This window comes from Erinaceus europaeus, chromosome 7 (genome assembly GCF_950295315.1).
Source record: "Erinaceus europaeus chromosome 7, mEriEur2.1, whole genome shotgun sequence".
In the NCBI taxonomy this organism is placed as follows: Eukaryota; Metazoa; Chordata; class Mammalia; order Eulipotyphla; family Erinaceidae; genus Erinaceus; species Erinaceus europaeus.
The window spans coordinates 113,663,036-113,721,611 of record NC_080168.1 but is presented as its reverse complement, the minus strand read 5'-3'; the positions used below and the strand labels follow the sequence as shown (position 1 = coordinate 113,721,611).

Genomic DNA, 58,576 nt, shown 5'->3' with positions numbered 1-58,576 from the left:
CAGGCATGAGAGTCTCTTTTCATAACCATTATTCTATCTACCCTCTGCCCTCCCTCCTCTCTTAATTTCTCTCTGTCCTATCCAACAACAGCAGCAATGGCAACAACAGTGGGGAAAAGATGGCCACCAACAGCAGTGGATTCGTAATGCAGGCACCAAGCCCCAGCAATAACCCTGGAGGCAAAAAAAGGAGGAGAAGTATGCAAGAAATGATTGTGCCATAGCCAGGAATCTTACAGAGTTCTGTCTTCCAGAAAATATTTAGAAAAAGATAAACATTGTGCTAATTGGCAATGTTCAAACCTAGGCTTCAATTCTGAGCTTAAGTAAAGATTTCATGGGTTGGAGAGATAGCATATGATTCTGCAAAAGACTCTCATGGCTGAGGCTCCAAGGTCCCAGGTTCAGTCCCCAGCACAACTATAAACCAGAGATGAACAGTCTCTCTCTCTCTCTCTCTCATTAAAAATGATTAAATAGTACAATATTAAAAACTCAAACAGTTTAAAAAAAAAACTCAGTTTTTAAAAAGATTTCACAAAGGTCCTCCTCCTTGTCATTAATTCATTCTAAAATAAAGAGGTGATTTCCAAATGTCTTGGCCACTCCCAAATGAACTACAGATCAATTTAGAGATTTGTTGACCATCCACTCTCTCCACCTATCTCCCAAATATAAAGTTTTTTTTTTATTCCCTTTTGTTGCCCTTGTTTTTTTGTTTGTTTTGTTTTTGTTGTTGTTGCTGTAGTTATTGATGTCGTTGTTGTGGGATAGAACAGAGAGAAATAGAGAGAGGAGGGCAAGACATAGAGGGGGAGAGAAAGAGAGACACCTGCAGACCTGCTTCACCGCCTGTGAAGTGACTCCCCTGCAGGTGGGGATCCAGGGCTCGAACCGGGATCCTTACGCTGATCCTTGCACTTTGCACCATGTGCAGTTAACCTGATGCATTACCACCCCACTCCCTAGTATAAAGGTTTTTAGCAGATTATATACTCCTGGAAGTCTGTCATTGGGAATAAGTGGACTTTTTCCAGTGTCAGAACTAGAAACAGGGACTCTAGGGGGTACCCTGGGAGTTCTGCGTTCAAAAATAGAGCAGCATGAGTTCCCCTGGAGCCGCAGACACACCTATTAATAAATCACATTTCTTTACTTATAATTTTACTCCACAGCCTACTGTGCTAGGTAGAAACATGTAGAAATCTAATCAGAAAAATTAGGACAAAGGTAATCCTCAGACGGCACTCTATGAGAGTTAAGAGTCAGACTCGAGAGATAGTTCAACAGGGTTCAGATCCTGGCGCTGCTGCTGAACGGGACCAGCTGTAAGCAGAAAGGAAGCTCAGTATGTCAGTGGAAGCCAGACTTTGGGATGGTGATCAGGTTTCTTATATTCTCTGTGCCTCAGTTCCTTACCTGGTTTTTGTTTTTTTTGTTTCCAGGGTTATCGCTGGGGCTCAGTGCCTGCACTATGAACCCCACTGCTTCTGGAGGCCATTTTCCCCATTTTGTTGCCCTTGTTGTTGTTGTCACATAGGACAGAGAGAAATCGAGAGAGGTGGGTAAGACGGGGGAGGGAACACTTGCAGACCTTTTTCAAGCACTTGTGAAGCGACCCCCCTGCAGGTGGGGAGCTGGGGTCTCGAACCAGGATGCTTGCACAGATCTTTGAGCTTCGCGCCATGTGCGCTTAACTCACTGTGCTACCGCCCGGCCCCAATTCCTTATCTGTAAAATGGACATATAATAATTCTTGTTTTATAGAATCTTGGTGTGTTGAAATGAAATGGTGCATGTTAATTGCTTGAAAGAGAGGCTAGAATATAGTGATCTCGACAAAAAGACCCTGGCACCTATCTTGTCTGCCTTCTAGGGACAAATCAGGCAAGGACTCACATTCTCTGAATCAACACCATTCATCACCCAGCCTCACTTTCTTGCTCATGTGCTTGTTAGTCCTCTGGGTACAGAGAGAAACCATTATCCAGGCAGGTGCTTTTTTTTTCGGGCGGGGGGGGCTGGTCATCACACTTTAGCTCTTCATTTCTCTTTTAAAATTTTTAAAATTATCTTTATTTATTGGATAGACAGCCATAAATCAAGAGGGAAGAGGGGGATAGAAAGAGAGACACTTGCAGCGTTACTTCACCACATGCAAAGCTCTCTCCCTGCAGGTGGGGTCCAGGGGCTCAAACCTGGGTCCTTGTGCACTGTAACATGTGCATTCAACCAGGTGCAGTACCACCCAGCCCTTTCATTTCTTTCTATATTCCACCCAGTGAGTTTGTGAGACCCAGCCTGGCTTCTCAGAAAGCAAAGGAAATTAAAAGTCTTTACACAGTTCCAAGCAACTTCTGGTTCCCCACATCCCTCATCTCTAGGCCAGAAACCAGCTCCCTTCTTCCCCAGCCCAATCAAGGTCAATTTCTCCCCAACAGCCATCACAGCACAGTGCACCACCCAGATCTGGGAATAGAAACTGCTCTCCAGCCACAAACCCACGCCTCTTCCTCTAAATTCGTCCTGGGCCAGCAGCCAGGCACCACACTTGTATGAGCCAGAAATATCAACTTCCACCGATTTCTGTGGCAGAAGCTGCTAGGAGCTGTCTCTCTCCAGTCAGGGCCAGTAGCTGCTGGGCTTCTGTTCACTCCCACAGGTTACAGTATAAAACCTGCAGAGCTAAGCAGAATTCTCCATACCTACTTTCTCCCAGAAGCCTCATTATTTCCTTAAAGGATAGGGCAGAAAATAATTCAGCCTTCTGACACTTATTAAGTACCTAGTCTTTGCCCCAAGTCACAACCTTGTATGGACAGCTAATATTAGAGATCTGTGAAGATGTGAAAGTTGACTTCTATTTCACTGTTTGCCCCATTATTTGAGAGTTCTTGATCCCTAAGCCTTTCTTCAAATTGTAGCTGTCTATTGTCCCTTGGTGAAGAGGGGAGTGGTAAAGGCTCTATATCCCTGTACAGTTCCTGGCTCAGGAATACTGGTTGCATAGGATTGAAAGTGATACCTTGATCTCACTGGTTTGGATTATGCACTCCAGCCTTTCTCCTCCTCCTCCTCCTCCTCCTCCTCCTTCTCCTCCTCCTTCTTCCTTCTTCTTCTCCTTCTCTTTCCTCTTCTTCTTCTTCCTCCTTCTTCTCCTTCTTTTTCTTCTCCTTCTTCTTCTTCCTCCTCCTTCTTCTCCTTCTTTTTCTTCTCCTTCTTCTTCTTCCTTCTTCTTCTCCTCCTTCTCTTTCTTCTTCTTCTTCTCCTTCTCCTTCTCTCTTTTTTTCTAAATATTTATTTATTTATTCCCTTTTTGTTACCCTTGTTGTTTTATTGCTGTTGTTATTGTTGTTATTGTTGTTGGATAGGACAGAGAGACATTGAGAGAGGAGGGGGAGACAGAGAGGGAGACAGAAAGATAGACACCTGTAGACCTGCTTCACCGCTTGTGAAGCAACTCCCCTGTAGGTGGGGAGCCGGAGGCTCAAACCAGGATCCTTACGCCGGTCCTTGTGCTGCATTGCACCACTTGCGCTTAACCCGCTGCACTACCATCTGACTCCCTTTCTTTTTCTTTTTATTGGTACCAGGGTTATTTCTGGGGCTCTGTGCCAGCATGACCAATCCACCACTACCAGAGGCCATTTTTCTTTTCTTTTTTTTTTCTATTTTATTTTGTAAGACAGAGAGAAATTGAGGGGGGGTGAGATAGAGATGGAGAGAAAAATATAGACACCAGCAGACCTGCTTCACCACTCATGAAGTGGACCCCCTGCAGGTGGGGAGTAGGGGCGCGAGCCCAGGTCCTTGAAGATGGTAATGTGTGCGCTTAACTGGGTGTACCACCAACTGGCCTCAGAAGTCTAGACCTTATCACGAAAGAGGGGGGAGTAAGGGCTCCAAAGGAATATGGCTTTGAACCCTATTCCTTGCAGGCAGACAGAGGGAGGCCCTATGAAGCCATATCTTCCCTTCTCTAAGCTCAGGCAGCAGTCCTGCCCGTTACATCTGCAAGCCTGGGGAAACCAGAGCGAAGATCCACTCACCATCTATCAAGATTTGTATAAAGCATAAATCCAGCTAACTGTGACTCATCTAGCCTCCTACCTTTCATTTTTGCTGATTCAGAGCTTCACTCTGGGTCGAACTTTTTTTTTCCCCCTTGTCCAAACTAGTTTATTGAGGGAAATAATGATTTATGAGTCAGTTGTCACATGAGTATAATTTTTGGCCAACTTTTTCATCCAGGTAGTGACAGAGAAAGATAGAAATAGAGTTGGAAGGATAGGCACCAGAGCACTGGAACCTCCCCTGGTAGCATAGCACTCTCCTAGCTTGAACCCGAGCCACGTGTATGGCAAGGCACACATCCAAATTGGCGAGCTACCTCTCTGGCCCTAGCCTCCTGTCCTGATAAATATAACCTCCTAGATGGCTAGGTCTGCATTTTGATTTCTAGGAGTCCTGGAAGTTCTGCACTAGAATTCCTCAGTCCTCACCCCCAACAAGCCCCCCCCCCCACTCCCAGTCTGTAGCCTGCCTTCTCTTCCCCTGCAGAGCTCCAGCACACACTGTAAAGGGCTTCCTGTATATTTGTAGACCTTCTCAACCCCCAGCTTGCATATCTAAGCTCTGCCCACTGCTCTGACACACAGCTGTCCCTTACCCACCTCTTAGGTGTGCCCATCAACAGTTGTCTGTGGTTGGCCCAGGAAGCAGACAACTCTGGGGTCCTATGCACCTGAAAGTTGATTTAGGAGGAAAGGCACAGTCTTGACCATGAGCTCCACAGGGAGAATTGGGACCAAAAGGTGAGAGCAGAACCTTCTAGAATATCCACCCAAGGTGCTGGTCTTCACCCACTTTTAATGGGATTTTCTTCTTTCTTTCTTTCTTTTTTTTTTATTTCTGCCTCCAGGGTTATCGCTGGGACTCGGTGCTTACACTATGAATCCACTGCTCCTAGAGGCTATTTTTTCCCTTTTGCTGCCCTTGTTGTTTACCGTTGTTGTTGTTATTGGATAGGACAGAGAGACAGAGAGAAATTGAGAGAAGAGGGGAAGACAGAGAGGGGGAGAGAAAGACAGACACCTGAGGACCTGCTTCACGTCTTGTGAAGCGATGACAACCCCCCCCCCCCGCAGGTGGGGAGCCTGGGGCTCGAACCCGGATCCTACATGGGCCCTTGCTCTTCATGCCATGTGCGCTTAACCTGCTGCACCACCGCCCAACCCCCATAATGGGAATTTCTAGGCACAAGTTATAGCAGCAAAGGCTGCTCTTGAGCTTTCTCTGGGCTCTGACACTGATTCCTTTATATCCCTACTTTGAAAGAGAGAAACAAGCAAACCAGTACAAAAGAAAAATACTGTTTATTTCACAAAACTACATCAAGTGCTTCTCTCCTCCCTGCCCTTACCCTCCCCTTGCTCCAGTCCTTAGCAGGCTTTGCTCTGTGTGTGTGTGTTGGGGGGGGGGGTCTGGGGGGGCATTCAGAACCTGAGCCAGTGTTTGGCCCATGAGACAGAAAGTGAATCTAGAAATAAGAAGGAAACTGAATTTCAAGGACACAAAAAGGGTAGTGCCTCTCATTCTAAATTCAAGTGCATTCCTTCATTCATTAAGTAGAATTCTTCCTCTGGATCCCACCTGGATAAAACGCATGGTTAGTGCAGAATCAAAGGCCCTATCAGACTCACCAGGCCACAAAATGTATTGGTCTTTATTTCATTTGAGACAGAAACAAATTAAATCATATACAAACAAACAAAACAGCAGTAAATCCATTTCTGCCCTTTCTCCCACCTTTTCGAGGGAAAGGCATTTCTGAGTTCTGGATTAAGTCCAGAAAGGTGCTTTAAAAACCAAAAAGCTTATTAACTCCCTTCAGATGCTGCTAAAAACAAAATGAAACAAAAACAAAAAACCCACCTTGGGGCCACAGCTGATTGCCAGGGTACCTATGGTGGTAGCGGAGGTGGAAGACAAGAACAGGCCACAAACCCACCAGCTCTGCTTTGAGTACACTTCAAGACACCTGAAGGCACCCAACTTGCCCAGGAATTCAGCCTGCAAACATTCTGCCTGCTATTGTTCCTTTGAAAGTGCGATCCATTCTTTAGGCAGAAAAAATTATTCAGTTCTAGACCAGGCATGGGAAGACAGATTTTGAAAGAGGGAAGGACTAAGAAAGCAGGGTCAGGTCGAATCTAGGACAGCAGTTCATGATTTTTTTCCCCTGCCATCACATAGGACAGGTGATGTCCTTAGCACACCCACTGCCAGAGACACACCCTGGATTATATGCTACTCCTGGGGGGAACCAACAATGACCCATTTGTCTCTACCCCACAAAGAAAGCAAATCGGAACCCTTGTATGTGAAGAAAAAAGCCTACATTCTCTCTATTGATTGATGTGTAAGTTACCAAAGCCTTTGCAATCTTTAGTGTTTTTTTTTTTTAATTGCTAGTGAGGTTATCACTGGTGCTTTGTGTCAGCACCATGAGTCCACCACTTCTGGCAGCCATTTTTTTTCTATTTTCTTTCACAGGAGAGAAAGAAATTGAGAGGGGAGGGGAAATAGCAAGGGAAAGAGAAAGACAGACACCTGCAGATCTGTTTTACCTCTCATGAAGCATCTCCCCTACAAGTGGGGAGCAGGAGCTCAAACCTGGTCCTTGCACATGATGATATGTGTGCTTAACCAGGTGTGCCACTAGCCGGCTCCCCAATCTCTAGAATTCTAACTATTCTTACTGAAAACTTGTTTACATAAGACCCCTGCAAAGTGAGGCAAATTGATAATCCTGAACTTGAGTGTAGAGCATCCCTCTTGGAGACCAATTCTTTGTTGGCAGGCTGGGATAGGCAAGGTGCCCACCTGCTCTCTCACTACCACTCTCTACTCTGGCTAGTATGGGCAGTCCAAATGCAGCATGAGAGGAGATGAGAAAGAGAGAAAGAGGCGATTGGACACATAAGTGTCCACCACTGGAAAGGCTTTCCAAGAGGTGGACCTACACTGGCATTGCAAACAGGACAGGGAATATGCCAACCATCACTTCCTCAGGGCATTTCATGCAAGGTGAGCGGAGGGCAGGAGTTAGAGATCTAGTTCTGTAAGGACAAGAATAATGAAAGGGGGTGGCTAATCTCTGTGACTTGTGACACTTTACCATTGGTCTCTAAAGCCAATCTGAGCCCTTTCTGACTTCTCAGAGTCAGGCACTGAGTTCCAGGGGGTTATCTAGTCACAAAGAGACTGGGAAACCCACTTTAGCAGCTTGAGTGAGATGCCAACCCTCAATACGTCATAGCTGTCACCTCTGAAGGCAAAATCCACCCTGACCCTGGAGTGTTCTTGACTCAGAGGGGCACAGGGAAGACCCGGGGTCTGCCTACACAACACATCACTTAAGACTGGGCAAGATAAGATTGCCTCTCCAGTTACCAAAGCTCAAAGTTACAAAGAAAAATCAGAGTTAAGTCACCTTCCAAAAGAGATTTTTCTGGGATGCTGTAAGCACTTTCTAGATGTTGATCTTTCCCTTGGGCTCTTGCTATCTGCTTTATGTTCCTTTGCCCTTGGAGCTAAATGTGAAGACAAGAGAGTTGGTCTTTCTGGTCTTATTTTTCTCCAGTTACCTACTTGCTTGAATGGTGTTATTCCAGACTGTTAAGTTCTTTTAACCTACTCTTTTTCTGGAGGGGAGACAGCCATGGACAGAGTAGAGTTAAATCTGTAAAGACAGCTTTTTTTTTTTTTTTACTAAGTTCCTGACCTGCTGCTAGTCCAGGTCCATTCTTAGAGTTCATTCTTGCTTCCTTCCATGATATATTACAAAAGAATAGCTTCTCTTTTAGTGCAATTCTTTCCCCCTCCCCCCCTCCCCACAAGGAGCCAGGGAGAAGGTGGAGAGAACATCACATGTTCTGGCCCTGGGACTGTGGGAACCTTATGACCTTGAGGTCAAGACAGACACTGAATCTGACTTTCTGAACAGCTCATCACACTTTTCTGAATCGTGTCTCTAGGGTACTCCAGGGGAGAATGTGCCTGCTGGCAGAAGGGGTAAGGCTGGGGCTCTACTGGCTGGGCTAGCTGCTTTACCTGCCACACTCACACAGAGAAGCAAAGGGGAAGAGAGGGCAGGAAGAAAACACCGTCAGAAATAAGAACTGAGGGCCAGGTGGTAGTGCACTGGGTTAAGCACAGAGTGTGGAAGCTCAAGGACTGGCACAAAAATCTGGTTCAAGCCCCTGTCTCCCCACCTGCAGGGGGGTTGCTTCTCAAGCGGTGAAGCAGGTCTGCAGGTGTTTGTCTTTCTCTCTCCCTCTCTGTCTTCCCCTCCTCTCTCAATTTCTCTGTCCTATCCAACAATAACAACGGTAGCAACAACAACAGCAATAACAACAATGGAAAAAAGATGGCCACCAGGAGCAGTGGATTTGTAGTGCAGGCACGGAGCCCCAGTGATAACCCTGGAGGCAATAATAATAATAACAACAACAACTAATAGCCAGTGGTCCATTCAGGGCTGCTGCAGCCCCTGCCCCATCTTTGGGGAGTGTCTGGTTTCCCAACCAGAATCCACCCTTCAAAAACCACGTTAGAAAAGTGCTTCTTTAAGTGACACTGTAATGCCCTTTTTCAAGATGGCCAGCCTAGAGCTGGGGGCTCTGTGGTGGGCCCTCTGCCTTCCCCATGATGTGACCTGTGGGTGGGGGTGAGGGGATGGACACATGCACACAGTGGAGCCTCATGACCCAGGACAAGCACAGTCACATGTGGCAGGATGACAGTGCTGTCACAGCAGGGGCTGCGACTGGGTGCTGAGGGAAAAGTACAAAGTGCTGGGACACAGGGCTGGGGGTTGAGCCCTAAGGAATCTGAAAGACGTTCAGCTTGCTGGTGTTCTTGAGTGTCTGGCGCCGGTTGCAGAACCAGACCCTCACCACTTCCCGGTCATAGTTGAGCTCCTTTGCAATCTCCGTGATCTCCTGGCCTGTGGGCAGTGGGTTCTTCTCAAAGTAGGCGTTGAGAGCCTCAATGGCCTGGGGGGTGAAGGAGGTGCGGCGCTTGCGTTTTTTGGAGGGTTCGCCCCCAACAAACTCCATCAGGTTCTGCTGGCCTTCCTGGTTCCGGAGTTCAGCTTCATTCAGCCATTTTTCCAGTACCGGCTTCAGTTTCTGGGCACTCTTGGGAGTGATGTCCAGCTTCTCAAACCTGGAGGCACCCCAAACCCAGAAGGGACAGTGAGAAAGACTCATAACCCCCTGCACTTAGTTGTGAGAGTCTCCTCCCAGTTCTGCTCCTCCCTAGCTGGTGAGACTCACTCAGTGTTGCCCTCTCCACCTCCACCAAGACCCTTTGGCTCCACCAAGCCCAGACTCCTCAGACTGACCTGTACCCCAAGTCGTAAGATAGACTGCATTCCTATGGCCTCAGTTCTGTAGTGCATTATCAGTGTAACTGCTTCATAAATAGTCACTCCAGAACCTTCACACCCAAATGATTGAAGTGCTTTGAGGAGTAATGTGTATGTGTCTGCCCAGGGCCTCACATATGCACAATTTCATTGCTCTGGGACACATTTTTTAATGAGAGAGAGGGAGAGAGAGAGGGAGAGAGAGAGGGAGAGAGAGAGAGAGAGAGAGAGAGCTATGTGGTGCTGGGGTTCGAACCTGGACAAACTCATAGCGAGACATGCATCCTACCCAGCGAGCTATCTCTCTGGTCTGAAGAATCATCTTGAGAGTCCTTCAGGATGGCAAGGGATGGATTGAGTGTTGTCCTTCTCTACTTGTACTCTCACAGAAGCCCCACTATGTCTGACAACTATATCTGGTTAACCTCAACCCCACACTGTAGTCTAATGATCACTCTAGTCTAATCTGTGGAATTGACAAACAGATGGTACCTCTAGGCCACCCCTGAGTCACTCATTTGCCCTTAATTGAAATCTTCTGCTACTCTTACTTTGATACTGGCCCCAAGACCAGTTTGTACCCAGAAAAGTGAGGTACATCACTTTTTAGTTTTTTTCTTCTCTTTTATTTATGAAAATGAAACATTGACAAAACCATAGATTAAGAGGGATACGGGGAGTCAGGCTGTAGCGCAGCGGGTTAAGCGCAGGTGGCGCAAAGCACAAGGACCGGCATAAGGATCCCGGTTCGAACCCCGGCTCCCCACCTGCAGGGGAGTCGCTTCACAGGCGGTGAAGCAGGTCTGCAAGTGTCTATCTTTCTCTACCCATCTCTGTCTTCCCCTCCTCTCTCCATTTCTCTCTGTCCTATCCAACAACGACAACAACAATAATAACTACAACAATAAAACAACAAGGGCAACAAAAGAGAATAAATAAATAAAATAAAAAATAAAATAAAAAAAAAAAAGAGGGATACGACTCCACACAATTCCCACCATCAGAACTCCTTTTTAGTTTTGCCCTATGAGGCAAAGATAAGTTCATAAGAATGGTGATGGTGGCTTATAGCTGAGAGTCAAGCCAAAAGCCGAGGGACTTACTTTTATGACTAACTTCAAAAGCTAAACTTCTCTCTCTCCAGGATTCTCCAATGAATTAGATCACACAAATAGTCAAGATTAGAGGGTAATCTTCAGAGGCCTTCAGAAGCACTGTACCAGTCTTTGGCAATTTCAGGTGTTCCTTGCTACCCTTAGGAAATCCTGAAACATTGTGGTCCAGGAGGTGGCACAGTGAATAAGGCATTGGATTCTCAACCTTGAGGTCCTGAGTTCAGTCCCTGGCAGCACATGTACCTCAGTGATGTCTGGTTCTTTTTCTCTCTCCCTTCTCATGAATAAATAAATGAATTCTTAGAAAGAAAAAAAGAAAGGAAGGAAGGAAGGAAGGAAGGAAGAAAGAGAAAGAAAGAAAGAAAGAAAGAAAGAAAGAAAGAAAGAAAGAAAGAAAGAAAGAAAACTCTGAAACATCTGGACAAAGGCAGAAGCAGGGAAGACTACAGAAAGGGCTGGATGCATGGGCCCTGTGTATGTCTCGTGGCAGCAGGCACTTGACCTTGCACTATGCAGCTGTACTCACCTGCAGATGGCTGACTGGCTGTAGGCAGGGCCTTCTGTCGCAGTCAGAGCCTGACCCACCTGAGTCTGTGTGAGGCCCAGGGAGAGTCTCCGGATCTTAAAGTTCTTGGCAAACTCCCGGATCTCTTCTAGGTTGATTCCATCCTCATCCAGGCTTGGGGTGTGTGGCTCTAGGCCAAAAGAAAGGAACAGGGGTGAGGGTGTGAGGCAGTTAACCATCATTGTTTATCTAGCCTATTGACCTGACCCGCTGTGGTAGCGAGGGATGATGACACTTGGCAAAAAGCCAATACATGCCTAAGACCCTCATCACATATAAGACTCCAGTCTGTCTGGAGATAGGAACTGATTTTCAAGTTCTTCTCATTCAAACTGGTGATCGTCCTCCATTCTTCCTTTGCCTGGCCTAAGCACACCTGCTGGCTATGTACATTTCTCAAATACTGAATGAGAGATCACAGAAGAGACAGCCAATGGCTTGGTTTTGTATGGAAGCAGCTGGCGAGTCAGTTAAGCAGCTTCCAATATCAATCATCATGCCAAGAATATAGCTGTTGGTGTATTGCACCAAAGTCAAAGACTCTGGGGTGGGTGGGAGGGAGGGTTCAGGTCCTGGAACAGGATGGCAGAGGACCTAGTGGGGGTTGTATTGTTATGCAGAAAACTGGGAAATGTTATGCATGTGCAAACTGTTGTATTCACTATTGACTGTAAAACATTAATCCCCCAATAAAGAAAAAAAAAAGAATCTAGCTCGATGGAAATGGGAATAGGAATGTAATTCTTGGCATTTTCTGTCTGTGTTTTCCCTTTGGACTTCAGAGTGTTTATTTTAAAAAAAGCAGCATCTACAGAGCTTGGGTTGTTCAAATAAATTCATCTCCCTTTCTCTGTAACCTTCTCCAGGTGGACTTACTGGACACCAACTGGCTGACAGTCGGGGTCTCTGAGCAGGTAATTGGGATGGGAGCAGAGGCAGCCGGCTTGGCTGACGGGGCTGGACTAGCGATGACCACAGCAGACTGGGGTATAGTTGGTGTGGGCTGGATGGGCTGCACCTGCACCTGTGAGAAAAGAACCAATAAGCCTCTGTTGCCCACTTGCATGCAGGGAGGTTAGAATCCCTGGATGCACCAGAGGCAGGGCAGATGTGGGCATGACATCCTCATTCTCCAGAAAACTCCTAGCTATACCCCCACAAAAAGTAGGCATACTATATCAGCACCCACCCAGTGGCAATGACCTCTAAAACAAATTGAATGTGCCCCATGAAGCTGGAACCTTATAGCCATCTGTGACACAGGCATGTCAGAGGTTCAAAAGGGTTCATAACTTGATCAAAGCCCCAAATGTCCTCTCTTGAGATAACTGCTCCCAAATTTCATCCTCAAAGGAGAAACCAAACCTCATTATAAAGCCCTCCAAAGCCTCAAATGTTCATTAACAGAGAACTGGCAAATCACTTCCGGGGCCTTCCTACAGTGAGATACAGTCTCACCATAAATAAGGTATATCTCTCAGCTACAGACATGGAAAGAGCTTTGGGTCACAGTGCTAAGTGATATTTGAGTAAGGTGATGGCTATGAGACAGTATAAGGGGTAGAGCTTGAGTCTTACTATGCTTGAGGCCTGGGGTTTAAGCCCTAGTATCACATGGGAGTGCCAGAACTGCAGGGGTGGTGGAGTAGTACCTTGATGTCTCTCGTCTCTCTGCTAAGACATAACAAAGTAAGAAGACTGGATTTGAGGCTGCTCAGCATAGGTTTGAGGTCCTTGATTAATTTCCCCACAATACACAAAAAAGAAGGTAGCTCAGTCTGTTAGAACACCATCTTATAGGCCACCAACTTATAGGCTGCAGATTCAACTTCTGGCACCACTTTATGCCGAAGTTAAGTAGTGTTCTCTGGTCCTCTTTCTCATAATAAGATAAATAGAAAAAGAAAGAAAGAAAGATCCCCATCAAGATCCCAAGCACATTTTTTAGGAGAATAGAACAAATGCTACAAATGTTTATCTGGAACCAGAAAAAACCTAGAATTGCCAAAACAATCTTGAGAAAAAAGAACAGAACCAGAGGCATCACACTCCCAGATCTCAAATTGTATTATAGGGCCATTGGCATCAAAACTGCTTCGTACTGGAACATAAATAGACACACTGACCAGTGGAATAGAATTGAGAGCCCAGAAGTGAGCCCCCACACCTATGGACACCTAATCTTTGACAAAGGGGCCCAGACTATCAAATGGGGGAAGCAGAGTCTCTTCAACAAATGGTGTTGGAAACAATGGTTGAAACATGCAGAAGAATGAAACTGAACCACTGTATTTCACCAAATACAAAAGTAAATTCCAAGTGGATCAAGGACTTGGATGTTAGACCAGAAACTATCAGATACTTAGAGGAAAATATTGGCAGACTCTTTTCTGCATACATTTTAAAGACATCTTCAATGAAATGAATAAAATTACAAAGAAGACTAAGGCAAGTATAAACCTATGGGACTACATCAAATTAAAAAGCTTCTTCACAGTAAAAGAAACCACTACCCAAACCAAGAGACCCCTCACAGAATGGAAGAAGATCTTTACATGCCATACATCAAACAAGAGTTTAATAACCAACATATATAAAGAGCTTGCCAAACTCAACAAAAAGACAACAAATAACCCCATCCAAAAATGGGGGGAGGACATGGACAGAATATTCACCACAGAAGAGATTCAAAAGGCCAAGAAACACATGAAAAAATGCTTCAAGTCTCTGATTGTCAGAGAAATGCAAATCAAGACAACAATGAGATACCACTTCACTCCTGTGAGAATGTCAGACATCAGAAAAGGTAACAGCAGCAAATGCTGGAGAGGGTGTGGGGTCAAAGGAACCCTCCTGCACTGCTGGTGGGAATGTCAATTGGTCCAACCTCTGTGGAGAACAGTCTGGAGAACTCTCAGAAGACTAGAAATGGACCTACCCTATGACCCTGCAATTCCTCTCCTGGGGATATATCCTAAGGAACCCAACACATCCATCCAAAAAGATCTGTGTACACATATGTTCTTAGCAGCACAATTTGTAATAGCCAAAACCAGGAAGCAACCCAGGTGTCCAACAACAGATGAGTGGCTGAGCAAGTTGTGGTATATATACACAATGGAATACTGCTCAGCTGTAAAAAATGGTGACTTCACCGTTTCCAGCCGATTTTGGATGGACCTTGAAAAAATCATGTTGAGTGAAATAAGTCAGAAACAGAAGGATGAATATAGGATGATCTCACTCTCAGGCAGAAATTAAAAAACAAGATCAGAAGAAAAAGCAAAACAAAACAAGTAGAACCTGAAATGGAATTGGTATATCTCACCAAAGTAAAAGACTCTGGGATGGGGGTGGGTGGGGGGAGAATACACGTCCAAGAAGGATGACAGAGGACCTAGTGGGGGTTGTATTGTTAAATGGGAAACTGGGGAATGTTATGCATGTACAAACTATTGTATTTACTGATGAATGTAAAACATTAATTCCCCCCAAAAAATGAAAGAAAGAAAGAAAGAAAGAAGGAAGGAAAGAAAGAAAGAAAGAAAGAAAGAAAGAAAGAAAGAAAGAAAGAGGGGCTGGGTGGTGGCCCACCTGGTTGAGCGCACATGTTATAGTGCACAAGGACCCAGGTTCAAGCCGCTCCCCCCACCCTGTCCCCACCTGCAAGGGGAAAGCTTCACAAGGAGTGAAGCAGTGCTGCAGGTGTCTCTCTCTCCCTCTCTCTGTCTTCCCTCTTCCTCTTAATTTCTGGCTGTCTCTATCAAATAAATAAAGATTTAAAAAAATTAAAAAGAAAGAAAGAAAGGAAGGAAGGAAGGAAGAAATGAAGGAAGAAAGAAAAACTTAAAGCATAGAAAACAATCTACCAACAGGTGCTATCTCTGGAGGTAAAATGAAAAGAGATTTTTATGGGGCCAGATGGCAGAGCATTTGATAGAGCACAGTTGTTACCATATGAAAGGATCCAGATCCAACCCCTCCCCCCCTCCCAACTACAGGGAAGAAGCTTAATGAGTAGTGGAGCTGTGTTACAAGTGTTTTTCCTTCTCTTGCTCTCTCTCTCTCTCTCTTTCTTTCTCTCTTTCCTTTCTTTCTCCCTTTCTATCTCTCTCTCTGTCTCTCACCCTCTATTACAAATAAAGAAAAAGAAGAAAATGGCTGCTGGGAATGCTGGCATCATGCAGACACAGAATCCCAGCAATCATACTGGTGCCAAGAGCAGGGGCCAGAGAGAAATTAGAGAGGTTTTTTACATTACACAAAATGTTGGCATTTAAAAAAAAATCATGGGGGCCAGGGTGGTGGCACACTTGGTTGAGTGCACATGTTACAATGTTCAAGGACCCAGGTTTGAGCCCCTGGTCCCCACCAGCAGGGGGAAAGCTTTGTGAGTGGTGAAGTAGTGTTGCAAGTGTCTCTCTGTCTCTCTCCCTCTCTACCACCCCCTTCCTTCACAATTTCTGGCTGTCTATATCCAGATAAATAAAGATAATTAAAAATTTTAAATCATGTATCCTATTCATAATCATGGAAAACAATAAACATATTAAATTAGAATTTTAGTATGATTTTTTAAAATTAATGGAACAGTGAATGAATGGAAGTTAGGGGGGAGATACAGATGCAGGTATTCCAGGTGAAGCAGGCAGTCTTATAGAAGGAAACTGCCTAGTATTTTTTTTTAAAGCTTCCTGAAAAGAACAAATTTCTCTGAGATGGGTACTGTTCCCTGGAATCTAATTCATGCCAGGCCTCAAACCGATCCCTTCTTTATCACCAGATACTGCCTTAGCTCAGATCGCCTTGTTTCTTGCCAGAACAGTTCAAACTGCTTCCTAGCAAAGTGTAAAATCTTACCACAGTGAGGTTCTTAGTACCCTCTGGATAATCGAGGGACTTTTAAGAAAATATTGATTGAATTAGAGAGAGAGCATAACAGCTGTGCAAAAAGCCTTTCAGGCCTGAGACACCAAAAGTCCAGGTTTAATCCCCAGCACCACCATAAACCAGAGCTAAGCAGTGCTCTGGAAACAAAATAAGAGAAAATATTAATTTTGTTTATTTCATATGAGGTAGAGAGAGTGTGTGTTCTGAGAGAGAGGGGGAAGAGAGAAAGAGAGGGAGGGAGAGACAGCAGCCAGAGTGCCACTCAGGTACTGGCAGTTCTAGGGATTAAACCAGGAGCCTTCAGCATGCAAGTCCCACACTCTTACCAGCTCAGCTATTTCCCTAGCCATCTGGAGGGAATTTCTTTTTAAAAATGTTTTTCGTGGTATGGGAAGTGGTGCAGTGTATAAGGCTTTGGACTCTCAAGCATGAGGTTCTGAGGTCAATCCCCGGCAGCACATGCATCAGAGTGATGTCTGGTTCTTTCTCTCTATCTCCTATCATTTCTTATGAATAAATAAATATTTTTTAAAATGTTTTTCAATTTTTTCTTTTTTAACCAGAGCACTGCTCAGTTCTAGCTTATGGTGATGTGGGAGGTTGAACTTGGGACCTTGGAGCCTCAGGCATGAGAATCTCTTTGCATAACCATTGTGCTATGTACTCCTTTTAAAATATTTTTATGTATTTAATGAGCTAGATGATATATACTTATACAACATACATAATATACATACATACATACCAGAGTACTGCTTAGCTCTGGCTTATAGTGGTGCTGGGAATTGAACCTAACATCTCTATACCTCAGGCATGAAAGTCTGTTATGTAAACAATTGTGCTATCTCCCTGAAACCCAGAAAGATTTTTTAAAAAACTGAGTATCTAGGGGGCCGGGCGGTAGCACAGCGGGTTAAGCACACATGGTACAAAGCACAAGGATTGGCGTAAGGATCCTGGTTCGAGCCCCCAGCTCCCCACCTGCAGGGGAGTTCGCTTCACAAGTGGTGAAACAGGTCTGCAGATGTTTATCTTTCTCTCCCCCTCTCTGCCTTCCCTCCTCTCTCCATTTCTCTGTCCTATCCAACAACAATGACATCAACAACAAGAATAATAATAACCACAACAACGATAAAACAACAAAGGAACAAAAAGGGAAAAAAAATAGTCTCCAGGAACAGTGGATTGTGATGCAGGCACCAAGCCCCAGCAATAACCCTGGAGGCAAAAAAAAAAAAAAAAACTCAGTCATCTTCCTATATAAATTCCTTCTGATTCCCCACTACCTAATAATAGCAGTAACAATAAAAACATTTTCCTCCAAGAGCTTTAATCTTATGAGATTGGAGTTCAACTAATCTTCATCTCATAGATGAAGCTGAAAGGTTCTTCACAACATGGGGACACAACATGCCACATCTGAGAACCAGGGAGGCCAGCATCACCTGAGGCCTGGTTAGAAATGCACACTTGAATCTCACTGCAGACTTACTGGGTAAGAGAATGAGCCTTCCAGGAGGTTCTGAGGACACTCAAGTCTGAGAGACCCTCTCAGGCACAAGATAATTCTTTCAGTTCCTTAAAGCTAGAACAGTATGACCCAACACAGCCATTTAGATTATTTCAGTGATGTCCCTTCCCTCTCTATGAAGGTTTGCCAATCCCCCCCAACACCAGCTCCCCAGTCTGTGCTGAGCTCCCTTCTCCCAAAGCAACTCTGTCCCTCTGACTTATAATTGTCATTGCTGTAGGTCTACCTGAAGCTAGGATGGTGTTTTATTCATCTCTAGGATTCTCCTGGAATGAACGAATAACTGTCTCATCAGGGCCATGGTGCAGAGAAGAGGGATAGGTGAAGGGGTGAAGGGAATATAGAACTTCTTTCTCAGGGCTTTCCCAGAAGTTGGTTGAAGCTGAGGAGCTGATCATCATAGCTTAATGTGACCACCTCCCCCCGGCCTTCTCAGACTGCACTGGATTCTGATGACACAGATACATATTTTGGGGCCAGGGAGATGCTAGCTCCTTGGACAGAGCAATTATTACTCAAATGGGTCTCTACCCTGGCACTTCTCACTTAGGAAGGGTACCCAGATGCCCTGCTTTCCTAGGGGTATCAGAAAAATCATGGTGCCCTGCCTGTAGTCTGGAGAGAGGCAGCTCAGCCAGAGAGCACAGCCTCCTGCAACCCTCCCCAGCCCAGCCCAGCCCAGCCCTTGTACCTCGCTCTTAGCTGGGGACTCAGGCGTGCCTGGCTTCCGGACAGTCACAGGCGGAGGCAGGGGGCTGCTGGCCAGGGTTGCAATCACCTGGCCCTGGGCGTTCAATAACAGCTGGGGGGTCACAGCCTGGACCTGCAGGCTTTGGGCTGGTGCTGGGGTTGCCACACTGGCCGAGTTCACCACCCATGGCAGTGTTCCAATAACCTGGGAGGAAACAAGGCAAGGACCCCAGATTCAGTGTACCTCCAAACCTCACACTGACAGGGAAGGGAGTCTGACAAATCATTTAACCTCTCTGAGCCTCAGTTTCCTCATCCATAAGTGAAAAATTCATCTTCTAGGGTTCTTTATTTATTTGGTTGTTTGTATATCTATTTAATTATTTTGTCACTAGAGCTTCACTGTTCCTGGTCAACTTTTTGAGAGAGACAGAGAGAGAGAGAGACAGAGAGAGAGAGAGACAGAGAGAGACAGAGAAAGGGTGGGGGGAGGCTGAGACCACAGCACCAAAGCTTCCCTCAGTGCTGTAGAATTCCTATTTGGTATACTAGTGGCTCAAAGCTAGGTTGAGTGCATAACACTGCAGGTCCCCTCACAGGGAGACTATCTCACCAGTCTCCTAGTGTTATTTTCTTTGTTCTAGCTCCAGAACTAGGGTTGAGGAGAAATAGGTCTGTATAGTATTGAGATAGTTCTGAATATGAATCCTTGCTCTGCCACAGCTTAGCTGTGTGGTTTAATTTCTCTGAACCTCTCTGCCTTCTCACCCATAGGATGAGGAACAAGCTCTCTCTGAGATAGAGCACTATTCAAAAGAAAGTGAGATCATGTATGAGAAACTAACTAGTACAGTCAGGTCAGAAAGCAGGTGATTCACAAATGAGAATGCCCAACTAGAGAGAGCACCTCCAAGATGGATAGGCGGCCCTGGCCCTACCAGGGCCCCCTCTGCAGACAGCTACCAGGCCTTGGCAACCTGTTTGTAGATCTATGACCCTGAGCCAGAATTGAACCCCTCTCCCCATCACCAGCTTCTCCATAGTCCCTGGCTTTGATCACTTGCCTGTCCCTGAGTGTTGGTGAGGATCTGGTTGCTGATCCCTGGCACACTGGGAATGGCGTTGGCAATGACTGGAGTTGTAGTGAGGGAGCCCAGGATCTGGGTCTGTCCCCCGAGGGAAGCAGCACTGATCTGCGGATGGAGGAAGAGCCTTGCTTAGAGGCCAAGGGGCAAGAAACAGCCTAAGGTAGAGAAGCAGGATATTGGGCGGGTGAAATGCAACCTGTGTCTGCCAACTGAGTAGTATCCAGGGTCAGGGGTTATTATGTTAGGGTTTAGCAGGGAGGGTCACAATCACAGAGAAGAATCCCTGACACATCTTTCAAGCCAGGCCTCAAAAGCTACAAGAGCCACATTGGGGTGGCTGGTGGGATTCTAGTGACACCCAGTAGCCAGAAGCCAGCCTGAACAGATTTGGACATGGAGTCATGAGCCTCTAGTTCCAGTTTCACAATAGGTCAGAAGTTTGCAAACCCTAGGCATCATCCCACCCTCCCAGGCTGGTCTAGTAGTTTAGGTTTTGGGAAGCAGCCCAGCTCACTTGGCAGAGATTATCTGCTTTTGTCTGGGACTGCTGGGTTGGCTGCAGCAGAGAGAAGGCCTCTGGGCGAAGCCAACTCTGCTGATAGGTTGGACTAGAGCCATATTCAAGGGGTTGATCCTTCATCTCCTTCCTCCCCTACAAGAAGGGGTGGTTCCACCCGTGACCCAAGGTCTAGTCCATCCCTGGCCAGCCCTGGGTTAGAGCAGCAGCTTACGATTCCGGGGCTAAATGTGAAGCCTGCAGGCTGGACGGTGATCTGTGGGGGAGTGTCCACTGGCTTGGGGGTGGGAGCAGTAGCTGTGGAAGCAGTGGGTTGTGGTAGAATGGCAGGTGTGGTCTGCAGTAGTGGCTGGGTCTGGAGCAGCGTCTGGGGCTGGGCTGGCGGCCGAGGCTGGGCTGGTGAGGAGGTTGGTACTGATGGGGCAGCTTGGATGGGCGCTGGGAGAGTGGCATTCAGCACAGCAGCTGCTACGGAGCAAGGCAGAGACAGAGGTGCTCAAGCGCCTAGCCGAGGCCCAGAAGGGTTCCAATCCCAAGGAATCTGGCACAAGGAGAGGGGGGCGGGGCGGGGGCAGGCAGCTGCGATTCCCTTCATCCTTGCAGCCATGTGTCAACATGAACATCTCTTATCCCCCCTCCCTTGGGCCAGAAGATGTACAGGCTCAAAGCCACAAGCCGAATCTTCTTGCAGTCCTTCATAGGAGGCTGGTCATGGCACAGGGGAGAGAATTGGCTGAAGTAAGAGAGGCCTGCAGGTTGGCCTGGTGGCATGGCCTAGAGTCCCGAGGTGGAGCGGTGAACAGTTCTGTGGCTGGGTGCCTGGGACACCGGATCCAGGGTCTAGGGCTATTGCCCAAGGTAGGCCTCAGGCTCTGAGTCCAATCTGGCGAGCACATGTGCAAGGATAGAGGGTGGTGGGGGGCCTGGTACAGTCCCGGGGAGTGTTGCTGTTACCTTGGAGACCGGCTAAAGGTGGCTTGAAAATCCCCCCCGTGGGAGAAGCAGCGGTCAGTCCTGGAAGGGCAGCCACGGTTGCTGTAGGAATTGTCCACACGGCCAGCCCCTGCTGACCAGCCACTTGACCTGCAATACTGATGGGGATAAGAAGAGGTTGAGTAACTGCCCCTGCTGGCACCATAACTCCTGTCAGAACTGTGGCTAAGTTTTCCTGAGTCAAGACCTGCAAAAGCAAACAAGATTTCAAAAAGAAAAGAAAAAAATAAATAAATAAATAAATCAACATTGACAGCACAAACACTGAGTCTCTTAGACCCAACTGAGCACAAACAAAAGCATTCTGGGGGCAATGGGGGAGAGACAAACCCTGGCTGGAGACACAGCTCTGTGGGGGAAGGAGTAGGGAGCCTGGTCCAAACTGACCCCATCTTTATAAAAGCAGCTCAAGCTGGAATCATGATCTGACCCTGCTCACTGGCTAGGAAAGGGCACACAGGACTCTTCCACAGCAGACACTGCCTCCCGAGCCTGCCTTGGCCACCCACGCACAGGACAAATTAATTATTTATCATTATCATTATTCTTATCAGAGCACTGCTCGGCTCCGGCTTTTGGTGGTACAGAGGCTTGAACTCAGGACTTTGAAGACTCAGGCAAGAGACTCTCTTTGCATAACTATTATTTTGTCTCCCTCACCCTCAGGGCAAATAATTTGTCATAGGAGAAGGCAGAGGCCAGTGGAATCAAGTGATCAAGAGCCCACATACACCTCTGGGAAGCTCTGCTGAAGAGACTTTTGAGGGATGTCTCTGCCATCTGCAGGTAGTGAAAGGTCACAAGGGAGACAGCTTCTGCTCTCTTAGGCTGTCCCTGGCTCTAAATAAGGACTCTGAACAACCCATTAACTCTTTCCGGCATCTACTGGACAGGCAGACAAGGCTATCTGTCACTCAATCTTTAGGTAGAGCAATGCAGATGGCATGAAGGAGTTAATGTCATTTCTACAAACCTGGTTGGTTATGTGACAAATGCAGATGGACTTCTCCAGGTGACCCTGATCTTGGGTAGGGGAAGAACTTAAGGGGACCTAGTAGGAGACTCCCTCCCTCAAGTCGCTGCTGCTTCTCCCTGGCTTGCCTCTGGAAGTCCCTGGGCTCCATGGACAACCCACGTTGACTACCCCATTCCTGGTCCTGCCCACTGCCCTCTGTCAGGCTCCCACTGGTGGCTCTTACCTGGGGGGCAGCTTGCACGGCCAGAGGTGTCAGAGTTTGTGATGCCTGAGGCTGACTTGAGGCTTGGTTGAACGTAGCCACAGTTGGGGCAGGGCTGGGTGGTGGGATGCCTGGGAGTGACTTCACTTCACGGGGCATTGAGAAAAAAAAGACAAGGAGTAAACATGTCATGAGAGGAAAGATCACCAGAGTAGGCACAAGACCTGCTGTCCAAATGCTGGGACTGAGCAGGTGAGACTGGGAGGCTGGAGAGCCCTGTGCTAGACCAGGAAGGTAGTTGCCCTTGTCCCATATCTACATGAAGAAAATGCATCTCTGTCCAGAATTGGGATCCATCTCTCACTTCTTGACCCCACAGGACACTCAAACCTAGCACATAATCAGTAAAGGAGCCTAAAAAGAACTCCTGTCAGAGATAGAAGCAGCTACTGGTAGAATCAAAGGGAGCAGCATCCTTCCACTCATGCAGCAACTGAATTGTTCATGGCTTCCTCAGATTGGTCTTTAGATGCAGGCGCTGGCTTGGGGAAGGGGCAGGATTCCTGCAAAGGGTAGCCCTGAAGTGACAGCACCTGAAAATTGGATACATGTCTGTCACATTTAGGATCCCAGGCCAGGCTGCTTTTTCCTGCCAGTCCCTGATATCTGAAATCTCCTCCTCTTCCTCCTCTCCTTTCCTCCTTCTATTTAAGATTTATTCATTTTAAAAAATATTTTCTTTATTTTATTTTAATGAGAGAGATACAGAAAGACCTGAGCACTGCTCAACTCTGGTTTATGGTGGTGCTGAGGCTTGAACTTGCCGCTTGGTAGGCCCAGGCATGAAAGTCTTTTTACATAACTATTATGCTGTCTCTCCACCCCTTAAAATTTATTTATTAATGAAAAAGAGAAATGAGGAGAGACTCAGAGCATCATTCTTACAAAAGCTAATGACTGAGCTTAGGACCTCATGTTTGTTAAACTACTACGCCACCTCCTGGGCTGCTGAAGTTCTCTCTCTTTCTATCTCTCTTTGCTTTTTTTCATCATTGGTGCTTCACTCCAGGCTGGCTTTTTCAGAGAAAAGGTAGAGACAGAGAGAAAGACACTGCAGCATCAAGGCTTCCTTTATTACGAAGGGGACTAGGTTTGAGCCCACTGAAATTTTTTTTTTCCCCCTGGATTATCTCTGGGGCTTCATGCCTGCACTACAAATCTACTGCTCCTGGAGGCCATTTTCCCCACTTTGTTGCCATTGGTGTTCTTATTGTTGTTGTTGGACAGGACAGAGAGAAATCCAGACAGGAGGAGAAGACAGAGGGGGGAGAGAAAGATAGACACCTGCAGACCTGCTTCACTACCTCATTACCTGTGAAGCGACCCACCTGCAGGTGGAGAGCCAGGGTTCCAACCAGGATCCTTACACTGGTCCTTGCACTTCGCGCCATGTGCGCTTAACTCTCTGCACTACCTCCTGGGCCCTAAGCCTGCTGAATTAATTCTTTTTTTTTAAATATTTATTTATTCCCTTTTGTTGCCCTTGTTGTTTTATTGTTGTAGTTATTATTGTTGTTGTCATTGTTGGATAGGACAGAGAGAAATGGAGAGAGGGAGGGGAAGACAGAGAGGAGGAGAGAAAGATAGACACCTGCAGACCTGCTTCACCACCTGTGAAGTGACTCCCCTGCAGGTGGGGAGCTGGGGTTCGAACCGGGATCCTTATGCCGGTCCTTGTGCTTTGCACCACCTGCGCTTAGCCCGCTGCGCTACAGCCCGACTCCCTGAATTAATTCTTAATGAGAAGCTTTCACAAGCTATTAAAGGTGCCTCCTGTGAATATCCAGTCTTTTACCCAGGATAAAACTTTCTCTTGCAGGGCCAGGCAGTGGCACACCTGGTTAAGTGCACACATTGCAGTGCACAAGGTTGCAGGTTCAAGTCCCTGATCCCCACCTGCAGGGGAAAAGCCTCAAGAGTGGTGGAGCAGCAGGGCTGCAGGTGTCTCTTTGTCTCTCAGCGGGTTAAGCGCAGGTGGCGCAAAGCCCAAGGACCAGCGTAAGGATCTCAGTTCGAGCCCCTGGCTCCTCACATGCAGGGGAGTCGCTTCACAAGCAGTGAAGCAGGTCTGCAGGTGTCTATCTTTCTCTCCCTCGCTCTGTCTTCCCTTCCTCTCTCCATTTCTCTCTGTCCTACCCAACAATAATAACTACAACAATAAAACAACAAGGACAACAAAAAGGAATAAATAAATAAATAAAATTTTTAAAAAGTGGGAGTCGGGCGGTAGTGGAGCGGGTTAAGCGCACGTGGTGCAAAGCGCAAGGACCGGCATAAGGATCTCGGTTCGAGCCCCCGGCTCCCCACCTGCAGGGGAGTTGCTTCATAGGCAGTGAAGTAGGTCTGCAGGTGTCTGTCTTTCTCTCCCTCTCTCTGTCTTCCCCTCCTCTCTCCATTTCTCTCTGTCCTGTCCAATAACGATGACATCAGTAACAACCACAATAATAGCTACAACAATAAAAAAGGGCAACAAAAGGAAATAAATATTAATTTAAAAAAATTAAAAATTTTTTTAAAAGTTAAAAAAAATTTAAATCTAAAAAAAAACCATTATATAATAATAAAACTTTCTCTTGCTACTGTGATTCATTCAGTTATTGTAGACTCCTACCAGGGAAACTAGTCGAAGCCATATTACAAAGAGAAGAATTATTCTTTAATTTATAGGGAGTGGTCTGAGAAATGGAGCAATGGTTAGAGCACTGGGCTTGCATACATGAGGCCCCAAGTTTAACTCCTGCTGGAGTGATGTTCTGGATTTCTCTTTCTCTCATTGATAAGTAAACATATCTTTAATTAATTAATTTTTTACCAGAGCACTGGATTGAACCTGGGACATTGGAGCCTCAGGCAAGAGAGTCTCTTTGCATAACCAGTATGCTATCTACCCTAGCCCCAGTAAACAGATTTTTAAAACAATAATATATGATGAGACATTATGAGGAGTTTTGGTTCAAGTTGATAAGTGCTAGAACTTCTTTCTCCTCTTGTATCATTTCTTTCCTCTTTCCTTTTTCCTTCCTTTCTTTTCTTTTTTCCTTTTTTTTATGGGAGCCCCTGTCAACTGTGGTTTATGGTGGTACTGGGGACAGAATGTTGGGCTTCAGAGCCTCAGGCATGAAAGTTATTTGCATAACCATTATGCTGTTTCCTCAACCCTAAATTAATGGTTTATTAATACTGCTGGGCATAGACTTCCAGGTCCTAATCCAGGCGTACTGAATAAGAATGTCCTCTCTCTCTCTCTCTGTCTCTCTCTCTCTTCCTCTTAATCTCCCATTGGACACAGCACACAACCAAAGGGGGAGCATTGAATGAGAAAGCCATCCAACCCAGCATTCCCAGTGCATGCTTTCACCTGGAAAGGCATCAACCTGACTTGGAACTGTACTGCTTACAGTAAGTAATAGCACAATCTGTATTGCTTAAGGAAGTGAAAAGATGCAAATATATAGAAGCCTTATAAAATCCTAAAGGAGGGGCCTGATGGTGTACACCTGGTTTAGTGCCTACAATACCGTGCAATAAGGACCTAGGTTCAAGTCCCCAGTTTCGACCTGCAAGGGGAAAGCTTCACAAAGGGTGAAGTAGTACTTCTCTCTCTCTCTCTCTCTCTCTCTCTCTCCCTCTCTCTCTTTCTCTCTCTCTCTCTCCTCCCCCCCTTAATTTCTCTCTGTCCTATCACATTAAGAAAAAAAAATTTTTTTTAAACCAGAACACTGTTCAGTTCTGGTTTATAGTGGTACGGGGGATTGAACCTGGGGTGTTGGAGCCTCAGGCTTGAGAGTCTGTTTGCATAACCATTATGCTATCTACCCTCTGCCCAAGAAAATTTTTAAAAGAAAATGAGATGGCAGATTTATCTCCACTGTGGAGGATAAATACACCTCTATGGATTAGAAAAAAACAGAGAAGATGAATCTGTGAAAATTTTAAAACTTTTTGCTTTAAAATTTTAATGAAAAAAAGGAATAAAATATAAAAGGGAAAGAGAAATGGTAATGGGATAAATATGAAGGATAATAGCCTACTATCTAAAGCAATGAAATATTCATTTTATTAGGATACATTTCCGAAGTAGAAAAACAGGAGACAAGGGTACAGCAACTACTGGCTCCTGCTAGATTGGTTCCTGCCAGACTGCTCTTCAAAGACCCACACAGTTTATAGCACCATTAGCAGTCCACTGCACTACCAAACTGAGGTTTCATCATTGCTTATTCTTCTGGCTTAGGAAATGTAGTAGCTGGGGCCCGGTGGTGGTGCACCTGGTTGAGCGCACATGTGACTATGTTTAAGGACCTGGATTCAAGCTCTCAGTCCCCACCTACAGGGGGAAAGCTTTGTGAGTGGTGAAGCAGTGTTGCAGATATCTCCCTGTTTCTCTCCCTATCATCCCCCCTTCCCTCTCAAATTCTGGCTGTCTCTATTCAATAAGTAAATAAAGATAATTAAAAAATTTAAAAAATAAATGTAGTAGCTTTTAATAATCTAATTTTCTTCTCATTGGTAGCAATACTTCAATTTTTTCCATGTGATGAATCCTCCTATGTAAACAGTTGATTTCTCATCAAAAGGAATTTGAGTGGACTACCCCTCAATGAAAAAACAGCTTTAAAGGACTGGTAGAAAAATATTAAAGCAGCAGTACTTATGACAAGAAAAAGGCAGACAGTTTGGCAGTAGCTAAATACCAGAGTCAGGTGTGTGAATTTGTGTCAGTAAAGGGAACAGGCAGATGAAAAAAATATAGTGGCAAGTGTCACATTTCATTTGATATTTATACATTACATAGCTATTCCTCAGAGACTACAACAATAAAAAATATATATGTCAGGCGGTAGCGCAGTGGGTTAAGCGCACATGGCGCAAAGAGCAAGGACCGGCGTGAGGATCCTGGTTCGAGCCCCAGGCTACCCACCTGCAGGGGGTTTGCTTCACAAGCCGTGAAACAAGTTTGCAGGGGTCTGTCTCCCCCCATCCCATCTTCCCTCCTCTCTCCATTTCTCTCTGACCTATCTAACAATGATGACATCAATAACAGCAACAATAACTACAACAATAATAAAAAATAAAAAGGGCAAGAAAAGGGGAAATAAATATTAAAAAATAATATGTGTGTGTGTGACAAGGACTGGATGGTTTTTTTTTTTTTTTTTTTTTTTTACTAATAATTTAGAGTGATTCAAATCACTAGATTTTTCTTCATCATAAGAAATTTTCTGGGAGTTGGGTGGTAGCGCAGCGGGTTAAGCGCAGGTGGCACAAAGCGCAAGGACCGGCATAAGGATCCCTGTTCTAGCCCCTGGCTCCCCACCGGCAGGGGAGTCGCCTGTGAAGCAGGTCTGCAGGTGTCTATCTTTCTCTCCCCCTCTCTTTCTTCCTCTCCTCTCTCCATTTCTCTTTGTCATTATTATTGTTGTTATTATTGATGAAATAATAATAATATTGTCATATTATTGTTGTTATTATTGATGAAATCAATAATAACAACAATAATAACCACAACAACAATTAAAAAACAAGGGCAACAAAAGGATAAATAAATAAATAAATAAGCAGAAACATTCCAAAAAATTTCTACTACTTTAATTTTTTAAATATTTTATTTATTTATTTTTCCTTTTTTGTTGCCCTTGTTGTTTTTATCATTATTGTGGTTATTATTGTTGTGGTCACTGATGTTGTTGTTGCCAGATAGGACAGTGAGAAATGGAGAAAAGAGGGAAAGACAGAGAGGGGGAGAGAAAGATAGACACCTGCAGACCTGCTTCACTGCTTGTGAAGCGACTCCCTTGCAGGTGGGGAGCTGGGGGCTCAAATCAGGATCCTTAAGCCGGTCCTCGAGTTTGGTGCCATGTGTGCTTAACCCGCTGCGCTACAGCCCGACTCCCACTACTTTGATTTTTATCCCTTTTTTCCTCCCTTCTTTGCCTCTTCCTTCTTATTTTCCCTCCTCCTTCATCTCTTCCTCTCCTTCTTCTCCTTTTTTTTTTTCTTCTAATTTTGACCAGAGCACTGCTCAGCTCCAGCTGGTGTTGGATATAGAACCTGGGACTTTGAAGCCTCACGAATGAGTCTTTTTTGCATACGCCCGATTGCTTAACTGTTTTAGGAGGATGCTCATCTAAATATTGTATATCTTAAAAAAAAAAAAAAAAAGGAAAAAACATGCCTACTTGATACTTACTAAAATTTCTTTACAAGAAATATTTCACTAAAAGTTTAAGTATATGAAACTGGAAAATACACAGTAAACACTGATGCTAAGGCATATTTGTTGTTGTTATGTATTGGACAGAGACAGAAATCGAGAGAGGGAGACAGAGAGACACCTGAAGCACTACTTCACCACTTTTGAAGCTTCTTGCCATGTGGACTGGGGTCTTGAACCCAGGTGAAGACTCAATGGGTGTTCCACTGCCTGGCCTCTTAATGCCGAGGTGTAAATAATGGGTTTAGGATCCATTTTTGAGAGCAGTTTTAGATAAGGAGCATATTAAGCCACCAGGAGAAAGGGGGTATAGAAGCTTGATAAAAATATATATAAAAGACAAGACGGGTGCACCTAGTTGAGTGCATATGTTACAGTGTGTAAGGACCTGGGTTCAAACCTCCCATACCCACCTGCAGAAGGAAGCTTCATGAGCACTGAAGTAGTGCTGCAGCTCTCTACCTCTATCTCCCCCTTCCCTCTCAATTTCTCTATCTCTACCCAAAAATAAATAAATAAATAAAAGACAGAAAGGAAATAGAATGATTAATGATAAACTTGGGACACCTCCCAAATTTTCTGCAAAGGACCTCTACTTTCACAATGAAAAATGGAAGAGGTGGAGAAACATGAAGCCCTTGTCCTGCCCACCTGCTCTTCTGCCGTCCTGGCACCAATGTGAAATCAGACAATTCCAGGTTATGGGAAATGGTCATATCTCTGGTCAGTTCTATAGTCAAAAGTGGTGTGTGTGTGTGTGTGGGGGGGTAACTCAAATTACTAGGGTCCCAGATAACTCTGCATACTGATTTGCAGGTCAAGCAAGGGATGTGAAGTCTTAGGGTTTTCTTGTTAAAAGGCTGCTGTTTCCCTGAAGACTTTGTTCTCTTCTTGGCTCCTCCTCTTGGTGCAACCCCACCAACCTAGATCTCTAATCTAGGGTAGGGATGAAGGGCAGCAGAAAGCAAGGAGAGATGAATTGTGGCATGGGTATGGGTGAGGCCCCAGGCTTCCTGCAAAAAAAGTCTATTCTGCAAGGTGTTAATGAGAAAAGGCAATGATAGGGTCCCTTCCCCACCCCACCCCTCTTCCTGGGCCTGAGAACAATGCCTAGCATACAATCCAATCTCTGGAATAGGTGTGGTTGTCTCCCAGTTATATCATAGGGTAACTAAAGGGTACAGTATGGGTGGACCAGTCATATCTACTCCCTTGGCTGGGGGATCTCATGCCCCACGGTTATCTCTGGAGAAGGATGGCTCAAATAAGCCCACCAGGCTTGATTCCTACAGGCTCAGCTAGGAGTAAGACTTCTGCATGGTCCTACCAATCCCACAGTCTCTCCAACTCCTGGAACCTTCCAGCTCTAAAACAAAAGATACTGAGTGAGTTGGCAGGGCTGGCAGCATTCTGAAGGTCCAGGGCTCTCTGCATTTAGCCCAAGGTCTGCTTTATACCCGGAAGCCCTTTCTCAGATTCATTCAATCTTCTCAGTGAAGTGCTATCACCGTTCTCCAACCTCATTGTGACCCATGCTAGGCTAGAACAAAATTGCTGACAATGCAGAGGGCAGGCTAGCCTAGGAGCTGATCTGAAATACAGGCTGTGGGTAGAGGCTGCCCTGGGGACAGGAAGACCTGAAGTCCATAAAGTCATCTCGACCAAGGGACTCATACTGGTCCCCAGGGGAACCCAGCAAAGGAGCAGTGCCTGATGGGAGCAATAGCAGCATACCAGTTGCCTCTGCAGCGGAGTCTGAGTTATTGGGCCCAGTTTCACCAGCAGGTTCATTGACTCCTGAAGATCCTTTGCTCTGGGGCCCCTCAGCAGCCATAGCCTCCAGTCCTTTGCCCTCTTCCTCGACAGGAATCTGGGCATCCACACCAACTTCCAGAACTCGGATGGTCTCATGGCCTGACATCACGATGACCTGCGAACAGAGGACAGGGAACACTGCGGCAGGGAGGGAACTGGGTAAAGTGGGGAATGGAGGAAGAGCACTTAGGGAGACAGATGTCCTGCCCTTAGGACTGTGTGCTCTGTGAGAATTCCAGAGCCCATGGTAGCCTCCTGGCATAAGCTGGAGAAAGTCCCACAGAGTCAAACCACTTGGATATTTTCTTCTTTGTTCCCTCTGCTGAACTCAGTTCAGGAAGTGGTAAAAAGAGCCTTTCCTACAGCCTTGCAAAGAGGTTCACTTGGCACCTAGAATACTGGGGTGTGATTATGACAGCCCCCAACACAGTATCTACCACTTACACTTGACCAAGAAGAAATAACCTCTTCTTCACTTTCCTTGAATTCTTAGAGAAAGTCCATCAAAGTTAAAGTGAAAACAAAAAAAGGGGGTGGGGCGGGGTGAGACAGGGAGACAGCATAATGATTATGCAAAAAGACTGTCATGCCTGAGGCTCTGAGGTCCCAGGTACAATCCCCAGCACGATCATAAACCAGATCTGAGCAGTGCTCTGGTCTTTTTCTCTGTAGTTCTCTCTCTCTTTCATAAAAATAAATAAAGTATTTTTTAAGATTTTTTAAATTATTTATTCATTCCCTTTTGTTGCCCTTGTTGTTTTATTGTTGTAGTTATTGTTGTTGTCGTTGTTGTTCGATAGGAGAGAGAGAAATGGAGAGAGGAGGGGAAGACAAAGAGGGGGAGAGAAAGATAGACACCTGCAGACCTGCTTCACCACCTGTGAAGCGACTCCCCTGCAGGTGGGGAGCCGGGGGCTCGAACTGGGATCCTTATGCCAGTCCTTGCGCTTTGCGCCACGTGCGCTTAACCCATTGCACTACAGCCCAACTCCCATAAAATATTTTTTTAAAAATGCTACACAGGGCCCCAGTTCATCTGGCTGAGTGCACATGCTACAATATACAATGACCCAGGTTTAAGCCTGGGTGAAGAGGTCTCACTTCTCAAGAGGTGAAGCAGGTCTGCAAGTGTCTTCTCTCTTCCTCTCTAGCTCCCTTTCCTCTCAATTTCTCTCTGTCCTTTTGAATATATATATTCTGTGCTTTCAAACTCAATCCCTATGAAATCCTTGTTGGTAAGTATACCTGGACAAGTGAAATGACTATGAAGCTTAGTAATAAAGAGACAGTGAGGGTCTGGGCAGTGGCACGGCAGGTTAAGCACACAATTACCATGCCCAAGAACCCAGGTTTGAGCCCCAGCTTCTCACCTGCAGAGGGAACACTTCATGAGTGGTGAAACAGGTCTGCAGGTGTCTTTCTATCTCCCCTCCCCTCTCAATATCTCTCTGTCCTGTCAAAGAGAGAAAAGTAAGGAAAAGAGAAGAAGAGAAAAGAAAAGAAAACAAAAGAAAGGAAAAATGGCCACCAGGAGCAGTGTATTCAGAGTGCAGGCACCAAACCCCAGCAACAACCCTGGTGGCAATAATAATAATAACAATTAAAAAAGGAGACAGTGAAGACAGGCTCCGTGGCATCTTCCTCCTTGCCAGCAGTGCCGGGCTTATCACTCGCATGTCCCCACCTTTCCCACCCAGGAGATACCTGCTCATTGACAGTCAGAGATGACTCCGGCCCAGCTCCAGGATCCATGGTCACTGGTCAGGGTGGGATGGAGGCAGGACTCCACCTAGCACATTCTGCAGAGGAGATGGGACACAGCAAGATGATCTTCCTGACTCTAGAGCATTTAGAAGAAGAAGGGTTGGAGACAGGTGGTGATGCACCTGGTAAAGCACCCATGTTATAATGCACAAGGACCCAGGTTCAAGCCTTTGGCACCTACCTGCAGGGAGAAAGTTTCACAATTGATGAAGCAGTGCTACAGGTGTCTCCTCCTCCCTCTCAATCTTCCCTCATCCTCTCTCTATCTCTATCTCAATAAAATATGACTTTCTGTCTTGCTTCTTTTACTTTGCAGAATGTTTTCAAGATCCACCCATACAGTCTCATGTGACAGTGCTTCATTCCTTTTTTATAGCTGGGCAGTATTATACTGTATGCATTTTCTCTCTGTCTTTCTTTTTTAAAAATATTTATTTAGGGAGTCGGGCTGTAGTACAGCGGGCTAAGCGCAGGTGGCACAAAGCACAAAGACTGGCATAAGGATCCTGGTTCGAACCCTGGCTCCCCACCTGCAGGGGAGTCGCTTCACAGGTGGTGAAGCAGGTCTGCAGGTGTCTATCTTTCTCTCCTCCTCTCTGTCTTCCCCTCCCTCTCTCCATTTCTCTCTGTCCTATCCAACAACAACAACAACAATAATAATAACTACAACAATAAAATAACAAGGGCAACAAAAGGGAAAAAATAATTAAAATAAATATAAAAAATTAAATTAAAATATTTATTTATTCCCTTTTGTTGCCCTTACTGTTTTATTGTTGTAGTTATTATTGTTGTCATCGTTGTTGGATAGGAAGACAGATGGGGAGAGAAAGATAGACCTGCTTCACCGCCTGTGAAGCGACTCCCCTGCAGGTGGGGAGCCAAGGGCTGGAACCAGCATGATTACACCGCTGGTCCTTGAGCTTTGTACCACGTGCACTTAACCCACCACACTACCACCCAACTCCTTCTCTCTCTCTTTCTTTCCTTTTCTTTCTTCCTCCAGTTGCTGGCACCACTTCTGGCAGCCTTCCCTCCCCTCCTTTTTTTTTTTTTTTTGTCTCCAGGGTTATTGCTAGGCCTCAGCACCTGCACTACTAATCTACTACTCCTGGAGGCCATTTTGTTGCCCTTGTTGTTGTTGTTATTGTTGCCATTGCTGTTGCTGTTGTTGGATAGTGTTGGGAAATTGTGAGGATGTGGTAGAGCCTGGCAGGGCTTGACCTGAGGAGTGGGTCTATCCTGTCAGTCTCTCTCTCTACCGAGAGGTTGAGTAAGGAGGGACAGGAGTAACCCCAAAGGTTTGCCCCATCTTATAAGACTCCCTGCCTCACAAAGCACCCTGCATTCCTGATATTATGGTCAGTAGATAAAAAGAAAGGGGGAGATCTTAGGAAATTGTGAATATGTAGTTGAGCTTGGCAGGGCTTGACTTGAGGGGACATCCATCCTCTCGTCTTATCAGACTTATTATCTACATAATTATTGTTTTGCCTGAAAGATCCCCACCCATTCCATTCCTCTGATCTATCTTCTTTCTACCCTCAAGACCCACCCTGCCTGCAGGGTAGTATTATTAATCCTACCAGTTAAAACCCTTGCAACAGTTGGTAAGGAAGTCCCTACCTTTCCAGCCCCTTTTGCCTTTCTCCACCCTTTTCCAAACCATGTCAAGCCATTTCCGTTTCTGACTTGCCACTTCCGGGTCTGCCCTTCAAAAGCCTTGGCTCTCTGATCAATAAAAAAACTGTATTGTCTCTCCGCTGCAAGCTCTGTTCCTGAGTCATCTCTCTCTTGTCGCTGAGTGAGTAGCAATCCAAACTGACTCTGGTTGCGTTCTCTCCAACCCAGAGAGTATGTGCCCAGGAAGAGGCACCCCCACGCTAGTCCGGCAGGATAGGACAGAAAGAAATGGAGAGAGGAGCGGAAGACAGAGAGGGGGAGAGAAAGATAGACACGTGCAGACCTGCTTCACCACTTGTGAAGCGACTCCCCCCTCATGCAGATAGGGAGCTGGGAGCTAGAACTGGGATCCTTGAGCAGGTCCTTGTGCTTGGTGCCATGTAAGCTTAACCTGCTGCACTACCACCCAGCCCCCTCCCCCTCCTTTCTGATAGGACAGAGAATTTGAGAGAGGAGGGAGAGAAAGACAATTGCAGACCTGTTTCACTGCTTGTGAAGTGTTCTCCTACAGGTGGGGAACAGGGGTTCAAACCCAGGTCCTTGCGTGTATTCGTGCACAGTATTATGTGGGTTTAACTAAGTATGCCTCCACCTGGTCCCCTACTGTATGCATTTTCTGCATTCTTTGGGGTTTGGCAGAGGGAAAAGTAAACCCAGATCTCATTTCCAAGAAGAAAATCTATAAGATCTAGCTGTGATTTGACCCAACAACCCCCAGGAATCTATCTCCAAGCAAACAATTTATGAGTGCAGTACTTAGAAATTGGAAAGAAAACAAGATTGCCATTTAAATTTCAGTTACAGTATGGTAAAATGTCTCAGAGAGTGAAGAGAACACTCACTTTTCAGAGATACCATCATCTTCAACTAAAGAAAACGAAGAAATGTAAACCCACAGACTGAATTTGAAAATCACTGGGTACTGAGTCATGTAGTGGTCTCCAAAGTGATTTTTTTAATGAGAAACTTCCTAAACAAGATTAACTGAAGAAAAGGCTAGCTGATATGAAGCTCAACCATGGCTACTTACAGGGGGTGATGGAACAAGTGTCTGCCTTGTGGCTAAATTATTAAGGGAATTCACATGGTAAATGGGCTTTGTTGATTTTTTTAAATTAAAACAGAAAGAAACAGAGAGAGAGAGAGTAGAGCACCACTCCCACATCTGTGATGTTCTATTTGTTTTTATATGGTGTCCAGGATTGAGCTCAGTATTTCATATATGGAAAGCATATGTTCTACCATTGAGATATTTCTCTGGCCCAGTTCTGCAGATTCTAATATCCCTTTTCCCTTGAGTTTCTAAAATCTTATGACAGCGTGAATTTTTAGCATCTAGTCCTTAGTATCAAGGGCACGGTTAGTTCTGGCTATCCATACACAGACTAAGTGACCCCAACCCACCAACGAAGCTTCAGTGCATCAGCAATATAGAAAAGAGGTAAAGCCTCCCTTGTCCCAGATCCCAAACAGTACTTGTGTTCCATAGTCATATGTTTAGTGGCTCCTGTCAGAGATGTGCAGGTAATACAAGACTGATAAGCACAGTCTGTATTTGACTCTGCACTATGCCCTGTGCTTTCCCCTTACTTCGGCATACTTTCCCCTGGCCCTGCTCTGAATGCCTTTCCAAGAACTTCCCACGTTTTTCTCAAGCCTCAGTCTGTGACTTTATCTCACTGACCAAACAATCATCTTTGGTTTGCTTTCTGACCATTGTTACCACTGATTGGGACAATGAATGCATCTGGATGCCTCCTCTGAGCTCATGATGCCATCAGTGTCCAGGGCCCGATGGCCAAGAGAAGAAACAATCAGCTGTCTGTTTCAAGAGAGGGGGTTCCTGTGATCACTAGAACTCTAAGAGACACAAAAATCACAGAGCTCTGGGTCATGTTGGGGTGGGAGCAGAGCTCATCCAGCCTCCTCTTCTGCCTTTTGTTTTCAGTTACTTGAGCTTGACATATACTTGAGTCAAATCTGGCAAGGCACCTTGGTTAGCTAACAGATGGCTCACTTATCCCTGACTCCCCTTTGCTGACATCTAAGAACTGGGTGGGGTGGGGAAGGGCTATCACCAGCAGTAATGCAAGATATTTTCATCCCTGAGCACCAAAGGTACCAGGCTGAATCCCCAGCACCATCATAAGCCAGAGCTGAGAAATGTTTGTTTAAAACAAAAATACTTGGGGATGAGTAGTGAGTTGGGGGATGAACTACAGCTGCTGAGGCATTTGGCTACAACCCCAAAATTCAGAAAGCTTCCACAGTTCCATATCATCTACCCCAGATTTTCACTGAGGGAACTAACCTACAGAACTGAGTTCTATTTATCATTCTCCATTGGGAACTGCTCTGGGTTTAAGACGACATTCCAAGATATGTGTGAAGAGCATCAGAAATCCCAAACATATCAAAGCCCCAAAGAACAGCCTGAGGTTCTACTAGGAAGTATGCTGAAATCTTTAGCCCCTTATCTATTCACCAACTATCTCAGTGGTTACTATGAACTAAGTAAGCATTAGGGACACAACAAGAGAAAATCATACCCCATCTTTGCTGAGAAGCTTAGGGACTAACACAGGAGTCAAGGAAATAAAAATATCACTACAATACTGTATGTCTAGTGTCATGGTGAATAAAAAGAGTAGTATAGGACCAACTAAACGGATGCCAAATAAGGTTTTCTGTGTTCTTTGTCCCCTAGTTCCAGAGTGGCATGTATTTCAGACATCAAATTTTATGACAATGTGCCTTGAAGGGAAAAAAATGTGTAGGGGGAGAGGGTTGTAGTGCAGCGGGTTAAGCGCAACATGGCTCAAAGTTCAAGGGCCGGCATAAAGATCCCGGTTCAAGCTGACAGCTCTCCACCTGGTGGGGAGTCACTTCGCAAGCAGTGAAGCAGATCTGTAGGTGTCTATCTTTCTCTCCTCCTCTCTTGATTTCTCTCTGTCCTATACAACAACAACAACAAAAATAACAATAACAAGGACAACAAAATGGGAAAAATGGCCTCCAGGAGCAGTGGATTTGTAGTGCAGGCACTGAGCCTCAGCAATAACCCTGGAGGCCAAAAAAAAAAAAAGTGTAGGGAACTGTTTTATGATCCCAACTCATTTCTGTAGTTTCAATCATGTGCTTGAGGTTTTCAAGGTGTGAAATACTTCTCTCATTATGCAGTCATGATGGAGGGTGGGGTGTCAAGGATGTCAAATTAGACTCAGAAGGAATGACTGGCTAAGCCTGAAATTAGTGTTACTGACAGTCAACTGAAAGAGCTGCATTGAAGGGAAATCACCTTTCCTATTTTTGATATTACAGTCTTCTAGATTGCGATGTTTGTGGACACTGGCATCTCTAGTTCTACTTCAATGTGTATTTGTTTTGTAAAAAGTATGCTTGTGTTTTTAAAGATTTATTATGCCCAAGAACCAGAGCACAGTTCAACTCTGGTATAGGTGGTGACAGGAAATAAACTTGAAGCCTCTGGGGTCTCAGGCAGGCAAGCTGGTGGCTCTAACAGACTGAACTATTTGCCCAATGCTATTTTTTAAATATTTAGTTAGTTAGTTAGTTCCTTTTGTTGCCCTTTTTGTTTTATTGTTATAGTTATTATCATTGTTGATGTCATCGTTGTTGGATAGGACAGAGAGAAATGGAGAGAGGAGGGGAAGACAGAGAGGGGGAGAGAAAGATAAACACCTGCAGACCTGCTTCACCACCTGTGAAGCGACTCCCCTGCAGGTGGGGAGCCAGGGGCTCGAACCAGGTTCCTTAAGCTGGTCCTTGAGCTTTGTGCCACCTGTGCTTAGTCCACTGCACTACTGCCCGACTCCCTCCAATGCTATTTTTAAAGATTTATTTATTTTGCCAGAACAGTGCTCAGCTCTGGCTTATAGTGGTGCTAGGGGCTGAGCCTGGGACCCTGGAGCCACAGGCATGCACATCTTTTGCAAAACCGCTATCTACCCAGTCTTGTTTATTTTTTATGAGACAGAGCAAAAGAGACCGGAAAAACTGCTTTGACACATGCAGTATCTGAAATCAAAGCCTGTTGAACCACCTTCCCAGGGCTGCTACTTTTATATTTAAAGTGTGTGCCCACCCCTTCTGCAGACCTGTTGTTCAGAAAGATGACAGGAACAGGAAGCAGAAACAGGCATAGATGGGTAGGTGAGGTGAAACTGAATGATGCGAGCATTCTTTACCATCTCACCCAACCACACAATTACCAAATGTAAATTTCTGTCTTGGACCTTACCTGGGAACTTCAGGCTCACCTCTCTGATTGCCTAATGACGGCTCATATCATCTCACACTCAACATGTTCAAAACGAATTTCTACCCCAAACCAGTTTTAATAAAAGGTGTGAAAGAACAGCACACCCCCTTCTTCCTTATAAGTGTTATCTGTCTTATCATTTAACCCTCAGACTCTGAGCAGGCCATTGACTGCTTTGCCATTGACTGCTGGGTTTCCTGCATGTATTTTTTTTTTAATTTATTTATTTATTCAAGAGAAAGATAGGAGGAGAGAAAGAACCAGATATCACTTTGGTACATGTGCTGCCTGTGACAGGGACCTCATGGTTGAGAACACAAATGCTTTATCCACTGTGCCACCTCCCGGACCACGCCTGCAAGTATTCTTACTCTTTTCTATACACATTTCCCTTCCTACCTGCTAAAGAATAATAGTCATTATTGTGTTCCAATAGTTTACTGGAACACAAGCCCTTTGCACATATTATTAGAGTAAATATCAATTCTTTATTTTCAAATGGTGATTAAATGGGCAATCCTTATGTGGTTGTTATGATAATTAAATCATTAAATAAAATTATTAGCATGGTGCTCTTATTAAGATCCTCATTTATACAAAGGAATTAGTGTAGAATGAGGTCAGATGACTTGCCCGAAGCTGTAAGGGAGTCAGACACCCCAAACCTCTATCCTTTTGATACTACAAGGAGCCTCCTTTCAGGAAATGGTTTTTTTGAGACACATTGGAAAAATGGATGTACTCAGTTCTAATTTAGACCCTTTTGGATCCAGAGTCAGAGATAAATGGCTGCCAAGCTTTCACTAGAACTGATACTAGGCACAGATGTAAACCAAAAGGAAAAGAAAGGGGAAGAGATGGAGAAGTAGTGAAGAGCTTTATTTTCTGCCTCCTCTCCAACCTACATTTATAATTGTAGACATATATAGTCAAATAGGAAAGACTAATTTGATAAGCAACACATTTATGTTTAGTCTCTCCTCCTACCCCTTTCATCTGAACTCAGATTTAATCCATCCCAGGCAAAGTGAAGGGGGGGGGCAGAAATAAATGTGAAAAATAAAAAGATTAGTAGGCATGTCTACTTATCATGCTAGCTGAGTAGCCACGTAATACCTGGTACATAGTAGGCCTAGTATATATGAGCTGAAAACATAAATTAAAAATCAGATCATATCAGTCTTTATAACCTCAAAATGTATATCCTATTCAATTTCTTTTCTGCTTTGCCTTTCAGTACTAGAACTTCATAAAAGTGTTCTCAAATATCTGGTATTGAGTGCTGGAGAACCCCAGCCACATGCCTTTCTACTGTGCTGGCCTAGTGCCTCGTTCCCAAAGCCTCTCCCAATTTGACCAGTTTCTCCCAGTTTCCATTCCTTTTGTGGGCTCACTGACCCTTACTTTGACACAGAAAGAGATGAGAGCTTAAAGGCAGTACTCAACTTGAGTTCTGCTTCTATCTTAGGTTACTCTTCTAAACTTTTAGGTAAGGAACTTAGAACAGGGTCTGGCACACAGAGAACAGTATAAAAATGTCTGATACTCAGTGCAACTAGTGCCACTTTGACTTGTTTCACTTCAGACCATGTCTAGAGACGCCAGGCCTGCAATGTCAACCTTCCAGCTCCATTACTTTGCTAACAAGCTGCAGATACTACTGTGATGCCAACCTGACTTCTCTGGGCACACGATCTGTTTTTCCCAGTTGGGAAAAATGGAAGCAGGCTGCACGTATGGATCAGCCTGTCAAAACCCAGGTCCAGTGCAGAAGCAATTATAGAAACCAGACCTCCCACCTCCTGCACCCCATAAAAATCTTTGGTCCATACTCCCAGATGGATAAAAACTATGGACCCTTCCAATGGAGGGGAGGCTATATGGAAGTCTGGTGGTGGGAACTGTACCCCTCTTATCCTACAATCTTGCCAATTATTATTAAGTCACTAGTAAATAAATAAATAAATGCTTGGCACTAGTATAGTTGTTGTTTCATCACTGGGATTTCACTGTTCTGGGCCAACTTTTTCAGATAGAGAGACAGAGGGAGAAAGAGGAAAACACCACAGCATTGAAGTTTCTCCTAGTATGGTGAAAAGTAGGCTTGAACGATAAGAAATCAAGCACCCTCTCAGGCAAGCTATATCACTGGCCCTAATATTGTTATTTTCAACTGAATTAAAGTACTCATATAAAAATATTCTAGGGCAACCAGAGAGGTGGTGCAGTGGAGAAAGTGTTGGACACTCAAGCATGAAGTTCTGAATTTGATAATTGGCATAGCATAGCTAGAGTAATGCTCTGATTCTTTGTCCTTCTCACTAATAAATACATCTTTAAAAATTATATTTGGGGCTGGCACAAAAGCTCACTTGGATAGTGTGCTGCTTTGCCGTGTGCACGATCTAGGTTCAAGCCCAACTTCAGTGCTGTGATCTCTTTCACTCACTCTATAGGGGCCAGGTGTGGCATGCCCAGCTGAGCACACAAGTCACCATGTTCAAGGACCCAGATTCAAGTCCCCACTCCTCACCTGTAGTGGGAAGCTCCACAAGTGGTGAAACAGTGCTGCAGGTGTCCCTCTCTTTCTCTCCCTGTCTCCTCTCCCCTCTCAATTTTTCTCTATCTCTATCCAAAATAAATGTTATTCTTTATTTTTATTGTGATTAATAGTGGGTTATAAGATCGTAAAAATCACACAGTACAGCTCCACACCACACCCACCACCAAAGTCCTGTGTCTCTACCATCCCACCTCCATAACCACCATAAATAACCACCATAATTCTCACAAGCTTAGAAATAGGCTGTTTGCATCTGTTCAGAATAAATTTTAAAAGGAACTATGTACATATATTCATTCCAGAGTGTGAAACCATACCCCTGAATTTGTATAATCATGTAAAACAATGTTAAATCAGTAATAAAAATTTGAACACTATTTTAAAATGTTAAAAAAAATTCAAAGATTACTATTATACTATTATGATTGCATATAAGTAAATCTTTGGGAAGGGGATATGATTTTAGCCCAGGTTCCTTCATAGTGCTGAGAAACCTTGAAGAAGCAAATATCTTCTGACTCATTTTTCCCCCTTTAATTCCTAGATAGTATCTCCAACATGAGAAAAAAAATAGTCCAACACAACACACACACACTTACTGATACTGTGTTGTTTCTTTTCATATGTATGATCTGTCAGGAACCCTCTCCACCCCTACCCACCCCCCTCAAATTGGAATTGTAACTCCACAATAGGAGAAGCTATATCTGTACTGTTTAGAGCATGGCACACTTTGGTTATTTTTACCAGATGAACAGATGAATGAAGTTCCAAAGCAAGTATGCACAGTAGCACCAGGTCACAGAAATATCACCCTAGCACCAGGACGTCAATCAAAATGGAAATTACAGAATTATGTTGCAGACGGCTGTCAATGTGGACTGCCACAGACTGCCAAAAAAATGATGGAAAGAAATCTATTCATATAAATTGACGACCAGGCCTCTTTTTTAGAACAAGGAGTCAGGAAGGGCAATGAAGCTAAGATGTCTGCAAAGAGCTGCTTTCCATTTGTCCAGGAAGACTTATAGACTTCTTTTAATTTCCCTCTGGCCCTCAACAGGGTATGTTGGGTGGAAGGGTTAGGTTTCCAAGCACAGCTGCGAGTCAGGGCATCCAAAAGCTAAGGTGGAGGTTACAAGGGTCTCTGGTCTTGCTAGGTGAAGGATTTGGGAGCATATGCTGGGGACATTATTATGACCATGTATTAATAATAATGTTATTACATATTTATTAAGTGCTTATGTTCTGCTCAACGGTGATCCTCCCACCACTTCCCCACCCTTCCAACAACGCCTGGATCCCTACCCCGAGTGCCCCCACTCCTCCAGGTGTATTGTGCTTGAGGAGAAATGTGACAGTTGACCTTCACCTCCGGGAACCCAGGCGTGAGGGTTCTCCCTTGGGGCGAGAATCTTCCACCCGCTCCCACCGCCGCTGTCTACACGTCCCAGCCGATCTGTCCCCACCTGGGCTCCAGGGACAGAAACGGGGAGGGGCCAGGTCCGAGCTCCCCACGGGGTCCACCTGGCGGACGGCCCCTCCCCATCTCCCCGATCCCGGGAGCCGGGTGGCAGGCGGTTGAGGGCGCGGCACCCGGGGGCTCCCGCCCGGCTGGGCAGCGGCGCCCGGTCCGGCTCCCGGAGCTTCCCCCGCCGCCCTGGCTCAGCATCCCGCTGTCCCGGCCCCGAGGCACTTTTTTCTCTTTATCATAAATATATAAATTATGCTAATTACGGGCATTGCATATTAACCAAACCCGAAACCTCCCCTGCCCGGCCCCCTCCCCCTCCGTGCAAACCCCTCCCCGCCCCGGACCCCGCTACTTACCGGAGCCCGAGCCCGAGCCGCCTTCGCCCCGGATACCCGGCGGCCACCGATTAGAGATTCATCTCACAGCCGGGGCCGGAGACCCGCTGGCCGGGGCCGGGGCGGCCTCCGCCCGCAGACAAAGAAGCCAGCGCGGCTTGGCGGGGCTCGGCTCGGCCCGGGAGCCGATCGGGACCCGCCGCCGCCCCCGGGCCCCCAGCCCGGGCTGGGCAGAGCCGGAGGGCACTCGGCAGGCTGCGCTGGGCAGAGGGGTCGGCCGGGAAGCGGGGAGGGGAGCGGGGGGGGCGGTCAGGTATATATATATATATATATTTTTTTTTTCTGCTTTTCCCCCTTCCTGGGCCCCCCCTTTTCCCTCCCCCCCCCTTTCTCCCCCTCCTTTTGCTACTTGGATTTTTTTAGCTGCTGCGTCATGAGCATAATTTATGCAAAGAGCTTTGCCGCATGCTGCACCGCGCGCGCCGGCCACCGGGGGCGGCGGGCCGGGAAGGGGGGGAGCTGGGGAGCTGGCTACCAGTGGTGGGGGTGGGGAGGGCGCCGTCAGCACCCAGCTCCCTCGGGGGCCCTAGAAGCAGGTTAGTGGGTCTGGTCACCCAAGCCTCATGGCTTTGGTTAAGGTGCGGAAAGTTGGGAGCCAGAGCGCGGGAGTCCGGACACTTTGTCACATTCCCTTCGGGCGGGGTGGGGGGGTAGGGGGTGGGGGTGGGGGTGGGGGCTGGCTCCCTGCTGCCACCTTTCCTCCCTGGGTTAGTTAACCGCCCTCCCTACTCCAGGTTAAGGAAGTCCAACTCATAGCCATTCCTCAGCCCCAGATCGAGAAGAACACAGTCAAGGTGTAACCTTCGGAATTGCGGTGCGGTGCCTTCACTCCGGCTGGGCCAGGGTGGGCTGGGCCAGGAGCCAGGATTGGGAAGCGGGAGGAGGAAGGACAAGAGGGAGAAAAAAAAACATAGGGAAAAAAAAAGTGAAATGGTAAACAGCATTCTGGTTTGATGGTAATGGAGAGCAGGTTTGGTTTTCTAGACTCTTTTAAGGAAGAGAAAGAGGAAGGGGGAGAGACAGAGTTTGGAGCGGAGGGAAAGCAGATTGGAGAAGCAGATGAAAGGAAGGTGTTGGAAGACCACAAGGGAAGAGAAGAAGCAGAGGGAAGAAGAACTGGGGAAGGAGGCCCTGTAAATCCAGAGGGTGGTTTGTAAATTCCAGCCTGGAGACAGCAGGCTGCTTGCTAGGCTGCTGTTCCTCTTCCCACCCACACCCCCCTCTTTGGATTTAGGAGTTGGAGGTAAATGTGATAAGTCAGAGGTCCTAAAGGGGATGGAATGGAGCTCTCCACCCTCCCCAGGATACTCCTTCAACGGGGCCTATTGTAGCAGGTGGCTCCAAACCCTCAGGAAACACTTTTCTTTTCTTTTTTTTTTAATATTTATTTTATTTATTTATTCCCTTTTGTTGCCCTTGTTGTAGGAAACACTTTTCTAAGCATTATCTGGCGTTTGCTCACACGCCCACACCTGCTCATAGAAGGGCAGGCATATTCTGTTTCCGTTCGCGTACTGTTTCTCCCTGGGGTGTGGAGAAACTGCAGATGGCTAATTTATGAGTAAATAAATAGCTCGGGCATCAGAATATTTAGGCTTTAGTTCCAATCTTTCTACTAGCAGTACAGGAGAATTCTTTAACTTACTGTCTCTTTCTTCCTCCCCTCCCCTGGTCCCAGCTCTAATGTTGTGGTGCCAAGGACTGAACCTTGAACTTCTCACTTGCAACTCGTGGGCAATATCTCCCCTGTCCCTTTACTGCTACTGGTACTAGTAACAGTACCTACTTAAGAACTTTCTTAAGTACACTAAGTAACTACTGCTGCTACTTTCTCTCCTCTTCTCTCTTGTCTCCAAGTCTTCACCACTCCAGGTTGACTCAGATAGAAAGAGCAAGACAGAAGCAGAGAGGGAAAGAAATCTCAGCACCCAGCCTTCCTTCAGTGTGGTGGTGGCTGGTCTCAAAGCAGCACACTGTGCAAGTAAGCTGTTTTGCCTGCCCTGTCTCTTAACTTCAGTCTTATAAAATCAGGGTAATGTGGGGGCAAAGACATAGCTCACCAAGGAAGGTTGAAGGTTGGTGACTTGCCATGCCAACAACCCAAGTTTAAACCCCAGCACCATATAGAAATACCAAGCACTAGAGGAAGCTCTGGTCCTTTCTGTGCATCTCTCTCTCTCTCTCTCTCTCTCATTTTCTCTCTCTCTTTTTCTCTCACTGAATGAAAGTGTGGCCCAGCCTGAGAGTAGTAAAACTGTGCCAAAAAAATAAATAAATAGCCCCCCAAATAAATAAATAAATAAAAGCTCTATACAAATGAGTAAAATGAAGGTGATGTCTATAATCACTACCTCATATGGCTGTAAAGAAATTTAATTGTGAGTTTGAGTTTAAAGAAAAGTTTTGGGGCCAGGTGGTGGCACACCTGGTTGAGTGCACATGTTATAGTGCACAAGGACCGAGGTTCAAGCCTCTGGTTCCCACCTTGCAGGGGGAAAGCTTTGCAAGTGGTAAAGCAGTGTTGCAGGTGTCTGTCTCCCTGTCTATCACTCCTTTCCCTCTTCATTTCTGACTGTCTCTATCCAATAAATAAATAAAGATAATTTTAAAAATTTTTAAAGAAGTGCATTTAAAAAAGTTTTTGAAGACTGAAAGCTTTCTACAAGTGTAAGGTATCAATACAAGTATAAAAATATAAATCTATTTTAATGGCCCTGTGAAACTCTAAGGCAAGTTAAAGTATTAGCACTTGATAGTTTTGTTTAGTCTGTAGTCTTTCTTTTCAGACTAATTCCTCAAGGGCATAGATTGTGACTTACTTATTTTTTAAAGTCTTTAATTAAAAATTTTTTTATCAATTTGCTTGCACTATGAATCCACTGCTCCTAGAGGCTATTTTTTTCCCCTTTTGTTGCCTTTGTTGTTTATTGTTGTTGTTATTATTGTCACTGTTGTTGGATAGGACAGAGAGAAATCAAGAGAGGTGGGGAAGACAGACAGGAGGAGAGAAAGACAGACACCTGTAGACCTGCTTCACCACCCGTGAAATGACTCCCCTGCAGGTAGGTGGGGGGGGGGGGCTCGAACAGGGATCCTTATGCTGGTCCTTGTGCTCCACACCATGTGTGCATAACCTGCTGCACCACCGCCCAGCCCCCAACTTACTTATTTTTGCACTGTGCTTTCTAATGCTCTTTCTGTGAAAGAGGGTACAGTATTTCTGTTGAACATATCACAAAAAGGCAGAAACTTAATTTATGTGACTTTGTTTTGTGCCATACATCGATTCATCAGATGCTTTGGCTGGCAAGGATAGGATAAGGGAATTTGAAGAAAGAAGTGGATGTGGTTGGGGACTAGATGGTGGCACATCCAGTTGAGTGCACACATTATAGTGCAAAAGTACGTTGGTTCAAGCCCCCAGTCCTGGTCTGCAGGAGGGATGCTTCACAAGCAGTGAAGTAGTGCTGCAGGTATCTCTCTCTCTGTCACCTCTATCTCTCTTTTCCCCTTTAATCTCTTTCTGTTTCTCTCCAAAATAAATAAGTAAATAAAATATATATTTTTAAAAAGAAATGGATGTGGCCAAGACAGTTCAGGGAGATATACATCAAAATATTTTTTAAAAATAAATAAAATAAAATAAAAAAATTAAAAAAAAATATTTATTGTGGTTTTCTTTAGGAAAGGACATTTTAAATATATTTAATTAATTAATTTATTTCTGCCAGAGCACTGCCCAGCTCTGGTTTTTGGTAGTACTGAGGATTGAATCTGGGACATTGGAACCTCATACATGAAAGTCTTTTTGCATAACTACTGTGCTATCTCTCCAGCCCCCTCATTTAATTTAGATTGTATGAGATTCTCTGCATTACTTGACTTTCTGACAGTGAACATACTCTGACAAAGATAAACATATTGACAGTGAATATAAAACATACATTTTATTAGTGATTTAATGATGAACAAGATTGTAAGACAACGAGTATAATTCCGTACAGTTACCATCACCAGAGATCCATGTCCCATCCCCTCCACTGGAAACTTCCCAACTCTTTATTCCTCTGGGAGTATGGACCAAAATTCTTTATGGGGTGCAGAAATTGGAAATTCTGCCTTCTGTAATTGTTTCTACACTGGGCATGGATGTTGGCAAGTAGATCCATACGTCCAATCTGTTTCTATTTTTCCTTAATGGGGTAGGGCTCTAGAGAGGTGAGGCTTTGGGACATATTGGTGAGGGTTTTTTTTTTTTTTTAATTATTTTTCTTCCTAACCAGAGCACTACTCAACTCTGGCTTATGGTGGTATGAGAGATTGAACCTGGGACACTAACACTATTTCATTGTAATGTTTCCTTATTTATTGTCACCAAGGTTTTCACTGGGGCTTTGCACCTGCGTGATTTCACGATTCCACCTCTCTAGGCAGGTTTTTTTTTAAATCTTTCATTCTAAGATAACGAAGGTGAGAGAGAAGTAGGGAGACAGATACCACAGCACTGCTCCACCACTCCCTAGTTTCCCCCTTGCATAACCCTCCCATAGTGGAGGGTTTGAAGCCAGTGTATTCTCTACCAGATAAGCTATCTCCTGGCACATTTCTTAAAATATTAATGAGGAAAGATGATTCTTGGAAAGAGCCACTGTGGAGTTTGCATGCTCTCCCCAAGTCTTTGTGGGTTTTCTCCCAGTATTTCAGTCTCTTCCATATTCCAGAGATGTGTGCTAACAATTAGTTTACTCTGCATGTCTAAATTACTCCAATTTGAGTGAGCATGGCTGCGTGTGAATGTGACCTGGATGAAAGGGTGTCCTTCTAAGGGATAGTTCCTGTCTTTTGCCCAAGTGAGCTATTTCACTGACAAACAACCCCCCCCCCCCAACTACTCTTTTGGAATTTATAGTTTACTGGGGAAACACATATTAAACAAAAAATAAACTCATAAATAATTTCATTACACATAATGATTAAGAAAACAAGAAAGTGGAACCAGATGGTGGTGCACCCGGTAGAGCACTCACATCACTGCACAAGGATCTGGGTTCCACCCATCACCATTCCCTCCTGCACGGAGGAGGCTTCACAAGCAGTGAAGCAGTTCTGCAGGTATCTCGCCTTCTCTCCTCTCTATCTCACCCTTCCTGTTCAATTTCTCTGTCTCTATTCAAAAATAAATAAACAAAGGGGGTCGGGCAGTGGCACACCAGGTTACGTGCACATAGTACCAAGCACAAGGATCCGGGTTTGAGCCCCCAGGGACCTGCAGGGGGTTACTTCAAAAGCAGTGAAGCAGGTCTGCAGGTGTCTATCTTTCTCTCCCCCTCTCTGTCTTCCCCTCCTCTCTCCATTTCTCTCTGTCCCATCCAATAAAACATGGAAAAAATGGCCTCCAGGAGCAGTGATTCATGGTGCTGGCACCGAGTCCTAGCAATAATCCTGGAGGCAAAATAAAATAAAATATCTTTTAAAGACAATAAAGCAATATGAAAGAATAACACAGAAGATGGGGGGGAAGGAAGATATCTTTCAGTAAATCATATATGAAAATCAGACTGATAGGACCTGGCAGCGGCACACCTGGTTGAGTACACACATTACCATGCGCAAGGACCCACATTCAAACAGCCAGTTTAGAGGAACATTTACAAGTGGTGAAGCAATACTGCATGGGGGAAGCTTCATAAGTGGTGAAGCAGTGCTGCAGGTATCTCTCTCTCTCTTCCTCCTCCTCCCTCAACCCCTCTTTCACTCTTTATCAAACAAGACAAAACAAATGCAACTTAGGAGATGGCACAGTGGATAAGGTGTCAGATTCTCAAGCACAAGACCCTGACTTTAACCCCCACACATCACATGTGCCAGGGTAATGCTCTGGTCCTCTCCTCACCTCACCTCTGCTCTCTTCTCCTCTGCTCTCCTCTCCTCTCCTCCCCCCCACTTTCCCCTCCTCATTAATAAATCTTTGTGTGTGGGCAGTGATGCACCTGGTTGACCACACGTTATCATGCTCAAGAACCCAGGTTCAAGCCCTCGACCCCCACCTACAGGGGGATTTTTTTTTCCTCCAGGGTTATTGCTGGGGGCTCAGAGTCTGCTCTACGAATCCACTGTTCCTGGAGGCCATTTTTCCCATTTTGGTGATATTTTTAATGTTGTTGTTATTGCTGTTGTTGTTGTTGGATAGGACAGAGAGAAATCGAGAGAGGAGGGGAAGATAGAGAGGGGGAAAGAAAGATATCTGCAGACCTGGGGGGAATCTTCATGAGCCGTGAAGCAGTGTTGCAGGTGTCTCTTTTAATCTCTCTTTCTACTTCTCCTTTCCCTCTCAATTGCTCTCTGTCACAAATAAATGAATAAAAATATCTGCAAGTAGTTTATATACATAGAGAAGTGACATGTAATACTCAGGAATTAAAATATGAATTTTTAAAAAAGATTTTATTTGGGGGTCGGGCGGTGGCGCAGTGAGTTAAGCACATGTGGCGCAAAGCGCAAGGACAGGCGTAAGGATCCCGGTTCAAGCCCCCGGCGCTTCACAGGCGGTGAAGCAGGTCTGCAGGTGTCTGTCTTTCTCTCCCCCTCTCTGTCTTCCCCTCCTCTCTCCATTTCTCTCTGTCCTATCCAACAACGAACAACATCAACAATGGCAATAATAATAACCACAACGAGGCTACAACAACAAGGGCAACAAAAAGGGGGAAAAATGGTCTCCAGGAGCGGTGGATTCATGGTGCAGGCACTGAGCCCAGCAATAACCCTGGAGGAAAAAAAAGATTTTATTTATTTATGAGAAAGATAGGAGGAGAGAGAAAGAACCAGATGTCACTCTGGCACATGTGCTGCTGGGATAGAACTCAGGACCTCATGCTTGAGAATACAGAGATTTATATCATTGCGCCACCTCCCGGACCAAGTGATGAATCTTTTTTTTTAAGTCACAAGTAAAAGGTGGACAGCAGAAGAACAGCAGAGGCAAAAAGTCTAGAAATAATTTGGTATTCAGGAAGCTGAAAGGGGAGCCATGTGTCTGGAACATAGCAAATAACTAAGGATAGCTACTCATATGAGGCTAGAAAATAGATGGCCCAGATCTTTTCCAATTAATTCTTTTTCTTATTTGCAAGCTCTACTTAAGATTTACCCCTGTAAAGAAGCACATGTTTCTAATGAATACCATTATTTTTATAACATCACTCTAATAACATCATTATACAACTTGTTTTTTTACAGGCAATTCATTTTATTTCTTGGAAATATAGTGGTTTACTCAATGAATGTGGGCCAGAGGGTTATGTTTCCTCTTTTGCCTAACTGATTCCAAACTACTAGCATAACAGGGACACTCTGTTGACAGTAAGAGTCCCTTGGCACAATACTATATTTCTAGAAATTTCTAAGAAATCTACACAGATAATTCTTGGGGATTTATATTCCTTGACTTGACAATCGATCTATTTCCAGGTCTTCAGACTTGTAGAACAATCAGTTCTCCCCAGGACTCCTGTATATTTTTCCAAGCACCTTCTTTATTTCTGCAGTTCTCTGGCTCCCCCCTTCTCCCCAATCCACAGTTTAGAAGCTCAGCTGCTGTGGCTAAGGGAATGAAGCTTGGACAGGTGGGCATGAGATGAAGGATGATAGAGCCGGCTGGCCATACTAAAGTCCTTGTGAGGAGAATGGTCATGAAGGAGAAGGTTCCAAAGTACCGGTGATAATTCAAAGGTCTTTTAAGGTGAGGAGTCGGAGTTTTGGAAACTTGTATTTGACCTGGAGTATGACTGCTGGCCCCCCCCTTTTTTTGACAGTCCACCCCCCTAAAATGTAGAGCTTATTCTATTTAATTTTCACAATGACACAAAACTGCATTGCTAGGCTACTGTCGTTCTGACAGATTACCCTATCAGTTCAAAGGGTATATATGTTTTTTCCTGTAATATTTTGTACAGTAACAAGGTGAGGAACATTTTAGCTCATAAATTATTTACCAAACCTCACAGACATAATAGGTTGTATGCATATTTATCAGTCTATCATCCATTATTCATAAGAAGTTCACTTCAACTGTTAGAGGAAAATGAGGTTGTTGATTGAAAAGCTGGAAGAAATGTGGGCTGTTGTCCCTCCCCGTTTCTCTCATCTGAATAAGTCTGGAAGTCTCCATTAATAAATGATACTATAGGAGGATTTTTTTTTCTATTCCTGACAGGCAGATGTACAGATAAGAGAGAAAGAAAGCTTGGAATAGAAAATAAACTGACAAAATCAACCGTAAGCCATTAAATTTGTCTATAAAGCCCTGACTCCTGCTTCCATAAAGATTGTGACTAAGAAGTGACCCAACGGTGTCCCTTTCTTGAAACAAATGAGCAGCAACAGCAAATTTGACTACAAACACACACACATACACACACACACACACACACACACACACACACACACACACACACAATTTTTTAAAAATTTAAACCAGGAGACTGCTCAGCTCTGGATTATGACTTCCTTTTCTTCCTCTCTCTTTCTTATTTTATATGACAGATTGAACCCAGGACCTTGGAACAGCAAGCATAAAAGTTTTCAGTTAATATTCACATTAACCAAAATACAAATTGCACTCTGCAACTCAAGTAATTATCATTACCTTTGTTATATAGACTTGTTTTTTAACATTTTTTTTATTATTAGTGATTTAAAAGTGGTTGAAAAAATATATAAGATTTCAGGGATATAGTTTCACATCCACACATAATATGTGTAAGTCACCACAACCTCCACCAAAGTCCTGTGCCCTCTACCTCGCTTTAATCACCAGTTCTCATAAAGTCTGACACAGTTGGTTGCCATTTTTTATTACAAGTTTATTGGCTTTAGTTAGCTATATTCCACGTAAGTGAAAACTGGTAGAGTTCCATCCAGTTTGTCTGAGATGATACAATTTTCTTCCTTCTTTCCTTTCCTATCTTACTAGAACACTATTCAGCTCTGGTCTAGAGCTGTTTGGGGGATTGAATTTGAGATTTCAGAGCATCAGGTATGAAAGTCTTTTTGCACAGCATTATCTCCCCCACACCAAGGCAGAGGCATTTCATAAGGTTTCTCATTGTGACTAAGAAGTCACCCAAGGGGACCCCTTTCTTGAAACAAATGATCAGTTACAGAATATCTGACTATATGGGGCCAGGTGGTGGTGCACCTAGTTGAGCACACATGTTAAAATGTGCAAGGACCCAGGTTCGAGTCCCTGATCCCCACCTGCAGGGGGAGAGCTTCACAAGTGGTGAAGCAGTGCTGCAGCTATCTCTCTGTCTCTCTTCCTCTCTATCCCCCCCTTGATTTCTGGCTGTCTCTATTCAATAAATAAATAAAGATAATAAAAAATAAAAAGAAAACCTGACAATATACATATCCTTATGAAGTGACAAAAATATTTATTTTTTCTTTATTTTTCTTTAAATTTTTTATTTATAAAAAGGAAACATTGAATAAGCCATAGGATACAAGGGGTACAACTCCACACAATTCCCACCACCAGAACTGAGTATCCCATCCCCTCCCCTGACAGCTTCCCTATTCTTTATCCCTCTGGGAGTATGGACCCAAGGTCATTGTAGGATGCAGAAGGTGGAAGGTCTGGCTTCTGTAATTGCTTCCCCACTGAACATGGACATTGACAGGTCGATCCATACTCCCAGCCTGTCTCTCTCTTTTCCTAGTGGGAAGGGCTCTTCCCACTCTCTTTCCCTAGTGGGAAGCAGAGCTCCAGGACACATTGGTGGGGTTGTCTGTCCAGGGAAGTCTGGTCGGCATCATGTTAGCATCTGGAACCTGGCGGTTGAAAAGAGAGTTAACAGGGGGTCGGGCGGTAGTGCAGCAGGTAAAGCGCAGTGGTGCAAAAAGCGGCGTAAGGATCCCAGTTCGAACCCCTGGCTCCCCACCTGCAGGGGAGTAGCTTCACAGGTAGTGAAGCAGGTCTGCAGGTGTCTAACTTTCTCTCCCCTTCTCTGTCTTCCCCTCCTCTCTCCATTTCTCTCTGTCCTATCCAACAATGAACGACACCAACAATAACAATAATAACCACAACAAGGCTACAACAACAAGGGCAACAAAAAGGGGAAAAAATGGCCTCCAGGAGCAGTGGATTCATGGTGCAGGCACTGAGCCCCAGCAATAACCCTGGAGGCAAAAAAAAAAAAAAAAAGGTAGAAAGAAAGAAAAGAGAGTTAACATACAAAACCAAAACAAAACAAATTGTTGACCAATCATGGACCTAAAGGCTGGAATAGTGCAGATGAGTTGGGGGGGGGGGAGTCTCCATTTTGTAGATAGCTAGTAGGCATATTTTAATTATATTCCAAAGGGCCTATGGCTATGCTAGGTTTTTTTTTGTTTTTGTTTTTTGTTTTTTGCCTGAGCCTGAAATCTGATATGCAGGTGGATACAAGTTATTGTCTGGGGAGATGATGTCATGGCTGGAAGAAGGACCAGAAAGCTGGATCAGGGAAGAGAGTAGCTCCCAAATATGGGGAAGGTGTATAAATATTGTTGATTGTAAACTCCATTGATTTGATGTGATCTGGGACCCATATTCAGCTTAGGAGTCTATGTGACCTCTGCATCCCTGTAGATCTGAGCTCACATTCTGTGGTCATGAGTAGGAATGTTCCAAGCTGCCCCAATATCAGGACCCATCTTCCTCAGGTGTAGCATAGAGTATATTATCCATCCTCCCTTCAGAGGATGGAACATTCTCTACCATTGTTGATCCAAGTTGAGGGCAAGGTCCTATGGGAGCCCGCAAAGGGGTCTATTGTGTTGTTCCTCATAGAAATGACCAGTAACAATGGAGAGAGGGATTTATTCGAGGTCTAGGCCCATCATGTCTGTTTGGGAATCTCAGGACTCCCCGATTAGGGCCCCACCCTGATGGGGTGGCCTGATAGTGACTAAAGAGTCATCATTGCAGTATGCCAGTCTCTTGCCCTTATTCAGCTTTTGCAGTCCTTGCTTTGACGAGGTTAACTTTGGAGTGAGTGAGAAAACTGTAATAGGAAGTAGGTGAGGAAGGTATCTAAGTCTAAGTAGACACTATTTCATTATGAATTTTATACTGACTCACTACAGACTATTGTGTATTTTTGCTTTCAGGTATATATTTTGCCCTAATTTATGGATGCATGTGAACATATGCTCTATCTTTTTTTTCTCTTTTCTTTCTTTCTTTCTTTTTTTTTTAACAGTAGCTCAATGATTTGGAGAGTCAGCTAGTACAATACAGAGAACGGGGCACAGTATAAAATGGCTCTTAACATCAATGCCAGTACTTATTTACTATGGTTATTACTAAAGATATGATTAATTGTTGTGTTGTTGTTACTGTTTTTAGAAGATAAAGCAAAGCCATTAACTTGAACTTGAAGTATATACATAACACATACACAATCTTATGCAAAATACTTCTTATAAGTAACATTACATTTTAAAATATTAGAAACCAAGTATTTGCTCTGATTTGTATGACTCACTGGAATAAGAAGAGACCGATATTCAACTAGGGAGATCTATCCTGATAATAAAGCTCTTTAAAAATGACTTCCTCTCCCTTTGTACTTACCACAGCTTACACAATGTCCTGAGAGGATTCATGAGACAAATGTCAATCACAGCTTTAAGAACTTGCTTTGGAAGGAACTAATGAGAAAGCAGATTGGGAGTGAGACTTCATCTTTGTTTTCAAATGAGTGGTCCTGATTTTTCTCCTTATAGAAAAAGTTTGAGTCGGTTTATTGTAAATATATCTAAACCATTAGTTTCTGCAGCTTTCAGGTAAAATCCAGCGCTTTGTTACACAAAGTCTATGAGAGAAGAGGTCAGCAGAGATCATCTAATCTTCAGCCGTGACATCATCCACTCAAGTCCTTGGCATAATCCTTCACCAGTAAGAGCACAGCATGCCTGTATATGCCGTTGGTGGTTTTTAATAGATGTCAGCTTTAAAAACTGGGAGATCTCTGCTACAGTCATGCATTCCTTAACGTCTTGCTTATTAGTAAAAATCAGTAATCCGGCTTTCCTTAGGTCCTCATGGGCTAACATTTTATAGAGTTTTTCTCTAGTTACAGAAATTCTTTCTCTGTCCGAACTATCTACAACAATGATTACAAACTCTGTGTTAGTATAGTAAGTGTTCCAGGAAGAACGAAGAGATTCTTGGCCACCAAGATCCCACATTAGGAAATGTGTATTATTAACCACTATCTCCTCTACATTACTTCCTGTTTTGGGGGATGTGTGTACAACTTCATTCATAGAAAACTGGTAAAGGATGGTAGTTTTCTCTGCGTTATCCAGCCAACAATGATAACTTTGTGCTCTTGCTGATTGAACAGCCTCCATATCCTGGTGAAGAGAATGCTCATAACCCCTCCGGCCATGCGGGCCAGCTGGCCTCTCCCGCCTCAGGCTGAAGGGGAGGCAAGAGGCACGGGAGCCTCCTCCTCCTCTGCTGCTGATGTTCCCCCGCCTCCCGCCCTGTTCCTGGGAACCCAAGGGAGGCCGACACCCAGGCAGCCACGCAGGATGCCCCGCCGCTGCCGCAGCTCTCGCCTGGCTCGCAGACGAGCCTGGCGGGCCATCGTCCCACCTGCCATCCCCCCACCCCCCCACCCCCCAGCGCTTCGCCTGCAGGCTGCCCATATGCTCTATCTTCCGGGACCTGGTCTATATCTAGGTTTTGGGACTTTGTAAGGAAGTGAACCTCCTGGAATGGAATTAGAGAATCCTATGAAAGGAAAGGTCTCACCTGAGTAATGAGGGTTGTCATTCCACACCTGATGTCTCTGGACACAATCTGAAGTGAAGCACACTGAGGTGGCACTCGTTGCGTTGATTAGGTTGCCATCAGCAGATGCAATATCATTTGGTATGACTTGAGAGAAGCATGCAGGAAAGTGAGCCCCACCCTAGAGGTTCCAGGACTGGGGGAAATATAGGTTCTATAGAGGAAATGGGAGGTTCCTGCTGTCTTAAGTTTAAGAAAACAATAGTTACTGCTATAATCATGTTATTTGGCAGTTGGGTTAACTTTGAAATATCCCTTTGTTAGGATTTGCTGTATCATACACAACATCACCATAATTTATGTCCTTTGACATTATTTGTATATAGCTGTGCCACGGGTTGCTTCTTGTTCTCCCTGGTCTAAGCTTTTAAGAGAGTCAACTTATCAAAGACTCCGCCTATGTATTAAAAAGACTCAGTCTGCGCTTTAAAAAGTTTGATACATTTAATAAATTTTCCCCCTCATATTAATTAATGATTTATATGACTACAAATTGATAGGAATGCACATAAACACCATTCCCACCACCAAAAGACTGTGTCCCATCCCATCCTCTCCCCACCCCCCAAGCTGAACATCCACCCTCACCCTCACCCTCACCCCAGAGGTGGTATCTCAGTGTTGTCTTTATTTTCATTTCTCTGACAATCAGTGACCTGGAGCAATTTTTCATGTGTTTGTTAGCCTTTTGGATCTCTTCTGTAGTTAATGCTCTGTTCATATTCTCTGCCCATTTTTGGATGGGGTCATTTTCTTTTTTGTTGCTAAGTTTGCTGAGTTCTTTGTATATTTTGGTGATTAGTCTTTTGTCTGATGTATGGCATGTGAAGATCTTCTCTCATTCTGTGAGGGGTCTCTTTGTGTGATAGTTTCTTTGGCTGTAAAAAATAGTTATTTTTTTTCTCCACCCCCATAGTTCTCTACTATAGTTCTCTAGAAAAAAAATATTTTAAAGCCAAGAAATTCCATTCCAGCAGTGGCACACTGGGCTAATTAAGCACACATAGTACGAAGCTCAAGATCCTGGTTCGAGCCCCCAGTTCCCCACCTGTGTATGGGGGGTGTCACTTCACAACCTGCAAAGCAGATCTGCAGGTGTCTTTCTCTCTCCCTTTCTATCTCCTACCCCTCTCAATTTTTCTCTGTTCTATCCAATAAAAGATTGAAAAATTGGCTGCCAGGAGCAGTAGATTCTTTAACAGACGACCTGATTCCTTCATGAGTGGGTCTCAGATTATGATTTTACAATTTCCCCATTTTTGTACCTTTATTTTTAAAAATATTTATTTACTTATTCATGAGAGAGAGAGAGAGAGAGAATAAGAGAGAGAGAAAACATTGCTCTTTGATGAGGCTGTGGTGCCAGAGATCAAACTTGAGACCTCATGTTTGTGAATCCAATGTTTTATCCGCTGTACCACTTGCCAGATCTGTACTTTTATTTATTTTTCCTGTGAACTACAAAAGCATTATAGACTAGAAAGCATCAAATAGTCCAAAGTTTTATAAAATACAGACTAATAAATTCCGATATATGGACAGACACTTAATTACTATGACTGTCAACATTCATCACCAAGGAACAAAAAGAGGACAGTATAATTAAATATAAATTTGAAAAAATTACTCCTTTTAAAAAGTATATTTATGGGCAGAGGGTAGATAGCATAATGGTTATGCAAAAAGACTCTCATGCCTGAGGCTCTGAAGTCCCAGGTTCAATACCCCACACTATTAGAAGCCAGAGCTGTGCAGTGCTCTAGTAAAAAAAAAAAAAAAAGTGTATTTGAGAAGGAAGGGGGAAATAGAGAGGGAAAGAGAAAAAAAACACCTGCAGACCTGCTTCACCATTTGTGAAGCTTCCCCTCTGCAGGTGGGGACTGGGGATTTGAACTCAGGTTCTTACGTATTTTAACATGTGTACTCAACTGGATGCACCACTGCCCAGTCACAATAATATAAATATATATTTTAATTTAAATTTTTATTGCCACCATGGTTTTCACTGGGGCTGGTGCCTGCACCACAAATCCACCACTCTCCACAGCAACTTTTCCTTACCCCCACTTCTTCCTTTCCTTTTTCTTTTTCTTTTTCTTTGATAGGACAGATAGAAGTTCAAGAGGGAGGGGGAGACAGATAACAAAAGAGAAAGAGAGACACTTACAGACCTTCGCCACTTGTGAAGCTTCCCTCCTACAGGAGGGGAATAGTTGCTCTAAACATATGTGTGTGTGTGTGTGTGTGTGTGTGTGTGTGTGTGTAATTTTTTTTAATTTGCTTCCCCTTTTGTTGCCCTTGTTTTTTTATCATTGTTGTAGTTATTATTATTGTTGTTATTGATATCATTGTTGTTGGATAAGACAGAGAGAAATGGAGAGAGGAGGGGAAGACAGAGAGGGGGAGAGAAAGACACCTGCAGACCTACTTCATCACCTTTGAAGCAACTCCCCTGCAGGTGGGGAGCCGAGGGCTTGAACTGGGATCCTTATGCTGGTCCTTGCGCTTTGTGCTATGTGCACTTAACCCGTTGTGCTACTGCCTGACCCCGTAAACATATATACATATACATACATATACATATACATATACATATACATATACATATACATATACATATACATATACATATACATATACATATGAGGTTACACCTTTTTTTAAGTGTTTTATGGTTTTATTTTATTGTTGTTTATTTGGTTTTTTGGTTTTTCCTCCAGGAGTATCGCTTGGGCTGGATGCTTGCACTATGAATCCTCTGTTCCTGGTGGCCATTTTTTCCCCATTTTATTGGATAGGACAGAGAGAAATTGAGAATGGAGGGGAAGATAGAGAGGAGGAGAGAAAGAAAGATAGACACCAGCAGACCTGCTTCACCATTCGTGGATCAACCCCCCTGCAGGTAGGGAGCCAGGGGCTCAAACTGAGACCCTTGCGCAGGTCCTTGGGCTTCGTACAATGCTTGAAGTAACTCAATATGCTGCTGCCAGGCCCCCAGAAGTTTCATCTTTATTAAAAAAAAATTTTTTTATCTTTATTTATTGGAGAGAGACAGCCAGACATCAAGAGGGTAGGAGAGGAAGAGAGGGAGAGAGAAAGAGAGACACCTGCAGCCCTGCTTCACCACTTGCAAAGCTTTCCCCCTGCAGGTGGGAGCCAGGGGTTTGACCCGGGTCCTTGAGCACTGTAGTATATGCACTCAACCAGATGTGCCACCACCCAGCCCCAGAAGTTTCATCTTTAATAGGGGGTCTGATTCCTTCATGAGTGAAGCTCAGTACCTGACTGGGCTCCCTAAGCAGAGAAGTCATAAAGCCTCTCCTCCAAAGGCTTGCCAGGAACAAGAAAGGAACCTCCATTTCTGAGTCATATCTCTTGTAACCCGGTTCCCTTAGTTACACAAAGGCTAGCCAACACTTTGAAGAGTCTGCTTCAAAGAGTCCGATTGGATTCGTACACAAACCTCCACCCCCTCTCTTTGTATT

The 58,576-nt window shown here is 44.7% G+C and overlaps 1 protein-coding gene, 1 long non-coding RNA gene and 1 pseudogene across 2 annotated transcripts; all 3 read right to left on the bottom strand.

The window, feature by feature from the left end:
• Positions 1-5,705: 5,705 nt before the first annotated feature.
• On the bottom strand, positions 5,706-42,907 carry POU6F1 (POU class 6 homeobox 1). The gene is made up of 11 exons (XM_060195364.1): positions 42,212-42,907; positions 31,794-31,929; positions 30,009-30,204; positions 22,022-22,146; positions 20,784-21,009; positions 20,044-20,297; positions 19,289-19,417; positions 18,226-18,429; positions 11,990-12,137; positions 11,075-11,243; positions 5,706-9,231 (listed from the first exon to the last, which is right to left on the bottom strand). Exons 2-11 carry the CDS (start codon positions 31,839-31,841, stop codon positions 8,886-8,888), a joined length of 1,845 nt encoding a protein of 614 aa, XP_060051347.1. The 5' UTR covers positions 31,842-31,929; positions 42,212-42,907; the 3' UTR covers positions 5,706-8,885.
• Positions 42,908-51,703: 8,796 nt separating this feature from the next.
• On the bottom strand, positions 51,704-55,228 carry LOC132539323 (uncharacterized). Its single transcript, XR_009550573.1, has 3 exons — positions 55,053-55,228; positions 53,865-53,941; positions 51,704-52,078 (listed from the first exon to the last, which is right to left on the bottom strand). It is a non-coding gene; the product is annotated as an uncharacterized LOC132539323 (long non-coding RNA).
• LOC103126786 (ADP-ribosylation factor-like protein 5A) lies at positions 53,948-54,669 on the bottom strand (annotated as a pseudogene).
• Positions 55,229-58,576: the final 3,348 nt, after the last annotated feature.

Coding starts and splice junctions, on each gene's coding strand:
- POU6F1 (XM_060195364.1), bottom strand. CDS start 31,841: ATGGATCCTGGAGCTGGGCCGGAGTCATCTCTGACTGTCAATGAGCAG. Junction 12,138..18,225: donor AGTCCCCAGCTAAGAGCGAG/GTACAAGGGCTG, acceptor CTTTTCTCACAG/GTGCAGGTGCAGCCCATCCA. Junction 11,244..11,989: donor TGTCAGCCAGTTGGTGTCCA/GTAAGTCCACCT, acceptor CTTTTGGCCTAG/AGCCACACACCCCAAGCCTG.